The following is a 72089-nucleotide window of genomic DNA, read 5'->3' as shown; positions in this document are numbered from 1 at the left end:
TATTTGATGGCGTGTAGATCATCACCGCGGGCCATGTGGATATGAAGGAGATAATCCTCGATCCATACCGCAGGATCTGTTGTGCCATCGTATGATTCGATCTTTATGGGTTTGAAGCCCTCAGGGATTTTATGATCCATTACTTTATCTGTGAAGCATAGCGGGTGTGCGGCACCTCTGTATTGGGCTATATCACGACGCAGCTCGAAGGAGCTTTGTCGGTTGAGTTCGGCCCGGCCGGATTCATTGCGTCCGGAGTGACGATCACCATCACGTGCCGTGGGGCGCCTGCGCGATCCGTAGATCGATCTTGTTTGCCTTGCCTTGTCCTCCAGTATGTCGCACAGGTCGGGCGCATTTTCATGTGCCTTAGTATGCTTGACGCGGCGCCGGGGCATGGCTTGAGTGGAGGGCCGAGAGGCCTCTCTGTCGCGGCCACGAGGTGGACGGTCGGCCATGTCATGCGTTGGTGATGTAGGTGCTTCCTCCTCTAGTCGGGGTAGCAGCCTGCGCTTTGGGTAACTCTTGGAGGGGCGTTCGAGTTCATACTCTTCGGCCGCAAGGACTTCAGTCCATCTGTCAGCTAGCAAATCCTGATCAGCTCTAAGCTGTTGCTGCTTTTTCTTGAGGCTGCTTGCCGTGGCCATAAGCCTACGTTTAAAACGCTCTTGTTCGGCGAGATCCTCTAGCACGACGAACTCGTCATCGTTGAGGCTTCCCTCGTCTTCGGAGGGAGGCGTATAATTATCGTCCTCAACCTCTTGGTCTGCCGCCCTCTTGTAAGGGCTGGCTTCTCTGTCCTCCTGTGCTGAATCTTGCTGGAGGGGGTGTTCTTCGGTGCTATCCGGAGTAGTATTATCTCCCGTGCCGGAATCACCGTTCTTGCTTTGGCGGGATTTAGAGCGGCGCCGCTAACACCGGCGCTTGGGCTGTTTCTTAGAGGTATCGTCCCCCGCTGTTCCATCGCCATCTCCATCCTTTGGAGTGTCCACCATATATATGTCATATGACGAGGTGGCCTTCCAGCGCCCTACAGGTGCTGGTTCTTGTTCGTTTCCTGCATCGTCGTCCATGCCGTCGATGTCTTCGGAGTCGAAGTCAAGCATGTCGGTTAAGTCATCGACAGTGGCTACGAAGTGGGTGGTGGGTGGGTTTTGAATTTCTTCATCGTACGTATCCCAACCTTGTTGACCGTAGTCCGGCCAGGGCTCTCCTGATAAAGAGAGAGACTTTAGAGAATTCAGGATGTCGCCGAAGGGCGAGTGCTAAAAGATGTCCACGGCGGTGAACTCCATTATCGGTGCCCAATCGGATTCGATCGGCAGGGGCGCGGGGGGCTCGGAGTTCGGAGAGGAATCTGGCTCCTCGGAGTCACGGGCCATGCGGAGTACGGGGCTGGAGTTCGGCTCGATCGCCTCTGAGATCGCAGCCCCTGAGGCAGCGTCCAACCGCTGATCCTCGATCAGCACAGTAGGCTCCGAATCAATGGTCAGAACCGATGCGTGTGCGGCCTCCAAGGCGCTGTTCGGTGGCAGAGCTATATCATGCCCATCGAGACAGTGCGGCGCGCTTGGCTGTGGCTCGAATCCATCGAAGATCAAGTCCCCGCGGATGTCAGCCGTGTAGTTTAGGCTTCCAAACCTGACCTGATGGCCAGGGGCGTAGCTTTCGATCTGCTCAAGGTGGCCAAGCGAATTGGCCCGCAGTGCGAAGCCGCCGAAGACAAAGATCTGTCCGGGGAAAAAAGTCTCACCCTGGACTGCATTGTTGTTGATGATCGAAGGAGCCATCGGGCCTAAAGCGGCGACACAGAGGAACTCTCAATGAAAGCACCAATGTCGGTGTCAAAACCGGCGGATCTCGGGTAGGGGGTCCCGAACTGTGCGTCTAGGCCGGATGGTAACAGGAGGCAGGGAACACGATGTTTTACCCAGGTTCGGGACCTCTTGATGGAGGTAAAACCCTACGTCCTGCTTGATTAATATTGATGATATGGGTAGTACAAGAGTAGATCTACCACGAGATCAAGGAGGCTAAACCCTAAAAGCTAGCCTATGGTATGATTGTTGTATGATGAAGTTGTCCTACGGACTAAAACCCTCCAGTTTATATAGACACCGGAGAGGGTTAGGGTTACACAAAGTCGGTTACAATGGTAGGAGATCTTGAATATCCGCATCGCCAAGCTTGCCTTCCACGCCAAGGAAAGTCCCATCCGGACACGGGACGAAGTCTTCAATCTTGTATCTTCATAGTCCTGGAGTCCGGCTGAAGGTATAGTCCGGCTACCCGAACACCCCCTAGTCCAGGACTCCCTCACTCGTAGACGTGGTTTGCGTGAGTGAAATCCATGACAGATGTGAGATTGTTAATTAATGGTTCAACTTAAGGTGGCAACTTAAATACACATCTGGGTGGATTGAGGCACCTGGAGTACCCAGTGTTGCCTGTATTTTTGGAAATCCCGTAGTACCCGTGTGATCTTCCTATGGACCGCCACCCAGGCTCAAAGGGAACTGAGATTATTCATGCTAGAAACTTCCGTGTGCAGCCACAAGCTATTATGGGCTCTAGCATAGTTGAGTAAGTTACGTGAAGCTCTTGAAGAGGCAGATCAGCAGGTAGAGGGATGTAGGTTTGGTATGGTCTGTCCGGAGTAGAGAGTTAATGTTTCGGAAAGAGTGTGTCTCGGTCATCCGTTTCTCAAACACCATGTAGTGCGAGAAATCCAACGGAGGCAATCGAGTCTTGTGGGGAAAAGTGCGCAAACCTCTGAGAGTGTACAAACTAATCATGGTTAGCTGTGCCCCTGGTTATGGACATCTTGAGTATCTAGTACTTGGAGTATCTTAAGTATCTCATCACTCTTAATTAATATTGTTGGGTTGTTAATCACTTTAATTGGGATTGAGTTGGAGGAACCTTCTCAATGATGCTTCAACCACCATGATAGTTAAACTAAAATCTATTCCTTTGTTGTAGGAAAAAAATTGGCTTTTCGCAAAAACTATAACCATAGAGCTTTCCACCAACCATATATGCATGTAGCATTATTCTATTCTTGCTCTACTGTGTTATATTGCCAGCATATTCCATGTGCTGACCCATTTTCGGGCTGCAACGTATTATGTTGCAGACTTTTCAGACGAGTAGTAAGGTTTGTTAGGTCGTTGCCGTGCAGCTCAGCTATGCCGTTGGAGTTGATGGACTCACTTTATCTTCCAAGCCTTCCGATGTTATCGTATTAGATGGCCTTAAGCCATATTTATTGTAATAAGTTCTCTTTTGAGACATTCAATGTAATAAGTGTGTGATTGCTACTCTGTTATAAATCCTTCGATTACCGTGTGTGTCAGCATTACCGATCCAGGGATGACACTGAAGCACAGAGACTTGACCATTTGAGGTCAGGTTGCTACAAAGATGGTATCAGAGCCAAGTTGAGTGTAGGACACGACCACTAAGACAAAACCATAGGTCACTCTTCTCTACTCATTTCTGACTCCTCTCCATTTTGTACTCTTTAGGATGGCGGAGATGAAGATCAAGTTTGCACAACCGGAGGAGGAATCACCTTTTGGATGACACTTGAAGGAAGTCACTAGGTACTTGAAAATTGGAATACCAAGCTTCACCAGGACCTACAACGCCACTTTGCCTGAAGAGGAGTGATGGATGATACAAGTTCAAGTTCCAGGAAGGACCTTCACGCCAGTCACTAAACCTATAGAATTTTCCTTTGACGCACCAACCTGGAGTTTAGGAAAGAGTATGGCAGCTCACATCACCATGGGACGCATTGGAGAAGTATATCACAAGGATCTTAAGGACACTATCTACCAGATATGTGGGCGCCGAGACGAGCAATGGGAGATGATCATCACCAGGAAGGATAGATCAATTGCAGCTTTCATCCAGGAGTTAAACCAACACATTCGACGTCAGGAGAATCAGATGTGCACAGACATGATAGATTTGAAGAAGGTGAAGACAAGGATCATCGAGCTGGAAGAGGAACTTAAGTCTACACGCGATGGATATGAGGAGGAAATTGCGACACTACTGGAGAAGAATGAGACCTAATTAAGAAGATCGGAATATTCATGGGAGACCCCACACCAGTAGAAGAAGATGAAGAACCCAAGGAGATTCGTCCGGAGGACTACATCATCATCGATGACACCGACTCCGACCCTAGTGATGATGACTTTGAAGACGAAGCTGGAGCAGATATCATGGAGTATTCCACCGATCAAAATTTCTAGATGACCACCCAATGATTAGTAGTATTTCCCCCATGTATTTAGTAGTAGTTGAGCACTTTTGCGATAGTTCTAGACCGCTTGTATGCCCTTGCTTGATTGATTGAGTGAAATGATTGTGTTTGTCTCATGTGCATATGGGTAGTGCTTTCTCATTAGACCTCATTCTATTCTAATATCTTCCATCTAAACCCATCAGATGCCTCCGAGACGTGACCCCGGATTTGCCTTTCCGCCGGAGCTCACTCGATTGATCCAGCAGCAGAACACCTTGATGCAATTGCTAGTTCAGAACCAGGGTAACAACAACAACAACAACAACCTGCCGCCAGTGGACAACCTAGCCCGTTTTCTAAGGTTACAGCCGCTGGTGTTTTCCAGTAGCACCGAGCCTATAGTTGCTGATGATTGGCTACGCCGTATTGGAAGGGAGTTGACCACCGCAGGTTGCACAGATGCTGAGAAGGTGCGCTTTGCCGCACATCAATTGGATGGACCAGCAGCCTCATGGTGGGAGAATTACACGGCCACTTTCCCCTTAGCCAACGTCACTTGGGACCAGTTTCAGCAAGCTTTCCGTACAACCCATGTCTCAACTGGAGCCATGAATCTGAAGAAGCGTGAGTTTCGCAACTTACGCCAGGGGAACCGTACTGTGGCTCAGTACATGGATGAGTTTAGCAAGCTATCTTGCTATGCCCCTGACGATGTGTCCAGAGATGCCGCGAAGCAGGAGAAATTTATGGAAGGGCTGAACGATGAGATGAGTATGCAGTTGATGGTAGCCACCTTCAACAACTACCAGGAGTTGGTGGATAAGGCTCTTATGATTGAAGGGAAGCAGCAGCAGATTGAGAGCCGTAAGAGGAAGTATGGACAAGGGAGGTATAACTCAGGAGCTCAGCAGAAGCCTCACCTAACCCCGAACTCGGGAGGACTTGTTCATAACCATGGAGGTCATAACCACACCGGAGGAGAATCGCATAACCACAATGGTTCTAAGAATGGGAATGGGACGGAGCCAATAACAATCAGAACCGCCCCAATCCAGCCACACCCGCCAAAAGAGTGCCCTGAAGGAAAGAATGGAAACAGAAATGGGAGCGCTGGGAAGAAGCCCAATCCATTCAACAAAGGACAAGTGAACCACGTTAACGTGGAGGAGGTTGAAGAGCAGCCGGACGCGGTAATAGGTAAGTTTTTGGTTAAGTCATTTACCGCTCTTGTTCTATTTGATACTGGTGCATCGCATTCATACATATCAAGGAGATTCATGGATAAGTTTAAACTACCAACCCAAACCCTTAGGACCCCTCTCTTAGTGAGTTTACCTGGAGCAGAGTATATGGCTAGTCGATGGTGCGACCAGATACCCCTAACCATTGGCACCCATGTTTTTCCGTCCGACCTAATTATTTTGGGGTCACAAGGATTGGATGTGATATTAGGCATGGACTGGATGTCAAAGTATGGAGGAAGCATTGACTGTGCTAGTAAGTCGATTTTTTATAGAAAGACTGTAAGGGAACCCCCTACAGTATAATTGGTGCAACAAACCCAAATTGCAAGTACCATGCCTTGAACCTGGGTGGGTGGGAAGGCATCAGCCCCTTCTCACCACTAGGCTATGCCTTAGTCTGCAGTAAGTCGATTTATCTCACCACCCCAGAGGGAAAAAGGATTAAGTATGTATCTAGGCATGTGCCTAGGAGGAGCCAAGTGAATACCCTCACGGGAGTTGTTCAGGAGGAAGTGCCTGTAGTGAAGGATTACCCGGATGTTTTTCTAGAGGAGTCACCAGGCATGCCACCGGATCGAGACATCGAGTTTTTGATAGAGCTATTGCCAGGGATAGGGCCAATATCCAAGGGACCCTATCGGATGCCCGCGAATGATCTAGAGGAAATTAAGAAACAGATCAAGAGTTGTTGGAGAAAGGATACATTCGAAGGAGTTCATCACCTTGGGGAGCCCCAGTGCTTCTGGTTGAGAAGAAGGATAAATCCCTAAGAATGGTTGTTGATTATCGGGCCTTGAATGAAGTGACGATCAAGAACAAGTACCCACTGCCAATGATCAATGATCTGTTTGATCAGCTGCAAGGAGCTAAAGTGTTTTCGAAGATTGATCTGCGATCGGGATACCATCAGTTGAAGATTCGAGAGAAGGATATACCAAAGACAGCATTCACCATGCGGTACAGATTATACGAGTATACGGTCATGTCGTTTGGACTGACTAACGCCCCTGCCTATTTCATGAGCATGATGAACAAGGTATTCATGGAATATTTGGACAAGTTTGTTGTGGTGTTTATTGATGATATTATGGTATACTCGAAGAATGAAGAGGAGCACAAGGAGCATTTGCGTTTAGTTCTCAAGAAACTCAGGGAACATCAGTTGTATGCCAAGTTCAGCAAATGCGAGTTTTGGTTGAAGGAAGTCGGATTCCTTGGACATGTTATATCAGGAGAAGGTATAGCAGTAGATCCTAGCAAGGTTCAGTCAGTCACTGAATGGTTAGCACCCACTTCAGTTAGCGAGATCCGCAGTTTTCTTGGACTCGTAGGATACTACCGGAGATTCATTGAGAATTTTTCCAAGATTGCGAAACCAATGACCGAATTATTGAAGAAGGATACCAAGTTTAAATGGACGGAAGATTGCGAGGCAAGTTTCCAGGAGTTGAAGAAACGTTTGACTACAGCCCCAGTGCTGACACTGCCAGATATACATAAGGATTTCCAAGTGTATTGCGACGCCTCTCGCTTGGGACTTGGATGTGTGCTTATGCAGGACGGAAGAGTTGTTTCGTATGCCTCGCGACAACTAAAACCTCACGAGTTGAATTATGCCACGCATGATTTGGAGTTAGCAGCCGTAGTGCATGCATTGAAGACTTGGAGACATTACCTTATTGGAAACCGTTGTGATGTGTACACGGGTCATAAGAGTTTGAATTACATCTTCACACAGAAGGAGCTGAACCTTAGGCAGAGGAGATGGTTGGAGCTTATAAAGGATTACGACATGAAGTTGCACTATCATCCAGGAAAGGCCAATGTCGTAGCAGACGCTTTGAGCCGGAAGAGTTATGCTAATATCCTTGCGAGTAAGGGAGTGCCAAAGGAGTTAGCAGAGGATATTATGGAACTACGATTAGAGATTGTTCCTAGAGGTTTTGTTGCAACAATGGAGGTTCAGTATACATTGTTAGGAAAGATTCGAGAAGCTTAGAAGTATGACAAAGAGATTGAGGAGATAAAAGAGAGAATGAGTGAAGGAAAGGCCAAAGGTTTTTGTGAGGATGAGCACGACACCTTATGGTTTGAGGACCGATTTTATGTGCCCAATAACACAGAGATCAGGAAGTTAATACTATAGGAGGCCCATGACTCACCATACTCGATACACCCTGGAAACACCAAGATGTATTTGGATTTGAAGGAATGATTCTGGTGGACGGGTATGAAGAAGGATATTGCCGAGTATGTAGCCTTATGTGATGTATGTCAGAGAGTGAAGGCAGAGCATCAGAAGTCGACAGGATTGTTACAGCCTATGCCGATACCCGAATGGAAGTGGGATAAACTTGGCATGGACTTTATCACCGGATTGCCCAAGACCAAATTAGGATATGATTCCATATGGGTAGTAGTTGATCGCTTGACCAAAGTGGCTCACTTTATCCCAGTGAAAACCATGTATACAAGTGCGAAGTTGTCCAAGATATATATGTCCAGGATCGTATGTCGGCATGGAGTTTCGAGGACCATCATATCAGATAGAGGAACATAGTTTACCTCAAAGTTTTGGCATCAGTTACACCAGACTTTGGGAACAAGACTGGAGTTTAGTACATCATTTCACCCGCAGACGGATGGACAGACAGAGAGAGTCAATCAGATTCTGGAGGACATGTTGAGAGCCTGTGCGCTAGATTATGGATCTAGTTGGGATGACAATTTGCCTTACGCAGAGTTCTCATACAACAATAGCTACCAAGCCAGTTTGAAGATGGCACCGTTCGAAGCCCTGTACGGACGAAGGTGCAGAACGCCGTTAATGTGGGATGAAGTAGGAGACCGACAGTTGTTTGGACCAGACTTGATCAAGGAGTCTGAAGAGAAGGTTAAGCTGATTCGTGATAGACTAACGATTGCTCGGTCCAGGCAGAAGAGTTATGCAGACTCAAAGCGCAAGGAGGTAACTTACGAAATTGGAGATAGAGCATATCTGCGAGTATCTCCCTTGCGAGGAGTGAAACGTTTTGGAGTTAAAGGAAAGTTAGCGCCGAGATTTTTAGGACCATATCGTGTTTTGGAACGGATGGGAGAAGTTGCCTACAAGTTGGAGTTACCTGAAGGACTGTCAGGAGTTCATGACGTGTTCCACGTTTCACAGTTGAAGAAGTGTCATGCTGAGATGGCCGATATACCGTTAAGAGATACAGTACCCTTGGAGGAGATTCAGTTGGACAGTGATTTGACTTATGAGGAAAAGCCAGTTAAGATTCTTGAGTTTGCCAGCCGAGTCACCCGCAGCAAGGTTATCAAGTTTTGTAAAGTTCAGTGGAGCCACCACACCAAGGATGAAGCCACCTGGGAACGAGAGGATGATCTACTCAAAGACCACCCACACCTATTTTCTAGCCAACCCGAATCTCGAGGGCGAGATTCATCTTAAGGGGGGTAGGTTTGTAACATCCCAAATTTTCAATTTGGAATGTTATACATAGGTCATTCTTGCATATCATATTTTATTGCATTTTCGTTCTGCAATCCTCGAAATCCTAAGCAACTCAAGGACCCTCGGAGAGAGTTGAGGATTTCCTGGTTTTCATATTTGATTTTTATCAAATAATGAAACGAGGATTTTTTATTTTAATTATTTTTCTCTCCGAAAAGTATTTCATATTAAAATATATGAGAGGAGATAATATGACTTCTCCAAAATAACTAAAATATTGGAGGAAAAATATTAAAATCATTTATTTGATTTTATTCGATTTTATTTGGATTTTATTTGCATTAGAAAAATTGCACGTTTTCAAAATTTCATTTTAGGGCCAAGAAAATGTTCATCTCGTCCTAAATATTTAATTTAGACGATGAAAATTTGTTTTGGCATTTTTAGATTTTTATTTTATTTTCTAGGATTTATTTTTCTATTCAGTGGAATTATTTAAAAAAACTTCCAGCCGACTGGGCCGAAACCCACCCGGGCTGGCCCATCTCCCGCCACCGCCGTCTCCCGCGCGGAGACCGCGCCGCCGCCGTCGACTCGGAGGAGTCCGAGCCGGACTCCACCGCCGCTGCCGCCTTGGCCCCTCCTCCAAGCCGAGCCACCCCCTTATATTCTCCCCCCCCGAGCCCGCCACCACCTCCCCACGCCGCCGCAGCCCCCTGCGCCAGCCACCGCCCTGCGCCGCTGCTGCCCGCGCCGCCGAGTCGCCCCGCCGCCCTGCGAAGCCGCCTCCCCGCAAGCCCCGCCTCGCTGGAGTTGCCTTGCCGGTGAGGTAATGCGCCGATCAGCCGCCGCGGTTTTTTTTAAGAAACCGATTCGGTTTTTTAGAAAACCCTAGTTCGTTTTTTTATCGGTTCGCTAGTTTTCCCGGTTCCTCTATTTAGCGGATGTTCGTTCGTACGTTCATTTCAACGAACGGGTTTTCACTCGTTAGTTACAGATAACGAACGCTCGTTCGTTAGTCTCTTCGTCAGTTTTCTTTTTATCGAATTTTTCCGCGATTATTCTCGATCGTGATTTCTGATCTGATTTTCGTTTCTTTTTATGTTTTCGCTCGTTAGTCGGAATCAGGCGATTCAAGCGCCTAGATCTTCGTCTCGAGACCCTCTTTTCACTTAATCAGCTTGAACAAGATTTTGGTACTGTAAAATTTGACCTTAGTTCAGATTAGTAAACGGATCTTGTTTCTTTCACCGTTTGAGTTTCGTTGCTCCGTTTGGTTTGATTCTTTTTGCAAACCAGATTTCTTAAGTTGAACTTTCTGGTAGATCTTCTTATTTCAGATTTACCCGTGTTTCTTTGTTTGTTGCTTATGTATGCTATTGTTTGTTTGCGATAGAATTCCCGGAGTGTGAAGCGTGTTATTTGGAGTCTCTAGGTTACGTGGATCGTTAGCAAGGCAAGTAACACATTGATCATACTCTTGCCATACCCAGTTTTTATGCATTAGTTCCAATCCTCAAACATTGCATGATTAGGATGTCATTAACTTGTGGGTTGGGAAGTAGTTGATGAGGTAGAACCTATTGCCCTGTTATATTCAAACCCTTGGGAGTTACTTCTACGCATTGCTTATATTGCTATGCTATGCTCGTAGACGTGGTTTGGGTGAGTGAAATCCATGACAGATGTGAGATTAATTAATGATTCAACTTAAGGTGGCAACTTAAATACACATCTGGGTGGATTGAGGCACCTGGAGTACCCAGTGCTGCTTGTATTTTTGGAAATCCTGGAGTACCCATGTGATCTTCCTATGGACCGCCACCCAGGCTCAAAGGGAACTGAGATTATTCATGCTAGAAACTTCCGTGTGCAGCCACAAGCTATTATGGGCTCTAGCATAGTTGAGTAAGTTACGTGAAGCTCTTGAAGAGGCAGATCAACAGGTAGAGGGATGTAGGTTTGGTATGGTCTATCCGGAGTAGAGAGTTAATGTTTCTGAAAGACTGTGTCTCGGTCATCCGTTTCTCAAACACCATGTAGTGCGAGAAATCCAATGGAGGCGATCGAGTCTTGTGGGGAAAAGTGCGCAAACCTTTGCAGAGTGTACGAACTAATCATGGTTAGCCGTGTCCCTGGTTATGGACATCTTGAGTATCTAGTACTTGGAGTATCTTAAGTATCTCATCATTCTTAGTTAATATTGTTGGGTTGTTAATCACTTTAATTGGGATTGAGTTGGAGGAACCTTCTCAATGATGTTTCAACCACCATGATAGTTAAATTAAAATCTATTCCTTTGTTGTAGGAAAAAAATTGGCTTTTCGCAAAAACTATAACCATAGAGCTTTCCACCAGCCATATATGCATGTAGTGATAGCATTATTCTGTTGTTGCTCTACTGTGTTATATTGCCAGCATATTCCATGTGCTGACCCGTTTTCGGGCTGCAACGTATTATGTTACAGACTTTTCAGACGAGGAGTAAGGTTCGTTAGGTCGTTGCCGTGCAGCTCAGCTATGTCGTTGGAGTTAATGGACTCACTTTATCTTCCAAGCCTTCCTCTGTTATCGTATTAGATGGCCTTAAGCCATATTTATTGTAATAAGTTCTCTTTTGAGACATTCGATGTAATAAGTGTGTGATTGCTACTCTGTTATAAATCCTTTGAGTACTGTGTGTGTCAGCATTACTGATCCAGGGATGACACTGAAGCACAGAGACTTGACCGTTTGAGGTCGGGTCGCTACATTGTCCAATTCATGAGATCTTATTGTTTACCAGTTTGGCTGATATTAAACCATGACAGGCACTCGCATTACTCATCTAGGCGCTGATATGCGGTTGAAGCTTAAAGCGGCTTACACCTTAATAGAACAGCTTTACTCTGGATCCCAGCATGCTATATGCACTGCAGCCTACAATAAATCGGCACCAACACTGATAAAAGAAACCCTTGAGAAGCTGGCCATGCTACCAGCCCGAATTACTAAACTGAAGAAGGCAGCCGCAAGAGCAGGAGCGCTGGCCGCACTAATCCGGGCCAAAGCATGGATTCCGGATCTTGAAGCGGATGACATCATTAAAGGATATCCAGGTGTGAAGGAGGACGGTTCAAGCTTCAACAATGATGATCTCCGAAGGCTGAAAAAGGAGATGTGGCCAATAGCGAGCAAACTGGCAGAAGACACAAATGTATCTCATTTCCAGCCGGCTTACGACACTGAAGGAAAGAGACAGCCTGTCGAAATCCATGAAGTCAAAGAACTTGTGCCTCCAATCCATAAGCATACTTACGCTCCTGACATTAACCCCTCCAGGCTTATCCATGAAGAAGTCGTGTTTCCAGCTTTAACCGGAATCGATTGGTCAACGGTTGATTTCCAGCGTCTGGGGAGGGATGAAGAAGAAGTGATTGCACCAAATGATCCTCAACCGTCAAGCTGTCTAGACGAAGCATCTTAAACCGGCAGCCGGTTTACCAGCTACTGTGTGCCACTGCTGTGAAACAATTATTCAATTGGAGCCATTTTGAAGCTTCTTGTAATAGGATAGCAAAAACCCCATTATCTGTCATGCCCTCAAGCATGTTTATGTTGCTTTGACATGTGGAAAACTTGTTTCACCTTTTGGGATCTATTTATGCATAGCCCATGATGATTTGTGTTCCTGGATACAAGAACTTGAAAGTGTCCTAGTGGTTGACCACTGGACGGGTCATGATGCCCAAAAAATATACAATACTTGGATGGATAATCAAATTTTGTATTAAAAATAACATCTGCAACATAACTCGTTGGCTGACCAATTACTTGTATGGTAAAGGTGAAAACACCAATCCGGAGCATTGATAACTCCTGGCCCTCTTACCATTGCATGTATAAATCATATTGGGCTAAAAAGTCGTTGTGTTGTTTGTATAAGAATGGTGACATCTAGTCAAAACCAGACCGGAGTAGTTTTCTACCGGTTTAGAATCTGATCATGTACTGACAACTAATCGTTGAAAGTCAAGCCGGGTTGTAATGAACACCGGTTTGTCAGAAAAATGTTTATAAATCCCTTATCATAAAAATAGCAAAAATACAAGAAATATGCAAGGCTTTTCATGGGCTGCCAGGCCCTAAATCGAGGCTTTTCATGGGTTGCCAGGCCACTGAGTTAAACCATTTTACAAAGTATTTTTTAAGATGGACCTCAATCTTTAACCAATCACCGATTTAACTTTGACAAGTTCAGGGTCCATGGGATTGACTTGTCAAACGTTCGATGGGTCATACCAGGTTTACCTGGACGGAGTGACTTACTTAAAGAGGCAGGATAACCCGGGGTTTTAGGTGAATACACCTGGCTTCCAAGCCTGGCTTGATAGCCTATTACAAGGGTTCAAAACTCATTGTTCTTTGAGAAGCAAAGAGCCCTCAGGTAATATGTGAGCTGTGCTCGGTGGTTACCTATGTTTGAGCTGTTCTTAATGCAACAAAATCTCTTTGGCTCCACATAATTTCCTTTTGGCTTAACGCCTATCAAGAGGTGTAGCTATGGTGTGACAACAACCAAGCCCCCTAGTGATATCCCTTTGTGGTGTTAAACCAATCAAGAGGTGTAGCTATAGTTCAGATATGACCAAGCCCCCTAGTGATTTTCTTTATATCCGTGTGGCCGCAGAGGCCGGTTTAACAAAACTCTGCTTTGTCAATAGAAACTCTTGTAGGCTCACACACGATGTAAAAAGAACAGAGACCCCGCTTTATTTGAGGTTCCGGTTTATTATATAATATATACATTGTCATAAATATGTACATACAAAGAGCCTGTGGCTCAAGTATAGTAAGGCTGAAGAAGAGCTATATTCCACGGCCGCTTGGTCTCCTCCTCCGATTTACGTGAGTCTTTGTGCTCTCGAACATCAATGAGGTAGTATGACCCGTTGTGCAGATTCTTGCTGACCACGAAAGGTCCTTCCTAATGTAGGGATAATTTGTGCATATCAGTCTGATCCTGGATGAGGCGGAGCACCAGATCGCCCTCTTGAAAAGTTCTGGTCTTAACCCGGCGGCTGTGATAACGTCGGAGATCTTGTTGATAAATCGCCGAACGTGTTGCTGCGAGATCACGCTCCTCATCTAACAGGTCTAGTGAATCCTGACGTGCGCGCCTTCTCATTATCAGCTTCAACATAAGCTGCCACACGGGGCGAGTCGTGACGGATGTCACTAGGAAGAACCTCCTCTGCTCCATAAACCATGAAGAAAGGTGTGTAACCCATAGATCTGTTAGGTGTGGTGTTGATGCTCCATAACACAGAAGGTAATTCCTCCACCCAGCAACCCGGTGTCCGCTTCAAAGGAACCATAAGCCGAGGTTTAATACCTCTCAAAATTTCTTGATTTTCCCTCTCCGCTTGACCATTAGATTGGGAGTGAGCCACCGATGCTATATCAAGCCGGATGTGCTCACGTTGGCAAAATTCCTCCATCTCTCCCTTTGACATATTAGTACCATTATCAGTTATAATACTGTGTGGAAAGCCAAACCGGAATATCACCTTTTTGATGAACTAAACCGCCGTGGCCGCATCACACTTACTGACTGGCTCTGCTTCCACCCATTTGGTGAACTTGTCAAGTGCCACTAATAAGTGGGTATTTTTGTCCTTGGATCGCTTGAAGGGTCCAACCATATCAATCCCCCAAGTCGCAAATGTCCAAGTTATTGGAATCATCCTCAACTCTTGAGCCAGAATATGAGCACGGCGTGCGAATTTTTGACAACCGTCACATCTTTTGACTAAATCCTCCGCATCAGCGTGAGCTGTTAACCAATAAAAACCATGGCGAAAAGCTTTAGCTACCAAAGACTTTGAACCGGCATGGTGACCACAATCCCCTTCATGGATTTCTCGCAAAATCTCACAACCCTCTTGAGGAGAGACACAACGCTGAATTGCCCCTGAAACACTATAATGATGTAACTCTCCGTTGATTATGGTAATCGACTTGGAACGCCGGATTATCTGCCGGGCCGAGTTTTCATCCTCCGGTAACTCGCCCCGGTTCATGTAAGCCAGGTATGGGATTGTCCAATCCGGTATGACATGCAAAGGTGCAACCAATTGAGCCTCCAGATCAGGAATAGCCAACTCCTCCTTTGTTGGTACCTTGACCGACAGATTATGCAGCACGTCAAGGAAGACATTTGGTGGGACCAGTTTACGCTAAGAACCAAGGCGGCTTAAAGCGTCCGCCGCTTCATTCTTTCGCCGGTCTATATGGTCAACTTGATAACCCTTGAAATGGCCAGCCACCATGTCTACCTCTCGTCGGTATGCCGCCATGAGTGGGTCTTTTGAATCCCAAGTGCCAGACACCTGTTGAGCCACCAGATCTGAGTCACCAAAGCACTTAACCCGGCTTAAGTTCATCTCCTTTGCCATCCGAAGACCGTGGAGCAAGGCCTCGTATTCAGCTGCATTGTTAGTACAAGGGAACATTAAACGGAGGACATAACAAAACTTGTCACCTCGTGGGGAAGTTAGTATGACTCCAGCCCCCGAGCCCTCCAACTGTCTAGATCCATCAAAGTGAATAGTCCAATAGGTGTTATCTGGCTTTTCCTCTGGTGCCTTCAACTCTGTCCAATCATTGATGAAATCCACGAGCGCTTGGGATTTAATTGTTGTGTGAAGTGTGTATTTGAGCCCATGAGGTCCAAGCTCAATAGCCCACTTAGCAATCCGGCCAGTTGCTTCTCTGTTTTGAATGATATCTCCCAGAGGGGCTGAACTGACCACTGTGATAGGATGACCCTGAAAATAATGTTTGAACTTCCGGCTTGCCATAAACACTCCATACACCATCTTCTGCCAATGTGGATACCTCTGCTTTGATTCAATGAGAACCTCACTGGTATAATAAACCGACCGTTGAACCGGATATTCCTTTCTAGCTTCCTTGTGCTCCACCACAATAGCCACGCTAATAGCTCGGGCATTAGCAGCCACATACAGCAATAACGACTCTTTATCGATCGGGGCTGCAAGCACAGGCGGTTCAGCTAACTGCCTCTTCAGATCCTCAAACGCTTTATCAGCCGCCTCGCTCCAGACAAAATCATCTGTTTTCTTTAGCATCTGATATAAAGGGATAGCCTTCTCCCCAAGACGACTGATAAACCGGCTCAAAGCCGCAATCCGGTCAGCCAAACATTAAACGTCATTGATACACGCGGTTTAGCCGAAGATGTAATTGTTGAGATTTTTCCCGGATTAGCCTCAATGCCTCTGTTTGACACCAGAAAACCCAAGAGTTTGCCTGCCGGGACACCAAAGACACACTTTTCCGGATTGAGCATCATCTTGTAAACCCGGAGGTTGTCAAAGGTTTCTCTCAAATCATGTATCAATGTTTCCTCCTTCCTGGATTTTATCACAATATCATCCACATATGCATGAACATTGCGCCCAATCTGCTTATGAAGACAATTCTGAACACAACGTTGATAAGTCGCCTGGGCACTCTTGAGCCCAAAGGGCATGGAGACATAGCAGAAGGCTCCAAAAGGAGTGATGTCTTCTCCTAGTCCTTAACTGCCATTTTGATCTGATGATAACCAGAATAAGCGTGCAGAAAACACAAACGGTCACAACCCGCCGTAGCATCAATAATCTGATCAATACGAGGGAGGGGAAAGGGATCTATAGGGCAAGCCTTGTTCAAGTCTGTGTAATCTACACACATATGCCAAGTGTTGTTTTTCTTAAGAACCAGCACCGGATTAACCAACCACTCCGGGTGAAAGACCTCCACAATAAACCCTGCGGCCAACAACCAAGCTACCTCTTCACCAATAGCCTTGCGCCTTTCTTCATTGAAGCGGCGGAGAAACTGTCGGACCGGTTTAAACTTAGGATCAATGTTAAGTGTGTGATCAGTGAATTCCCTCGGTACACCTGGCATGTCAGAAGGTTTCCATGCAAAGATGTCCCGGTTCTCACGGATGAACTCGATGAGCGCGCTTTCCTATTTGGGATCCAGGTTAACGCTGATGCTGAACTGCTTGGATGATTCACTAGGAACAAAATCAACCATCTTAGTATCTGTGGCCGATTTAAATTTCAACGCCGGATCGTGTTCCATAGTTGGCTTTTTCAAAGAAGTCATATCTTCTGGATCAACTTTGTCTTTATAAAATTTCAGCTCCTCCGTGGCACAAACCGACTTAGCATAAGCCGCATCACCTTCCTCACATTCCAAAGCGATCTTCCTGCTCCCATGTACTATGATGGTCCCCTTATGACCTGGCATTTTAAGCTGTAGATAAACATAACACGGCCTCGCCATGAACTTAGCGTAAGCCGGTCGCCCAAACAAAGCGTGATACGGACTTTTGATTTCTACCACCTCAAAAGTCAATGTTTCTGATCTTGAATCATGATCATCTCCAAAAGCCACCTCTAAGGCTATCTTGCCCACTGGATATGCAGACTTACCAGGCACCACACCATGGAAAATGGTGTTTGATGGTTTAAGATTCTTATTTGTCAACCCCATACGACGGAAGGTATCATAATATAGAATGTTGATACTACTTCCCCCATCCATGAGTACCTTAGTGAACTTATATCCCCCAACTTGAGGGGCCACCGCTAAGGCCAGATGACCCGGATTGTCAACCAGGGGCGGATGATCCTCTCTACTCCATAAAATGGGTTGCTCAGACCAGCACAAATACTAAGGCACCGCCGGTGCAACAGAGTTCACCGCCCTCTTGTGAAGCTTCTGATCACGCTTACACAAGCTAGTGGTGAAGACATGATATTGCCCACTATTTAACTGCTTAGGATTGCTCTGATAACCCGACTGCTGCTGCTGCTGCTGGCTCCCCTGATGGTTGTAACCTCCCTGGTTGCCCTGGTTCCCTTGATTGCTGTGTCCGGTTTGATTGCCCTGAAATCCTGAACCAGAGCTACCGCCTCCGTAACCCGGCCCGTGGAAACCACCTCCTGAACCGCCGAGCGGGCCATTATCGTACTGAAACATATTGGAGTTCTTGAAATCTCGCATGATATAACAATCCTTCCAAAGATGTGATGCTGGATTATCCTTTGATCCATGCTTTGGACAGGGTTGATTTAACAGGCGCTCCAAATTGGGGCCTGAACCTCCGCCCCTCTGTGGCTGCTTGCCTTTACGGCGCTGACCATTCTCTTGAGCATTGGTGTTAGCCACAAAGTGCAAACTGTTGTCGGCCTTGCGCTTACCATTATTCCCATGGCCTGTCGGATTATGCTACTGACCCTTGGTGTTGCCGTTCTTTTTCCCTTTCCCTAGTTTGTCCTCCTCTGAGTCAGGGCCTTTGGTATTATCTGAATCGTCATACTTAACCAAAGCGGCCATAAGCATTGACATATCATTGCAGTGACGTTTGAGCCTTCCTAACTTTTGTTTGAGCGGCAGAAAACGGCAATTGCCCTCCAACGTTAGCACTGCGGTATCTGCATTGATACGATCCGATGAATGCAAAATAGCTGAGACCCGCTTTACCCAATGGGTCGTGGACTCCCCATCCTCTTGGACACAAGCGGCCAGATCCACAATTGACATGGGCTGCTTACAAGTATCTTTGAAGTTCTGGATAAACCGGTGCTTCAATTCGGCCCATGATCCAACAGAGTTAGTTGGTAAGCTCTTCAACCAAGTACAAGTTGTTCCTTCCAACATCATGGTGAAGTATTTAGCACATACTGCTTCAACCAAATCTAACATCTCCATTGCCATCTCGTAGCTTTCAACCCATGCCTCTGGTTGCAGATCGACGGTGTAATTGGGTACCTTACAAGGTCCTTTGAAATCCTTGGGCAGTCGCACATTACGCAAAGCGGGGGTGAGACACGGCACCCCTAAGGAACTGGATACCACACCTGGCTCTACTGAAGCGGTAGGGTGAACCGGAGTAGGTTGATGGGCTCCGGGCAGAGCTGCTAGCTCGGCCTCTCGACGTGCGCGACCATGATCCACCACACCCTGCACATTAGCACCTCCCCCTGCCGGGTTGTGCCCTCGCAGTGAGTTACGACGACGTGCACTGCTTGACACGGCTAGTTCATCCTCAACATGCCTGTTGTAGCTCCGGCTTGGACGGGGGGGTGGAATGAATCCTCTCACGACTGTGCGAATAAGCTTGTTGCTGGTTTAGAGCTATTTGAAGGAGATCTCTGGCCCGTCGTGCCTCAATCGCAACTGGTGATTCACCGTCGGTTGGGAGGGCTGCCAATCGTGAAGCGGCGGCCACAATGTTGTCCAACGGGTTGGAGTAATGCCCGGGGGTGTTGGAACATACTGTGGCACAATGTTGTTCTGACGAGGCGGGTCCATCATGCGCGACTAAACCGGCGCTCCTGTTCCTGGCGCCTCCGTCCGGTTTAATATTGGTTGGTTACTAGTTCCTGCTCCTGGCGTGTTGAAGAGATTTCTTGGCTCATAACTCGGCAGGAGATGCGATCGGTATCTTCTTCTCATGACTTCCTCTGAAGCATTCTGATCCAGCCTAAGCCGGTTGTGACGTTGTGACGCCCGGATAATTAAGCTACAGTAAACCTCTGCTAATGGTGCCACGTCACCTCGGTTACTGTTGATAAACTCGAGTTGGTTCAAGCCGATTCAAATTCAAATTCAAAATCAGGCAAACAATAAAGGTTTTCAAACGTTAGAATTTAAAATGTCCAAAATGTGTCAAATAAATCATGGATAATACTAGTGGAGAAACCACACTTTTATAAAATGTTTAAGGGTTCTAAAGTAATTAAAACAGCAGCTATGACAATTGATTAAATGCCTTTAAAAAAATTACAATAATGCAAACTATTTTATTTAGGTGTCAAACTTTTTTGGGGTAGTAGAATAAGTTATAACATTAATTTAGGAGTTGTATTTATATTTTTATAAAACAAAAACTAAAAGAAAAGAAAATACAAAAACAGAAAACAAACAGAACAAAAAAAATATAAAAGAACCCCACCCACTGGGCCAGACGGCCCAGCCGGCCAGGCCACCCACCAGCCCAACTGGGCAAAGGCCTAACTGGCCGGCCCACCCCCCTCCCTAACCCATCCCGTCGCCCCACTTCCCCCCCCCCACTCCCCACGTCTACCTCTCGTTCCCCCCCTCTCTCGTGGATCTGGATCGGGGGCAACCGATGCCCCGATCCCGTCGCCCCCGACCCCGGCACGCCCGAACCCGCCGCCTCATCCCTGCGCCCCGTCTACGCCGTCGTCTCGCCTCCTCACGTCCTCCTCGTCCCGAGCCGAGGCCGCCATTCCGGCGCCGCGCCCTCGACCCCGTCGCCCCGCCACACTCGTTGCCGGCGACCCGAACGCCGCCCCCTTCCTCGTCCTCCTCCTCGAGCTCGAGACCGCTGCCCCGTTCCCTGCACCTTCCGTGAGCACCCCCCCTCTCTCCCCGTCCCCGTTGCCCATTCCAGCCACCGCGCCGCCAAGCTCCGCCCCTGTGCGCTGCCGGCGTCGACTGCGCACGCAAGGCCGCACCCGCCTGCTCGACCCGCTCCTCACGCCCGGCCGTGCCCTATGCATGTGCACACTCGCCGCTGCCCCGTGCTGAAGCTCCGCGTGCGCCGTGCTCGCCCACCGGTTGCCCGCGCCGTCCGCGGCTTGCGCGTGTCTGCCCCCTTGCTCGCGATGCTCCCCTCGCCCCGATCGCTGTTGCGTCCGCCGCCGCTCGCCGTCCCGCCATTTGCCCGCGCCGCGCCTTCGTTCCCTGCCCCGGCGCCACCCCGACGTGGCCTCGCCGCTGCCGCTGTCGTCCCAGGCGGCCGGGCTTGCCGTGCCCGTGGCCGGCGCCCCCTGCCCATCTGGGCATTTGCCAATCGGGTTGGGTGCCTGCGCCCGTAACCCGCGCGCCCGAATCGCTGTGGCCCTTTGGGCCACTGACATGTGGGGCCCGGCCCCAGAACGTTAAAAAAAAGAGAGAGCAAAAAAAAGGAATTAAAAAAATTAATAATTAATTAATTAATTAATTAGTGAATTAATTAACTTAATTAATCTTGTTTAGTTAACCTAATTAAGTATTGTGAGTTAATTAAACTGTGATTAGATTAGTTAGATCCTAATTAGAGTAAACAGTGTATGACATGCGGGACCCACACGTCAGATTGACCCAGTCAACACCCTGTTGACTGCTGACGTCATGATGACGTCAGCAGACACTATTCTGGATAATGTTGATTAAATTAATTAAATAAATCCTAAAATTGATTTAAATCTTTTAAAATTAATATAAAATAAACCGTAGCTCGGATCGGAAAACTTTGTACATGAAAGTTGCTCAGAACGGCGAGACGATTCCGGATACGCAACCCGTTCGTCCGCCACACCTCCCTAACCTATCGAACTCGCAACTTTCCCCCTCTTTTTCATCTGTCCGAAAACGCGAAACACCGGGGATACTTTCCCGGATATTTCCCCCCTTCACCAGTATCACCTCATACCGTGATAGGGCACCCCTAGCACCGATACTTGTCATGTCATACATCGCTATGCATCTGTTTGCTTAAATATTTATTGTTTCTTCCCCCTCTTCTCTCGCTAGACACCGAGACCGACGCCGCTGCTACCCAGTACGACTACGGTGTTGACGACCCCTCTCTCTTGCCAGAGCAACCAGGCAAGCCCCCCCTTTGATCACCAGATATCGCCTACTCTTCTCTATACTGCTTGCATTAGAGTAGTGTAGCATGTTACTGCTTCCCGTTAATCCTATACTGATGCATAGCCTGTCCTTGCTACTACTGTTGTTACCTTTACCTGCAATCCTAATGCTTAGTATAGGATGCTAGTTTATCATCAGTGGCCCTACATCCTTGTCCGTCTGCCATGCTATACTATCGGGCCGTGATCACTCGGGAGTTGATCACGGGTATATACTATATACTTTATACATGATACATGTGGTGACTAAAGACGGGTCGGCTTGAGGAGCACCCGCGAGTGGATCTTTGAGGCGGAGCGACAGGGCAGGTTCCGACCACCTAGGAGAGAGGTGGGCCTGGCCCTGGTCGACGTTCGCGGATACTTAACACGCTTAACGAGATCTGGGTATTTGATCTGAGTTTGGCCATTTGGTCTATACGCACTAACCATCTACGCGGGAGTAGTTATGGGTATCCCGGCGTCGTGGTATCAGCCGAAGCCTTCGTGACGTCAGCGACTGAGTGGCGCGTGCCGGATTGGAACGTAAGCCTGCTCTTGTATTAAGGGGGCTAGTTCTGCTTCCGGCCGCGTACGCAACGTGCAGGTGTGCTAAGGGCGATGGGCCCAGACCCCTGTGCGCTTAGGTTTAGACCGGCATGCTGACCTCTCTGTTGTGCCTAGGTGGGGCTGCGACGTGTTGATCTTCCGAGGCCGGGCATAACCCAGGAAAGTGTGTCCGGCCAAATGGGATCAAGCGTGTTGGGGTATGTGGTGCACCCCTGCAGGGAAGTTAATCTATTCGAATAGCCGTGATCTTCGGTAACAGGACGACTTGGAGTTGTACCTTGACCTTATGACAACTAGAACCGGATACTTAATAAAACACACCCTTCCAAGTGCCAGATACAACCGGTGGGCGCTCTCTCTCAGGGATACGAGGAGGGGATCGCCGGGTAGGATTATTGCTATGCGATGATACTTGGAGGACTTCAGTCTAATCCCTTCTACATGCTGCAAGACGGAGGCTGCCAGAAGCGTAGTCTTCGAAAGGATTAGCTATCCCCCTCTTATTCTGGCTTTCTGCAGTTCAGTCCACCGATATGGCCCTTTACACATTTACCCATGCATATGTAGTGTAGCTTCTTGCTTGCGAGTACTTTGGATGAGTACTCACGGTTGATTTCTCCTTCTTTCCCTCTATCCCTTCTACCTGGTTGTCGCAACCAGATGTTGGAGCCCAGGAGCCAGACGCCACTGTCGACGACGACCCCTACTACACCGGAGGTGCCTACTACTACGTGGTGCCCGCTGACGACGACCAGGAGTAGTTAGGAGGATCCCAGGCAGGAGGCCTGCGCCTCTTTCGATCTGTATCCCCGTTTGTGCTAGCCTTCTCAAGGCAACTTGTTTAACTTATGTCTGTACTCAGATATTGTTGCTTCCGCTGACTCGTCTGTGATCGAGCTCTTGTATTCGAGCCCTCGAGGCCCCTGGCTTGTAATATGATGCTTGTATGACTTATTTTATTTGTAGAGTTGTGTTGTGATATCTTCCCGTGAGTCCTTGATCTTGATCGTACACATTTGCATGCATGATTAGTGTACGATTGAATCGGGGGCGTCACACCGGTAGGCCTGAGATTCCAACTCGGCCCGTTCTGTAGCCATCCTAGCATTCTCTGCCGCTAGGTCCGCTTTAGCCTGAGTAATCTGATCTTTCACCTTTGCGATCTCCGCGTTGTGCTGATCTCGGGCTGCTGCGTCCACCTCCGTGGCCATCAATGTTGCCAAAGCGTCGAACAAGTCAGACAGAACTTGAGCCGGGGTGGCGCAGAGCTCCCTGCCCCCGCCGACGTGGCTGTTGCTGAATCGGAGAGCATTGCTGCGGCGGTTGATGAGTGGGTGCTGATTGTGTACCGGCCATGAAGATAGCGGCCCGGTTTGGCAGATCAAGGGAGTCCGGAATACTATTGCCCTTGGAACCTCCACTAATCTGGCCATCCTGCAACTGATAGAGCAATTCGATTTCTCCAAAAGACTCATCGTCAGAGCAGACAACGGTTTCTCCATCGGATTCCGGTCCGTCCTCATATTCTGCTCCATGGATGACACCTACGAAAACATGCTTTGCCATGGGCTGAACCGGGGAAGGGCTTGCACGCTGAGCCGTCTCGATGATGTCGGTGCAGGTGTCCGGCTCAGGGCCCGGTTCGCCAATCTTGCCGATGAAGACGTGAATCCCACCAAAGGGGACCCGGTACCCGTATTCGATTGAATCGGCCTAGAGGCCCCATCCCGCGTTGTCGACATAGAGCTTGCCGCGATGACTCTTTGTCATCCGGCCCACAGCATATCCCTTGAGTCCATCAAAGCTGCCCTTCAAGAACTCGGAACCATCGTGCGATCACCCCACGGTGGGCGCCAACTGTCGTGGGTTTGTCACGGCAGATGTCCTCATGAAAGGACTTAGTCGTGGAGCCATCGCAACTGGTTAGCTTAAAGGGGTTAAACCGGACAAGGGGACACAAGGAGTTTATACTAGTTTGGCCCCTTCGATGAAGGTAAAAGCCTACGTCTAGTTGTGATTGGTATTGCTAGGGTTTCGATGACCAGGGAGAGAATCCGCTTTGACTGGCCCTCAAGTTGTTGTTTTTCTGTCCTTAAACTGTGGTCGGGTCGTCCCTTTATATGCACCGGTTGACGCCCGCCGGTTTACAGAGTCCTGAGGCCGGATCATAGAGGTGTCCGGCTCGGTCTCTATTCCTCTAACTTACAATACAAGTTTACATGATAAAGTCGATTCACATCTACATGCTTTAATCTATCTTTGGGCCTTGGGCCTTCTTAAAGCGCCAGTATCTTCTCATCTTTATGGGCTTCAATCTTCATGGAGCTAATCCGGCCATGCCTAGCCGGTTTACCTCTAGCAACTATATCCCCAACACAATTTATATGCATTAGAGCATGTGCATGTAGTTCAAATTTGAATTATGCACATGAATGCATTAAAAACTCAATTAATGCATAAAAATGTCCAACCGAACCCCAAAAAATCACAAAAGTTGACACAACACTCCTATTGCTCTACATTGACACGAGAAATTTTTTAAAAGCAATAAGAGGCAATGGATATCGTTTCATCCCCAAATGTGAAACGTTCCCTACCGAAACCATCAGGATTGTTGTGAGAAGCTCTAGTTTGTGAGAAGCATATGCCCAAACCTGCCCCAAATGGGACAAAAAATATACCATGGCATGTGGATGCCGCTCCATGAAAACATGCCAAGTTTCATGAATTTTAGATGAGTTCTGGATTTACTAGAATTTAAAAATCAGGTATCTCAATGTTTGCGGCCGAGTGACGGTGGCAGGGTGTTCGACATTCATTCCCATTTCTTCCATGGGACCTAAGCATGCAACCAAGGACACAGATTTGAATTTGAAACCAATTTATATGCATTTGAGCATGTGCATGTAGTCCAAATTTGAATTATGCACATGAATGCATTGAAAACTCAATTAATGCATAAAAATGTCCAAATGGACCCTGAAAAATCCTAAAAATTGACACAACACTCATGTTGCTCTAGTTGACATGAGAAATTTTTTTGAAAGCAATAAGAGGCAATGGATATCATTTCGTCCCCAAAGGTGAAATGTTCCCTACCGAAACCATCAGGCTTGTTGTGAGAAGCATATCCCCAAACCTGCCCCAAATGGGACAAAAAATTTACCACGACATGTTGATGCCGCTCCATGACAACATGCCAAGTTTCATGAATTTCAGAAGAGTTTTGGATTTACCAGAATTTAAAAACAAGGTATCTCTATTTTTGCGGCCGAGTGACGGTGGCAGGGTGTTTGACATTCATTCCCATTTCTTGCATGGGACCTAAGCATACAATCAAGGACACGTATTTGAATTTTCAGCTAATTTATATGCATTAGAGCATGTGCATGTAGTTCAAATTTGAATTATGCACATGAATGCATAGAAAACTCAGTTAATGTATAAAAATGTCCAAGCGAACCCCGAAAAATCCCAAAAATTGACACAACACTCCTGTTGTTCTATGTTGATAGTAGGAAAAAATTGAAATTGAGAAGAGGCAACGGATATCTATTCGTCCAGAAAGGTGAAACGTCCCATACCGAAACCATCACACTTGTTGTGAGAAGCTTTGGTTTATGAGAAGCTTATACCCAAACCTGCCCCAAATGAGACAAAAATTTTACCACGGCATATTGATGCCGCTCCATGCTATCATGCCAAGTTTCATGAATTTTGGACAAATTTTGGATTTACTAGAATTACAGAAGCAAGTACGTCAACGTTTGCCAGATGGCCACGGTGTCGTGGTGTTCGAATTTCATCCCCATTTCTTGCATGGGACATAAGCATAAACCCATGGACACATATATGATTTTACAACCCATGTTGGTGCACCGGAGCATGTGCATGTAGTTTAATTTTGAATTGTGCACCTGAAATGGCTAGCAAACCAATTTAATGTGTAAAATGTTCCAACGAACCCTAAATAATTCCAATTCTTTTACGACACACATATAGTTGCATGTTCACTGCAGATAAAAGGTCTAGCAAGTCAAACACCGTCCATTGCTGTTGTGACCCCATTATGTAATTCAAATCAAGATGAAAAATCAATGAGATCCCACACAATTTATTATCACCAACCGTGTGAGATGCAGCACAAAATATCCTGGAGCACCGTTGGTGTATAGTACGCGTATGGCTTACGCGAGAAGGTGCATCACTATAGTCCACAACCGGCGTCTCAAGCACGCTCGCTCGCTCCCCAAATATCATTTCACTGTTCAATCGTCGCTGGTGAAAGATGGGCACCTGGACCCGCATCGTGAGGGAAACTTCGGTGGCCCACTCCGGCGAGAGCGCGGCCACAGCCGCCATGCGCATGCTAACAAGGTGCATGAGCACAGCCGCAATCTGCGATCGGGCAGCCATGGCAGCCCAAATGGTCGCTGTTGCTTCTCAGGTGGCGGCAGCAACATCTGCCTCGGGGATAGCAACTAGCGAGAGTGGCACAGCAGCTGTCCATTCCGCAGTGGCGGCCTTAGCCCTGATGGAGGCCGCCCACGACCATGTCGAGGCCGCCCACGCCCAGCTCGTGGTGGTCACCGCACAAATCCAACGAAGCTTCTCCGACAACAGTCGGCAACCCACAGATGAAGAGTTGGCAATCGCCGAGAGTGTTCGAGCAGCCGTCCGTTCCTCCACCGCATACCTTGCAACAACGGAGCCCGTCCAAGCCCAGATCGCGGCCGCCCATTCCCAGCTCGTGTCGGCCTTTTCCAAAGAGATGGCGGACGCGGATGGCGAGATGCTTGCCGAGTATGGTGCGATAGATGCCATGGAGCCCCTTCCCCAGGAGACCGTCGGGCGCGAGCTGGACATGGAGGTGGCGGCGGAGATCGACAAGCACCAGCCATACTAGTACTCTTTGTTTTTTTAATTAAGGGCGCCGGTCTTTAATTTGTTAGAGTAATGTTTAGGTCAGCTAGCTCTGTTTAATTGCTGAACTTGCTCGATTAAGAAGTGTGGGTGTGATGTAGTCTCCTTTGTGTACCCAAATTATGCAATGACGTGGATGACCACTATAACCAGGGAAATTTGAACCAAAATTTTTGACGTCCAAACTCATCATACACGGGTTAAGCTATCTGAATCATTTGTGATGTTCACATATCACACACAGTTCTGAATAAGGGAGCGTGTCTGATGACACTTTGTGTGCCAGTTGTTTCGCTGAAGTGATTCCAAAATTTTGGCTTCCACGGAAATATCTACCTCCCCGCCCCCTCCCCGTTACCAAAATCCACATTTCCCCTGTTCCCGCCTTCCTTTCCAAGTTGAAACCTTCAGTCCTTGCTTGCAGTACCGCCTCCTCACCGGCGACCCTCCTTCATGCTGCTCGGCCTCGTCTATCTAGGCAGGTAATCCACACCCGACCCCCATCCTCCTCCTCCTTCCACATCCCACATGCCCCGACCACCGGCGCGACCCTTCCACCCAAATCACCGACCCCTCCACCAAATAAGCGCTGCCCTAAGCCATGGTGCGCGTAGTATAGCCAGGATCTCAAGGAGCATTTGGCAGCGGAGAAGCAAATCACGGCCGCATGCGCGGATGAGGTCGCGATGGCTGCCATTCGTGTCGACCCCCAGATCTTGGAGGAGCACCTTGCCATTTGCTAGCTGCTCCGGTTAAACATACTCGGTTTACCCGTTGCGTGTGCTGCTCCTACCTTTCCTTCACAAATTCTAGTGAATTGTGCTATCTAATTTTACCATGCAATCTGTTGCTCTAGTGTATATGTTCTATATGTCGTGCAGTGTGGTGCTCACTTATTAATTGTTTTGTTAATTAGTTGTCATCTTCAGTTAATTGTTTGGTTCAATTCTGCAAATGTGATGTTCAATTCTTTAGGCTACAATTTTGTATTGTCTTCCATGTGAGAAATAAATCGAATTTATCTTTACAAAATACATGAGAACGAATACAATTGCTATATTTCCAAGTTGTCAAGCATGCTTTGGTTGGTTATACATTGTGCAATGTGGTGCTTAGTTAACGTTTGGTTCATTTGTGTTGTGGTGTTTAGTTAACTCTTTAGTTCAATTCTATAATGCGATGTTCAATAGTTGTGGGTGCATTCTGTTATTGTATACCATGTGAGGAATAAATTGAGTTTGGCTGTAGTAAATACATGAGAAACAAATACAATTGCTATATTTCCAAATTGTTAATCATGCTTGGTTTGGTTAATTGTCTAATCTTCTATTAGGATTATGTTATATTGTGCAATGTGGTGCTTAGTTAATGTTTGGTTCATTTGTTGTGGTGTTTAGGTAACTGCTTGGTTCAATTCTACAATGCGATGTCCAATTGTCGTGGGTAGAATTTTGTATTGTTGTGCATGTGAGGAATAAATCGAATTTGCATGCACTTAATACATGAGAAACATATACAAGTGTTATATTTCCTAGTTATTAATCATGCTTGGTTTGGATAAATGGGTTTTCCATGTGGCTTGAATTAATCTGATGAATCTGCAATGTGCTTATTTTTCATCAACATATTTTACTGATAGCATGCAAACCCTTACTTAACCTGATGACTAACTACCTTATATGTGTTGCAAGGAAACAATGGGAAGCACTTAGGTTTACAATCGAGGTTAGCACGTGCATGGCCCGTTGTCTAATAGCACACCATTGTGAAATTGCAGGAACCATTCTAATATTTAGGTTTTTAACAATTTGGTCTTGCACATGTAGGTCCTGCTGTCAGAGGTTTTGACCCACTGTTCGACCCTTTTTGCATATGGGGAAATGAGTTGTCCATGAATATCAATCAAGTCAAGAAACTCAGAAAGATTTTTAGGATAAAGAAATTAGCGACAAAAAACAACAAGATCTTTGTCTGCACAATGAAGAAGACATCAGTTCACTACAAGATGGCACTAACTATTATACCTTGCCTTTTTTATTCCTTTGCCCCATTTCCAATATAGAGAAGATATTTATGCACACCCTTGTTTTCAGGCCTTTCCAAAGTAGTTCACTGATGATTACCTCTCAAACCACCTCTATGGTCAGGAGGTGAGGAAGGTTTTCATACAACACCCACGGGTAAATATTGAAGTGTTCCTGAAGAAGACGGAGGACGAACGGTCAATCATCCATAGGCACTGGCCTAAAGTTGCAAAGACCTTCAACATGAATGAAGTCTCAATATTCGCCTTCCGCTTCAGTAGTTTTCTAGATGAGATGCATTTGTCTATATACCATCTATGATGCTAATTTCGCAAGGTTCTACATGTTGCATGTGAAACTTGGTGCTGGTGCAGTTGTGTAATGGGGTAGCTAAGTGCTGAAGCTATATCATGTTGTACTCAGATGTATTTCAATTATGAAATCCCGCTTCCTTAATATGGAAATGAAATATATTATGTTCTTAATATGAATGTCAATTAGATTAATAAATGGATTATTAATAATAGGGCAATTATCCTGGTAATGGCGAATTATCCTGCTAATTGGGTTTTGCTATTGCAAACGGTTATTCAGAAAATACCTTGGGCGATGACCTCAGGCAACACACACAGTTTGTAGGAATAAACCGTGTTAGATTAATGAACAATCACACACAACCTTCTCTTGAAAACTGTTTGCGTTAGGCCACCTTGCGCAAACGTTTACCACATAAAAATTGTGTGTGATGGATAGCCTTTGCCACACAGTTACTTCTACGCACCATGTGTGATGCATTCAATAACGCAAAGGATAAAATTGTTAATACCGTGTGAAATGGCAACACTATCACAAACGATTTAATGGGGAAAATTGTGTGTGATGTACCTGTTAACGGAAACGTTTTCCTTGGAGCGACTGTGTGGGATGTACATACGAACGGAAATGTTTAGCGGGGATTGATACGTCTCCAACATATCTATAATTTTTTTATTGTTCCATGCTGTTATATTATCAATCTTGGATGTTTTATAATCATTTTATATCATTTTTTGGTACTAACCTATTGACATAATGCCAAGTGTCAGTTGTTGTTTTCTCCATGTTTTTCACATCACAGAAAATCAATATCAAACGGAGTCCAAATGCCATGAAACTTGACGGAGATTTTTTATGGACCAGAAGGAACATAATGGGCCCTGGCTGCGCCTGGGGGTGTGATACGTCTCCAACGTATCTATAATTTTTATTGTTCCATGCTATTATATTATCTTTTTTGGATGTTTAATGGGCTTTATTATGCACTTTTATATTATTTTTGGGACTAGCCTATTAACCAAAGGCCTAGTGCAAATTGTTGTTTTTTTGCCTATTTTAGTGTTTCGCGGAAAAGGAATATCAAACGGAATCCAAACGGAATGAAACCTTCGCGAGGATCTTTCTTGGAACAAACGTCACCCGAGAGACTTGGAGTACAAGTCTGTAAGTCCGCGAAGCTTCCATGAGGTAGGGGGCGTGCCCAGGGGGTAGGTGCGCCCCCCACTCTCGTGGGCCCCATGGAGCTCCACCGACCTACTTCTTTCGCCTATATATACTCTTATACCCTGAAAACATCAAACGGAGCCACGAAACCACTTTTCCACCGCCGCAACCTTCTGTACCCATGAGATCCCATCTTGGGGCCTTTTTCGGCGATCTGCCGGAGGGGGATTCGATCACGGAGGTCTTCTACATCAACACCATAGCCTCTCCGATGATGTGTGAGTAGTTTACCACAGACCTTTGGGTCCATAGTTATTAGCTAGATGGCTTCTTCTCTCTCTTTGGTTCTCAATACAAAGTTCTCCTCGATGTTCTTGGAGATCTATTCGATGTAATACTTTTTGCGGTGTGTTTGCCGAGATCCGATGAATTGTGGGTTTATGATCAAGATTATCTATGAACAATATTTGATTCTTCTCTGAATTTTTATATGCATGATTTGATATCTTTGCAAGTCTCTTCGAATTTTTGGTTTAGTTTGGCCTAGTAGATTGATCTTTCTTGCAATGGGAGAAGTGCTTAGCTTTGGGTTCAATCTTGCGATGCTCGATCCCAGTGACAGAAAGGGAACCGACATGTATTGTATTGTTGCCATCGAGGATAAGAAGATGGGGTTTATATCATATTGCTTGAGTTTATCCCTCTACATCATGTCATATTGCCTAATGCGTTACTCTGTTCTTATGAACTTAATACTCTAGATGCATGCTGGATAGCGGTCGATTTGTGGAGTAATAGTAGTAGATGTAGAATCGTTTCGGTCTACTTGACACGGACGTGATGCCTATGTTCATGATCATGCCTAGATATTCTAATAACTATGCTCTTTTCTATCAATTGCTCGGCAGCAATTTGTTCACCCACCGTAGTATATGATATCTTGAGAGAATCCACTAGTGAAACCTATGGCCCCCGGGTCTACTTTACATCATATAAGTTTCCGATCTATAATTCTAGTTTACTATATATTTTGCAATCTTTACTTTTCAATCTAGACAACAAAAATACTAAAAAATATTTATCTTATTATCTTTATCAGATCTCACTTCTGCAGGTGGTCGTGAAGGGATTGACAACCCCTTTATCGCATTGGTTGCAAGGTTCTTGATTGTTTGTTCAGGTACTAGGTGACTTGTGTGTAGTCTCCTACTAGATTGATACCTTGGTTCTCAAAAACTGAGGGAAATACTTACGCTACTTTGCTGCATCACCCTTTCCTCTTCAAGGGAAAACCAACGCATGCTCAAGAGGTAGCAAGAAGGATTTCTGGCACCGTTGCCGGGGAGATCTACACTCAAGTCAAGACATACCAAGTACCCATCACAAACTCTTATCCCTCGCATTACATTATTTGATATTTGCCTCTCGTTTTCCTCTCCCCCACTTCACATTTGCCATTTTATTCGCCCTTTTTTCGTTCGCCTCTTTTCGCTTGCCCCTTGTGTGTCCGTGTGTTAGATCATTTATTTTCTATCATGGCTAGTTCTCCTATCATTGTTAACACTCCCAATAATGAATTTCTTAATTTTAAACAAAGTGAGGGAGAAAATCTAAAAGATGCTTGGTATAGAATTTGCAATGCTCAAAACAGATCTACTAAAAATCAATCTACCTCTGTTCTTCTTCGCAATTTTTACGTAGGCATCACTCCTTTGTATAGATATGTTCTTGATACCATTATCGGAGGGAATTTCTTGGGTAGCCATACTTTTGATTCTTATAATGCTATGATAGATTTGTTAGGCCGACCACCTATTTTGGTCAATGGAACTATTTTAACTTTGGAACATCTGATGCAAAGGCTTGATATTATTGAAAATAAAATTGCCACTATTGAGTTAATTGAAAATTTGGATAAAAAGATCCACAACCCAATTTCCCAATATGGATCTAAGGTAGGAGTTATTCTGAAAAATCTTAAGGAAAAGGAACCCATAGTTAATGAGAAGATAGATCGAGATTCTACTAGAATTGGTAACTCAAAGATATTATTACCAACTTGGGGTCCGCTTTCTCTGCTGTTAAAAATACCTCAAAATCTCCTCCTACCAAAGTTGCCAAATTTATCTATGTTCCTAAAAATAAGGGTGAATCTTCTAGTAAGAAAAATGAAGATCTCAAATCAATAAGTGTTCACCCCAACCTTTTAAATATCATTAAGGAACCTTTTGCTACAAATGAATTTCTTGATTTCTTACCTAGGAGTTTGGTCATTAGCAAAAACAAAGAACCTCCTAAAAGTTATAAGTGTTTAATTTAAGAATTGCACACCAAAGATGACAATACCGAGATCTATTGTTGTTTTTATGCCTAGCTAGGGGCGTTAAACGATAGCACTTGTTGGGAGGCAACCCAATTTTATTTTTGTTCCTTGCTTTTTGTTCCTGTTTAGTAATAAATAAATCATCTATCCTCTGTTATGATTGTGTTTTTTACGTTTTAATTAGTGTTTGTGCCAATTAAAGCCTATAGGATCTTCTTGGGTGATTATTGTTTGATCTTGCTGTAAAAAATAGAAAGTATGCGCTCACGAGAACAATTTTCATTTTTTTTACAAAAGAGCGATAAAACACCAATTCCAAGTGAAGTAGATCAATATACAAATTATTTAGGATGTCCTCATTTTTTGGAATTTTTGGAGTTACAGAAGTATTCGAAACCTACAGATTACTACAAACTGTTCTATTTTTGACAGATTCTGTTTTTCATGTGTTGTTTGCTTATTTTGATGAATCTATGGCTAGTATCGGGGGGTATGAACCATAGAGAAGTTGGAATACAGTAGTTTTAACACCAATATAAATAAAGAATGAGTTCATTATAGTACCTTAAAGTGGTGGTTTGTTTTCTTATACTAATGGAGCTCATGAGATTTTATGTTGAGTTTTGTGTTGTGAAGTTTTCAAGTTTTTGGGTAAAGATTTGATGGATTTTGGAACAAGGAGTGGCAAGAGCCTAAGCTTGGGTATGCCCAATGCATCCCAAGGTAAAATTCAAGGACAACCAAAAGCCTAAGCTTGGGGATGCCCCGAAAGGCATACCCTCTTTCGTCTTCATCTATCGGTAACTTTACTTGAGGCTATATTTTTATTCACCACATGATATATGTTTTGCTTGGAGCGTCTTGTATGATTTGAGTCTTTGCTTTTTAGTTTCCACAATCATCCTTGCTGTACACACCTTTTGGAGAGACATACATTAATTGGAATTTGTTAGAATAGTCTATGTGCTTCACTTATATCTTTTGAGCTAGATAATTTTGCTCTAGTGCTTCACTTATACCTTTTTAGAGCACGGTGGTGGTTTTATTTTATAGAAATTATTGATATATCATGCTTCACTTATATTATTTTGAGATTCTTTTAGAACAACATGGTAATTTGCTTTGGCTATAAAATTAGTCCTAATATAATAGGCATCGAAGATGGGTATAATAAAAACTTTCATATAGAGTGCATTAAATACTATGAGAAGTTTGATACTTGATAGTTGTTTTGAGATATAAAGATGGTGCTATTAGAGTTGTGCTAGTTGAGTAATTGTGGAATTGAGAAATACTTGTGTTGAAGTTGGCAAGTCCCGTAGCATGCACGTATGGTAAACGTTGTGTGACAAATTTGAAGCATGAGGTGTTCTTTGATTGCTTTCCTTATGAGTGGCGGTCGGGGACGAGCGATGGTCTTTTCCTACCAATCTATCCCCCTAGGAGCATGCGCATAGTGCTTGGTTTTGATGACTTGTAGATTTTTTCAATAAGTATGTGAGTTCTTTATGACTAATGTTGAGTCCATGGATTATACGCACTCTCACCCTTCCATCATTGCTAGCCTCTTCGGTACCGTGCATTGCCCTTTCTCACCTCGAGAGTTGGTGCAAACTTCGTCGGTGCATCCAAACCCCGTGATATGATACACTCTATCACACATAAGCCTCCTTATATCTTCCTCAAAACAGCCACCATACTTACCTACTATGGCATTTCCATAGCCATTCCGAGATACATTGCCATGCAACTTTCCACTGTTCCGTTTATTATGACATGCTCCATCATTGTCTTATTTCTTTGCATGATCATGAAGTTGACATCATATTTGTGGCAAATCCACCTTCATAATTCTTTCATACATGTCACTCTTGATTCATTGCACATCCCGGTACATCGCCGGAGGCATTCACATAGAGTCATATTTTGTTCTAAGTATCGAGTTGTAATTCTTGAGTTGTAAGTAAATAAAAGTGTGATGATTTTCATTATTAGATCATTGTCCCATTTGAGGAAAGGATAATGGAGACTATGATTCCCCCACAAGTCGGGATGAGATTCCAGATGAAAATAAGAGAGAAAAAGGCCCAAATAAAAAAATGAGAGAAAAAGAGAGAGGTGGCAATGTTACTATCCTTTTTCCACACTTGTGCTTCAAAGTAGCACCATGATCTTCATGATAGAGAGTCTCTTATTTTGTCACTTTCATATACTAGTGGGAATTTTTCATTATAGAACTTGGCTTGTATATTCCAATTATGGGCTTCCTCAAAATTCCCTAGGTCTTCGTGAAAAAGCAAGTTGGATGCACACCCACTTACTTTCTTTTGTTGAGCTTTCATATATTTATAGCTCTAGTGCATCCGTTGCATGGCAATCCCTACTCCTTGCATTGACATCAATTGATGGGCATCTCCATAGCCCTTTGATTAGCCGCGTCAATGCAAGACTTTCTCCTTTTCTGTCTTCTCACACAACCTCCACAATCATATTCTATTCCACCCATAGTGCTATGTCCATGGCTCGCGCTCATATACTGTGTGAAAGTTGAAAGAGTTTGAAAAGGCTAAGTATGAAACAATTGCTTGGCTTGTCATCAGCATTGTGCATGATGGGAGCATTTTGTGTGACGAAAATGAAGCATGGCCAAACTATATTATTTTGTAGGGATAAGCTTTCTTTGGCTATAGTGGTCATGGCCAAACTATATGATTTTGTAGGGAGCATTTTGTGTGACGAAAATGAGGCATGGCCAAACTACTTCTTTTGCCTATATATACTTTTATACCCTGGAAACATTGAGGGGAGCCATGAAACCACTTTTCCACCGCCGCAACCTTCTGTACCCATGAGATCCCATCTTGGGGCCTTTTCCGGCGATCTGTCGGAGGGGGATTTGATCACGGAGGGCTTCTACATCGACACCATAGCCTCTCTGATGATGTGTGAGCAGTTTACCACAAACCTTCGGGTCCACAGTTATTAGCTAGATGGCTTCTTCTCTCTTTGGTTTTCAATACAAAGTTCTCCTCGATGTTCTCGGAGATCGATTCGATGTAATACTTTTTGCGGTGTGTTTGCCGAGATCCGATGAATTGTGGGTTTATGATCAAGATTATCTATGAACAATATTTAATTCTTCTCTGAATTCTTATATGCATGATTTGATATCTTTGCAAGTCTCTTCGAATTTTCGATTTAGTTTGGCCTACTAGATTGATCTTTCTTGCAATGGGAGAAGTGCTTAGCTTTGGGTTCAATCTTGTGGTGCTCGATCCCAGTGATAGAAAGGGAACCGACACGTGTTGTATTGTTTCCATCAAGGATAAAAAGATGGGGTTTATATCATATTGCTTGAGTTTATCCCTCTACATCATGTCATCTTGCCTAATGTGTTACTCTGTTTTTATGAACTTAATACTCTAGATGCATGCTGGGTAGCGGTCGATGTGTGCAGTAATAGTAGTAGATGCAGAATCGTTTCGGTCTACTTGACACGGACATGATGCCTATGTTCATGATCATGCCTAGATATTCTAATAACTATGCGTTTTTTTATCAATTGCTCGACAGTAATTTGTTCACCCACCGTAATATATGTTATCTTGAGAGAAGCCACTAGTGAAACCTATGGCCCCCGAGTCTACTTTACATCATATAAGTTTTTGATCTATAATTCTGGTTTACTATTAATTTTGCAATCTTTACTTTTCAATCTATACAAAAAATACCAAAAATATTTATCTTATTATCTTTATCAGATCTCACTTTTGCAAGTGGCCATGAAGGGATTGACAACCCCTTTATCGCGTTGGTTGCAAGGTTCTTGATTGTTTGTGCAGGTACTAGGTGACTTGCGTGTAGTCTCCTACTGGATTGATACCTTGGTTCTCAAAAACTGAGGTAAATACTTATGCTACTTTGTTGCATCACGCTTTCCTCTTCAAGGGAAAACCAACGCATGCTCAAGAGGTAGTAGGGTGCTCCGAGGAGAGCAGAACCCACCAGGGCGTGCCAGGAGGCCTAGGCGCACCCTGGTGTGTTGGGCCCACCTCGAGTGCCCTGAGACCGCCTCTTTGCTCTATAAATACACCAATATTACCAAAACCTTAGGGGAGTCGACGAAATATTCATCCAGTCGCCGCAGAGTCCAGAACCACCAGATCCAATCTAGACACCATCTCGGATGGGGTTCACCACCTCCATTGGTGCCTCTCCGATGATGCGTGAATAGTTCTTTGTAGACCTTCGGGTTCGTAGTTAGTAGCTAGATGGCTTCATCTCTCTCTCTTGATTCTCAGTACAATGGTCTATTGGAGATCCATATGATGTAACTCTTTTGCGGTGTGTTTGTTGGGATCGATGAACTTTGAGTTTTTGATCAGATCTATCTTTTTTATATCCATGAAAGTATTTGAGTTTCTTTGATCTCTTTTACGCATGATTGCTTATAGCCTCGTATTTCTTCTCCGATATTTGGGTTTTGTTTGGCCAACTTGATATATTTATCTTGCAACAGGAAGAGGTGCTTTGTAGTGGGTTCGATCTTACGGTGCTTGATCCCAGTGACAGAAGGGGAACCGACACGTATGTATCGTTTCTACTAAGGATAAAATGATGGGGTCTATCTCTACATAGATAGATCTTGTCTACATCATGTCATCGTTCTTATTTCATTACTCCGTTTCTCCATGAACTTAATACAGTAGATGCATGCTGGATAGTGGTCGATGTGTGGAGTAATAGTAGTAGATGCAGGCAGGAGTCGGTCTACTAATCTTGGACGTGATGCCTATGTAATGATTAGTGCCTGGATATCGTCATGATTACTTGAAGTTTTGTCAATTGCCCAACAGTAATTTGTTCACCCACCGTTTGCTATTTTTCTCGAGAGAAGCCACTAGTGAAACCTACGGCCCCGGGTCTCTTTCTCATATATTTGCCTTTGCGATCTACTTTTACTTTGCATTTATTTTCAGATCTATTGAACCAAAAACCCAAAAATACCTTGCGTAATTTATTATTATTTATTTTATTTGGCGTTCGACCTATCAATCTACTACAATTTTACCTCATGTCCGTTTGCCTATCTTGAGGCGTCGTACCCCGGAAGGGATTGACAACCCCTTTAACACGTCGGGTTGCGAGAAGTTGTTATTTATGTGCAGGTGATGTTTACGTTCTGTTGCTTGGTTCTCCTATTGGTTCGATAACCTTGGTTTCACATCTGAGGGAAATACCTACCATCGCTGTGCTGCATCATCCCTTCCTCTATGGGGAAATACCAACATAGCTTCAAGCGACATCAAAAGGAATTTCTGGTGCCATTGTCTGGGAGGATCTTCAACATATACCAGGTTCCTAATAACAAATCTCATCTCCTCATAATTTACATTATTTTCCATTTGCCTCTCATTTTCCTCTCCCCCACTTCACAAAAATTTGCCGTTTTATTCGCCCATCCTTTTTCGTTTGCCGTTTTCTTGCCTTCTAGTCTTAATGGCTAGCGTGCCTACTCCTCCTTTGTCACCTGATTTTGAAGTGCTTCACTTCAAGCAAAGACAAGGAGAAAATTTGAAATATTCTTGGTATAGGCTTATGGAATCTTATCGTATTTCCAATTTAAAGGGGGAGGCTAAGGTCTTGCTTCGTAATTTTTACATAGGATTGGCTTTGCATCATAGACAACTCCTAGATTTTTCCGCTAAAGGGAATTTTATTGAGCTTGATGCCAATGCTACCTATGAAATTTTAGAAGGAGTTTTGGGGATTCCACCTCAAAAGAAGGGGTTTACTTTTACCCCAAAGGGAGTTCAAATGCTGGACAAACTTGGTGATTTGCATAAACACATGGTTGAAATACAAAAATATAACGAACCCCTCAAACATCTAAATGGTAGTATCAATCACATGAATATCTTGATTACTCTTTGCAACAAGAGATTGGATATTTTGGATCTAAAGATGGTTTATTTTCCGGAGAATTTAGGGAAGCGTAAAGAGCCTCCTGGGTTTGAGAAAATCCTTACAAAAGTTGCCAAAATTTCGGAAGACAAAACTTAGATCCTTGGTTTATGGCTAGCTAAGGGCGTAAAACTATAGCGCTTGTTGGGAGGCAACCCAATGAATAAAATTTATTTTTGCTTTTTACTTCCTATTTTTGAGTGTTAACACAATTATTCTACTATTATGATTGTGTTTTTTATGTTTAATTGGTCTTTTTGCCAAGTAAAGCCTTTAGGATCTTCTTGGGTGATAGTTGTTTGATCTTGCTGAAAAAGCAGAAACTTTTACACTCAAAAAAATAATTTTAATTTTTAACCAGAGAGCGATAAAATACCCATTCCCCTTTCAGTAGATCAATATAAAAATTTATCAGGTCGTCTAATTTTTCAGCATTTTTGGAGTTACATAAGTATTCGAAATAGTCAGATTGCTACACACTATTCTGTTTTGACACATCCTCTTTTCTTTGCATTGTGTGCTTATTTAGATGGCTCTATGTTTTTCTTTGATGAGTTTTTGCCATAGAAAAGTTGGAATACAATAGATATAATGCAAGAAAAAATTATTAATTGGTTTGATACAACACTTATAATAGTGATTTATTTTCTTATACTAATGGATCTCACGAAGGTTTTGTTGAGTTTTGTGTGATTGAAGTTTTCAAGTTTTGGGTTATCTTACGATGGATGAAGGAATAAGGAGTACAAGAGCCTAAGATTAGGGATGCCCTGGAATCCCAAGCTATTATCCAAAAATGAGCAACCAATTAAGCTTGGGGATGCCCCCGAGTGGCATCCCCTCTTTCTTCTAACGACCATCGGTATTTTACTCGAAGCTATATTTTTATTCATCACATACTATGTTTTTTGCTTGGAGCGTATTATATGATATGAGTCTTTGCTTGTTTTATTTTGTGTTTTAAGTCTTGATCCCTTGCTGGACACACCTATTTGAGAGAGCCAAAATTATGTCATGGCTTGTTAGAATTGCTCTCTAGGCTTCACTTAAATTTTTATGAGCTACGGACTTGCTCTAGTGCATCACTTATATCTTTTTTAGCACGGTGTGCTTTAGTATTTTTGAAGAAATGCTCTATTGCTTCAATTAGATTTATTTGAGAGTTAGTAAAATTTTCAAGAAATTCTCTCTTGCTTCACTTAAATTATTTTGAGAGAAAGAAATATTAAGCTCATGATCTTCACTTATATTTGTTTGAGCTTGTTAAAAGCAACACATGAAAATTAGTCCCAAAGTGATAGAGATCCAAGAAGGATATAATAAAAACTTTCATGAAGATCATTGGAAAACATAAACTTGATTCTTAGTAATAGTTTTGAGATATGATGATGTGATGTGTGAGTCATCTTGATGAGTAATTATGCTTTAGTAAGAATATTGGTGTTAAGGTTTGTGATTCCCTATGCAAGCACAAGAGTCAATAGTCATGCAATGAAATTATATCCTACTTATGGTGCATTATTCAGTGTTAATTATACTTAATGCTTGCTTATAAGATTATCTATCTCTTGGTTGGTCGCTTCTCAATATTTTGCTAGCCTTCATTTTTTCACTAAGTATGATCTCTACTTGGGCATCCAAAAACCTTTAAATGAGTTCTGCCACATGAGTCCACTATATCTACCCTTATGCGGTATTCTTTTGCCATTCTCAGCAAATTTGCATGTGCCATCTTTAATTTTCTACATAAACTTGTTTTTTGTGTGTTCGTTTTGCTCGGGGAGCGGTGAGGGGTGGCTAATATTTTCCATGCTAGATGTGTTATTCTTACGATGAGTGTTTATTCACTTGTCATTACATGAGAGTAAGGCAAAGGTATTAGGGATGCCTAGTCCTGAAATGAAAAAATGAATTTGCTTTTTGTTGTCAAATAATAAATTCCTTGGAAGTGTTGGTATGGAAGGCACTAGTGGATACGGTTAACCATAGAAAGTAAAAGTATGGTGGAAAAAGTAATAAACTTTATTTTCTGTTTGGGAACCGCCTATGATATATCTAAGCATGGAAAGTAGTGGGAACTCTAACTCATTGTCGTTGGTGGGAAGGACACACCTCCCAAAATGTTTTCATCTCTAAGGTTTTCGCTTTGAGCTCTAGCACCTCTACAAATCCCTACTTCCCTATGCGAAGGGCCTTTCTTTTACTTTATGCAATTTTTATTTTGAATTTGAGTCTCCATATTCTCTTATAAAAGCACCAACTAGGAGGCAATATGATCATACTTGAATATTGGGTGTAGCTAATATGCGAGTGTGTTTCATGAATGGATCAATGGTTGAGCATGATGGGCTAGGGATAACTTATTTTAACGTTGATATTTTGGAAGACATGGTTGCTTGTTGATATGCTTGAGTATTTAAATTATCATGTAAAAATTAGACTATTGCTTAAGTCCAAATGTCTATGCTATAAAGAAGGAATATGATATGACATGTTAGGCAGCATTCCACATCAAAAATTCTGTTTTTATCACTTCCCTACTCGAGGACGAGTAGGAGTTAAGCTTGGGGATGCTGATACGTCTCCAACGTATCTACAATTTTTTATTGTTCCATGCTATTATATTATCAATCTTGGATGTTTTATAATCATTTTATATCATTTTTTGGTACTAACCTATTGACATAGTGCCAAGTGCGAGTTGATGTTTTTTCCATGTTTTTTACAATGTAGAAAATCAATATCAAACGTAGTCCAAATGCCACGAAACTTCATAGAGATTTTTTATGGACCAGAAGGAACATAACGGGCCCTGGCTGTGCCTGGGGGGTGCTCCGAGGAGAGCACAACCCACCAGGGCGCACTTGGAGGCCCAGGTGGGCCCTAGTGGGTTGTGCCCACCTCGGGTTCCCCTCGGACCGCCTCTTTGCTATATAAATACCCCAATGTTCCCAAAACACTAGGGGAGTCGACGAAATATGCATCTAGCCGCCGCGAAGTCCAGAACCACCAGATCCAATCTAGACACCATCTCGGATGGGGTTCACCACCTCCATTGGTGCCTCTTCGATGATGCGTGAGTAGTTCTTTGTAGACCTTCGGGTGCGTAGTTAGTAGCTAGATGGCTTCATCTCTCTCTCACTACTAAGAAAAAGGCTACTAGTAGCGTGGGTAAACTGGCTACTAGTAGCGCGGGTACCCGCGCTACTAGTATCGCGCTACAGCCAAAAAATAGTAGTATCGTGGGTGGAACCCGCGCTACTACTAACAAACTCGCTACTGCTATTATGGACCCGCACTACTACTAATGAAATAGTAGTAGCGTGGGCAAGCTACCAACGCTACTAGTATCCTAAATACTAGTAGCGTGTAATTTTTTCCCCACGCTACTACTAACTTATTAGGAATTAAAAAATAAAATGAACCAATTCCATTTTTTGCATAGAATTCTGAGAAAACACAATAGTGATGGAGATGTCTCCTTATAGCTGATTCTACTATCACACAGTTGTCGTATCTACTATCACATAGTTTCTCATTCTACCTGTCCTCTCTCCAATAATAAGAAAAATGAAAAGAAAAAATAGAGCTAATCTGCCAGTGAAATGTCCTTATTCCTGAGTAATATTCAATGGAATGGTGCAATTGCACTGTAGTGTCATGGATTTAGTATGTCTCTTCAACATCTCATTATCCTGTAGCGATGGAAATGAGGATCAGCAAGGCATATAGATATAGAGAATAAATGGAGAGGAAGCATAAGCTCAGATGATACATGATACAGGGACTAAGATTCTAATACAATGAGAATATGTACTTGTAAATATTAGTCAACCAGACTACCACATGGTGATGTCATGGCGATGCTTCAAATGGTGATGTCATAGTGCATGTCTACCAGACTACCACATGTGCCACTCTATGTCCATGTAAAATTTAGTCAACTGAAAGTGAGTCAGATTCAAATGGTTTCTTTGTGGCGAAATTTGTAATGAAAATACATTGCTGGGCAGGGCAAAGCAAAGAAAAACATAGAAATTTGTAGTTACTAAATCATTAGCATTTATCAGTGCCTCTTGTTCTTGTTTGTTACAATATGAAGTTAGCCGATGTAAAAAAAGAAGCTAGACCAAACTAATACAGATGCAGCTTTAGGTTATTTTTTATCCGCTGCAAAAGAGGATCACATTCAAAGAAGGAAGTAATTTTCCTACACTACCCTGGGTAGTCGCTCCGCCGCGGGGGTCATGTGTCGGCTGACTCGCCGTGCTAGCCTATGCCCGTGGACCGTCCGGTGGTTGTTGGGAAGCGGCCGGCAGCGATGGTATAGAAGAGTTTATGAAACGCCATTGCAACAGCTTATAGTGTTGATAAGGAAGTAGTAAGTTCAAGGGTGCTCTATGCATTTGCTTTAGGAATAGCTAGAGCACACACATATCAAATCGTGTCGGCATTGCTACCTCTTCTAGCACTGCGTTGGTTTTCCCCGAAGAGGAAGGGATGATGCAGCAAAGTAGCGTAAGTATTTCCCTCAATTTTTGAGAACCAAGGTATCAATCCAGTAGGAGGCTACGCGCGAGTCCCTTGCACCTACACAAAACAAATAAATCCTCGCAACCAACGCAAATAGGGGTTGTCAATCCCTATAGGGCCACTTACGAGAGTGAGATCTGATAGATATGATGATAATATTTTTGGTATTTTTATGATAAAGATGCAGAGTAAAATAAAGACAAAGTAAAATAGCAAAGTAAATAACTAAGTAGTAGGAGATTGATATGATAAAGATAGACCCAGGGGCCATAGGTTTCACTAGAGGCTTCTCTCGAGAGCATAAGTATTCTACGGTGGGTGAACAAATTACTATTGAGCAATTGACAGAATTGAGCATAGTTATGAGAATATCTAGGTATGATCATGTATATAGGCATCACGTCCGAGACAAGTAGACCGACTCCTGCCTGCATCTACTACTATTACTCCACTCATCGACCGCTATCCAGCATGCGTCTAGAGTATTAAGTTAAAAACAGAGTAACGCCTTAAGCAAGATGACATGATGTAGAGGGATAGACTCATGCAATATGAAGAAAACCCCATCTTGTTATCCTCGATGGCAACAATACAATACGTGCCTTGCTGCCCTTACTGTCACCGAGAAAGGACACCGCAAGATTGAACCCAAAGCTAAGCACTTCTCCCATTGCAAGAAAGATCAATCTAGTAGGCCAAACCAAACTGATAATTCGAAGAGACTTGCAAAGATAACCAATCATACATAAAAGAATTCAGAGAAGATTCAAATATTATTCATAGATAGACTTGATCATAAACCCACAATTCATCGGTCTCAACAAACACACCGCAAAAAGAAGATTACATCGAATAGATCTCCACAAGAGAGGGGGAGAACATTGTATTGAGATCCAAAAAGAGAGAAGAAGTCATCTAGCTACTAACTATGGACCCGTAGGTCTGAAGTAAACTACTCACACTTCATCGGAGGGGCTATGGTGTTGATGTAGAAGCCCTCCGTGATCAATGCCCCCTCCGGCGGAGCTCCGGAACAGGCCCCAAGATGGGATCTCATGGATACAGAAAGTTACGGCGGTGGAATTAGGGTTTTGGCTCTTGTTCTAATTGTTTGGGGGTACATGGATATATATAGGAGGAAGAAGTATGTCGGTGGAGCAACAGGGGGCCCACGAGGGTGGGGGCGCACCTGGGGGTAGGCGCGCCCCCCTACCTTGTGGCCTCCTGTTACGTGGCTTGACGTAGGGTCCAAGTCTCCTGAGTTGTATTCGATGAGAAAATCACGTTCCCGAAGGTTTCATTCCGTTTGGACTCCGTTTGATATTCCTTTTCTTTGAAACCCTAAAACAGGCAAAAAACAGCAATTCTGGGCTGGGCCTCCGGTTAATAGGTTAGTCCCAAAAATAATATAAAAGTGGATAATAAAGCCCAATAATGTCCAAAACAGTAGATAATATAGCATGGAGCAATCAAAAATTATAGATACGTTGGAGACGTATCAAGCATCCCCAAGCTTAATTCCTGCTCGTCCTCGATTAGGTAAATGATAAAAATAGAATTTTTTATGCGGAGTGCTACATGGCATAATTTTAATGTAATTCTTCTTAATTGTGGTATGAATATTCAGATCCGAAAGATTCAAGACAAAAGTTCATATTGACATAAAAATGATAATATTCAGGCATACTAACTAAGCAATTATGTCTTCTCAAAATAACATGGCCAAAGAAAGTTCATCCCTACAAAATCATATGGTTTAGTCATGTTTCATTTTCGTCACACAAGAATGCTATCATCATGCACAACCCCGATGACAAGCCAAGCAATTGTTTCATACTTTAGTAATCTCAAACCTATAAACTTTCACGCAATATATGAGCGCGAGCCATGGACATAGCACTATAGGTGGAATAGAATATAATGAGGGGGTTATGTGGAGAAGACAAAAAAGGAAGTCTCACATCAACGAGGCTAATCAATGGGCTATGGAGATGCCCACCGATTGATGTTAATGCAAGGAGTAGGGATTGCCATGCAACGGATGCACTAGAGCTATAAATGTATGAAAGATCAACAAAAGAAACTAGTGGGTGTGCATCCAACTTGCTTGCTCACGAATACCTAGGGCACTTGAGGAGGCCCATTGTTGGAATATACAAGCCAAGTTCTATAATGAAAAATTCCCACTAGTATATGAAAGTGATAACATGAGAGACTCTCTACTATGAAGATCATGGTGCTACTTTGAAGCACAAGTGTGGCAAAGGATAGTAACATTGTCCCTTCTCTCTTTTTCTCTCATTTTTTTTCTTTGGGCCTTTTCTTTTTTTTATGGCCTTTCTCTTTTTTGGGCCTTCTCTTTTTTATGGCCTTTATCTTTTTTTATTCCTCACTTGGGACAATGCTCTAGAAAATGATGATCATCACACTTCTATTTATTTACAACTCAATGATTACAACTCGATACTAGAACAAAGATGACTCTATATGAATGCCTCCGGCGGTGTACCGGGATATGCAATGGACTAAGAGTGACATGTATGAAAGGATTATGAACGGTGGCTTTGCCACAAATACTATGTCAACTACATGACCATGCTAAGCAATATGACAATGATGAATGTGTCATGATGAACGGAATGATGGAAAGTTGCATGGCAATATATCTCGGAATGGCTATGGAAATGCCATAATATATACGTAGGTATGGTGGCTGTTTTGAGGAAGATATAAGGAGGTTTATGTGTGAAAGAGCGTATCATATCACGAGGTTTGGATGCACCGGCGAAGTTTGCGCCAACTCTCAATGTGAGAAAGGGCAATGCACGGTACCAAAGAGGCTAGCAAGGACGGAAGGGTGAGAGTGCGTATAATCCATGGACTCAACATTAGTCATAAAGAACTCACATACTTATTGCAAAAATCTACGAGTCATCAAAAACCTCAGTACTACGCGCATGCTCCTAGGGGGATAGATTGGTAGGAAAAGACCATCGCTCGTCCCCGACCGCCACTCATAAGGAAGACAATCAAATAACACCTCATGTTTCAAATTTGTTGCATAACGTTTACCATACATGCATGCTATGGGACTTGCAAACCTCAACAAAAGTATTTCTCAATTTCACAACTACTCAACTAGCACGACTTTGATATTATTACCTCCATGTCTCAAAACAATCATCAAGCATCAAACTTCTCTTAGTATTCAACACACTCATAAGAAAGTTTTTATTATTAATCTTGCATACCAAGCATATTAGGATTTTAAGCAAATTACCATGCTATTAAGACTCTCAAAATAATCTAAGTGAATCATGAGAGATCAATAGTTTATATAAAACAAATCCACCACCGTGCTCTAAAAGATATAAGTGAAGCACTAGAGCAAAATTATATAACTCAAAAGATATAAGCGAAGCACATAGAGTATTCTAACAAATTCCAAATCATGTATGGCTCTCTCAAAAGGTGTGTACAGCAAGGATGATTGTGGTAAACTAACAAGCAAAGACTCAAATAATACAAGACGATCCAAGCAAAACACATATCATGTGGTGAATAAAAATATAGCTCCAAGTAAAGTTACCGATAGAAGTAGATGAAAGAGGGGATGCCTTCCTGGGCATCCCCAAGCTTTGGCTTTTAGGTGTCCTTATATTATCTTGGGGGTGCCATGGGCATCCCCAATCTTAGGCTCTTGCCACTCCTTGTTCCATAATCCATCAAATCTTTACCCAAAACTTGAAAACTTCACAACACAAAACTTAAAGTAGAAAATCTCGTGAGCTCCGTTAGCGAAAGAAAACAAAAGACCACTTCAAGGTACTGTAATGAACTCATTCTTTATTTATATGGGTGTTATACCTACTGTATTCCAACTTCTCTATGGTTTATAAACTAATTTACTAGCCATAGATTCATCAAAATAAGCAAACAACACACGAAAAACAGAATCTGTCAAAACAGAACAGTCTGTAGTAATCTGTAACTAGCGCAAGATCTGGAACCCCAAAAATTATAAAATAAATTGCTCGACGTGAGTAATTTATCTATTAATAATCTGAAAAAATAATTAACTAAATATCACTTTCCAAATAAAAATGAAAGCAGTTCTCGTGAGCGCTAAAGTTTCTGTTTTTTACAGCAAGTTCAACAAGACTTTCCCCAAGTCTTCCCAACGGTTCTACTTGGCACAAACACTAATTAAACACAAAAAACACAACCAAAACAGAGGCTAGATAATTTATTTGTTACTAAACAGGAGAAAAAATCAAGTATAAAAATAAAATTGGGTTGCCTCCCAACAAGCGCTATCGTTTAACGCCCCTAGCTAGGCATAACAAGCAAGAATAGATCTTGGTATTGCCATCTTTGGTAGGCAATCCATAAGTGGCTCTCATAATAGATTCATAAGGTAATTTAATTTTATTTCTAGGAAAGTGTTCTATGCCTTTCCTTAATGGGAATTGAAATCTAATATTTCCTTCCTTCATATCAATAATTGCATCAATCGTTCTAAGGAAAGGTCTACCAAGAATAATAGGACATGAAGGATTGCAATCTATGTCAAGAATGATAAAATCTACGGGCACGTAATTCCTATTTGCAACAATAAGAACATCATTAATTCTTCCCATACATTTCTTAATAGTGGAATCCACAAGGTGCAACTTTAGAGAGCAATCATCAAAATCACGGAAACCTAACAAATCACACAAAGTCTTTGGAATCGTGGAAACACTAGCACCCAAATCACATAAAGCATAGCATTCATGATCTTTAATTTTACTTTTAATAGTTGGTTCCCACTCATCATAAAGTTTTCTAGGGATAGAAACTTCCAATTCAAGTTTTTCTTCATAAGATTGCATCAAGGCATCAACGATATGTTTAGTAAATACTTTATTTTGACTATAAGCGTGAGGAGAATTTTGCATGGATTGCTGGAATACAATCAATCAAAGAGCAATTTTCATAGTTAAATTCCTTGAAATCCATAATAGTGGGTTTAGCAACATCTAGGGTTTTAATTTCTTCAATCCCACTTTTATCAAATTTAGCATCAAGATCAAAAGATTCAGAATTCTTGGAACGCCTACTAGGTAAAGGTGGATCATATTCAGTCCCATCATTATCAAGATTTATATTGCAAAACAAAGATTTAATAGGGGACACACCAATAACTTTTAGATCTTCATCATTATTTTCATAGGAACTAGAAGAACACGCTTTTATAAAGGCATCTTTCTTAGCACGCATCCTAGCGGTTCTTTCATTGCACTCATCAATGGAAATTCTCATGGCTTTGAGAGACTCATTGATATCATGCTTAGGTGGGATAGATCTAAATTTCAAAGAATCAACATCAAGAGAAATTCTATCAACGTTCCTAGCCAACTCATCAATCTTACGCAATTTTTCTTCAATCAAAGCATTGAAATTATTTTGCAAAGTAATAAATTCTTTAATATTAGATTCAAAATCAGAGGGCATATTATTATAATTTCCATAAGAATTATTGTAGAAATTACCATAATTATTAGAGGGATTACTAGGATAAGGCCTAGGATTAAAATTTCCTCTATACGCGTTGTTACCAATTTGTTCCTACCAACAAAATTAACATCCATAGATTCATTATTATTCTCAATCAAATTATACAAGGGCATGTCATTAGGATCAGAAGAAACATTCTTACCAGCAAATAATTTCATAAGTTCATCCATCTTTCCACTCAAAACATTAATTTCTTCTATCGCATGCACCTTTTTATTAGTAGATCTTTCAGTATGCCGTTGAGAACAATTAACCATAATATTATCTAGGAGTTTAGTAGCTTCTCCTAAAGTGATTTCCATAAAAGTGCCTCCCGCGGCCGAATCTAAGAGATTTCTAGAAGCAAAATTCAATCCGGCATAAAAGTTTTGTATAATCATCCACAATCATCAATCTTAAGCAATTTTTCTTCAATCATAGCATTAAAATTGTTTTGTGAAGTAATAAATTCTTTAATATTAGAATAAAAATCAGATGGCGTCTTATTATAATTTCCATAAGAATTGTTGTAGGAATTACCATAATTATTAGAGGGATTACTAGGATAAAGCCTAGGGTTGAAATTTCCTCTATACGCGTTATTACCAAAATTGTTCCTACCAACAAAATTCACACCCATAGATTCATTATTATTCTCAATCAAATTAGACAAGGGCATTTCATTAGGATCATAAGAAACACTCTTATTAGCAAATAATTTCATAAGTTCATCCATCTTTCCACTCAAAACATTAATTTCTTCTATCGCATGCACCTTTTTATTAGTAGATCTTTCAGTATGCCATTGAGAATAATTAACCATAATATTATCTAGGAGTTTAGTAGCTTCTCCTAAAGTGATTTCCATAAAAGTACCTCCCGCGGACGAATCTAAAAGATTTCTAGAAGCAAAATTCAATCCGGCATAAAATTTTTGTATAATCATCCATAAATTCAAACCATGTGTTGGGCAATTACGTATCATTAATTTCATTCTCTCCCAAGCTTGTGCAACATGTTCATGATCAAGTTGCTTAAAATTCATAATATCGTTTCTAAGAGAGATAATCTTAGCGGGAGGAAAATACTTAGAGATAAAAGCATCTTTGCACTTATTCCATGAATTAATACTATTTTTAGGCAAAGACGAAAACCAAGCTTTAGCAAGATCTCTAAGCGAAAAAGGCAATAGTTTCAATTTAACAATATCATTGTCCACATCTTTCTTCTTTTTCATGTCACACAAATCAATGAAGCTATTTAGATGGGTAGCGACATCTTCACTAGGAAGGCCGGAGAACGGATCTTTCATAACAAGATTCAGCAAAGCAGCATTAATTTCACAAGATTCAGCATCGGTGAGAGGAGCAATCGGAGTGCTAATAAAATCATTTTTGTTGGTATTGGTGAAGTCACACAATTTAGTATTATCTTGAGCCATCATGACAAGCAAGCAAACTAACACACAAGCAAACAAAAAGCAAGCGGGCAAAAAGAGGCAAATAGAGGGAGGATAGAGAGAGAGAGGGCAAATAAAACGGCAAGGGTGAAGTGGGGGAGAGGAAAACGAGAGGCAAATGGCAAATAATGTAATGCGGGAGATAAGGGTATGTGATGGGTACTTGGTATGTTGACTTTTGCGTAGACCTCCCCGGCAACGGCGCCAGAAATCCTTAACTCTTTTAGCACTGTGTTGGTTTTCCCCGAAGAGGAAGGGATGATGCAGCAAAGTAGCGTAAGTATTTCCCTCAATTTTTGAGAACCAAGGTATCAATCCAGTAGGAGGCTACGCGCGAGTCCCTCGCACCTGCACAAAACAAATAAATCCTCGCAACCAACGCAAATATGGGTTGTCAATCCCTATAGGGACACTTACGAGAGTGAGATCTGATAGATATGATAAAGATAATATTTTTGGTATTTTTATGATAAAGATGCAAAGTAAAATAAAGGCAAAGTAAAATAGCAAAGTAAATAACTAAGTAGTAGGAGATTGATATGATAAAGATAGACCCGGGGGCCATAGGTTTCACTAGTGGCTTCTCTCGAGAGCATAAGTATTCTACGGTGGGTGAACAAATTACTGTTGAGCAATTAACAGAATTGAGCATAGTTATGAGAATATCTAGGTATGATCATGTATGTAGGCATCACGTCTGAGACAAGTAGACCGACTCCTGGCTGCATCTACTACTATTACTCCACTCATCGACCGCTATCCAGCATGCATCTAGAGTATTAAGTTAAAAACAGAGTAACGCCTTAAGCAAGATGACATGATGTAGAGGGATAGACTCATGCAATATGAAGAAAACCCCATCTTGTTATCCTCGATGGCAACAATACAATACGTGCCTTGCTGCCCTTACTGTCACCGGGAAAGGACACCGCAAGATTGAGAAAGATCAATCTAGTAGGCCAAACCAAACTGATAATTCGAAGAGACTTGCAAAGATAACCAATCATACATAAAAGAATTCAGAGAAGATTTAAATATTATTCATAGATAGACTTGATCTTAAACCCACAATTCATCGGTCTCAACAAACACACCGCAAAAAGAAGATTACATTGAATAGATCTCCACAAGAGAGGGGAGAACATTATATTGAGATCCAAAAAAAGAGAAGAAGCCATCTAGCTACTAACTATGGACCCATAGGTCTGAAGTAAACTACTCACACTTCATCGGAGGGGCTATGGTGTTGATGTAGAAGCCCTCCGTGATCGATGCCACCTCCGGCGGAGCTCCGGGACAGGCCCCAAGATGGGATCTCGTGGACACAGGAAGTTACGGCGGTGGAATTAGGGTTTTGGCTCCTGTTCTGATTATTTGGGGGTACGTGGATATATATAGGAGGAAGAAGTACGTCGGTGGAGCAACAGGGGGCCCACGAGGGTGGGGGCGCACTTGGGGGGTAGGCGCGCCCCCTACCTCGTGGCCTCCTGTTACGTGGCTTGACATATGGTCCAAGTCTCCTGAGTTGTATTCGATGAGAAAATCACGTTCCCGAAGGTTTCATTCCGTTTGGACTCCGTTTGATATTCCTTTTCTTCGAAACCCTAAAACAGACAAAAAACAGCAATTCTGGGTTGGGCCTCTGGTTAATAGGTTAGTCTCAAAAATAATATAAAAGTGGATAATAAAGCCCAATAATGTCCAAAACAGTAGATAATATAGCATGGAGCAATCAAAAATTATAGACATGTTGGAGACGTATCAGCGTCATTGCAAACGAAGACTTGACTAAAGAATTCAGACTTGGAATCATGTTGGAGAAATATGTTATTTGCAATTGTAAAACCAGTTTCACAGTTTAGAAAATTTGCCCGAGGGAAGGTTTACATAGAAGTAAATCTATCAACTAATCAAGAAGCACAGAAAAGTGTAAAGTACAAACCTGCTTGAAGATCAAGCATCTGAATGAGCATAAATGTAATATTTACTCCAGCTACAACAAATGGATATTCCCACAATGCTTTGTCACCATTTTGCTTACAAAGGAGCTGCTCAAAGGATTTCTGCACAGAAAGTGCCTGATTGAGATGAATGAAAGGCCAAACATATAAAAATATAAATATTACCTATCTTAATAATTCAATAATAAATATTATGCATTGCTGTTATTAGCAAAGGATCATTAGTTGTTCAATTTTGAAAGGAGGAAGTGTTCCATTGCTAGCTGAATAGATTCGTACAACTGTATATCACATGAGTCCTTAGATTCTTCCCTGCTCTAGCTAAAAGAAAATCTTTGAAGCCTAGCAACTGGCGAGAAGCGCGATGAATCTAAACCAACACTTCAGTAAGGGAAATTGTAGTCACTAGATAGTTCTTAGCAAAGTAAAGTAAATTCTCCAAAGAGATAAAGCCTCCACCCCTGTAATTCCAGCACAATATATGATTCCGGATCCAAGATAGAATTAAGAAATTATTTATTTTGTAAAGGGCGTGTGTGGGAATAAACGAACAAAACAATACCTAAAATCTGTGGATGGATCTTTCCCTTGCCATCCCATCTCCTTCCATTGATCTGATACTAGTCCTAGAAGTTTAGTCCCAAGAAAAGAAGCATGCCAAAGGGCTTTGAGTGCTTCCTAATGAATAAAAGGTGTGATGAATGGGTTATGGGTTATCAAATGTAGCATCGAAATGTATGTTCAGGTTTGCTAGATCAATATAAACTATTAATAGTAATAGAAAACAGATTATAAGCAAGCATGTGCTGATGCACTGCAGGTCATTTGGGCAAGTTACTCATGCCAAATATCACGTCCTTAGTTCTACAGGCACGGTGAGTCCAACTTACTAATTTACTGAGTCACACACGTCCAGCAAATCCTCATACCCCGGGGACATCATACTACTCTGTTCTATTAAAGCAAACATGAGCACAACCATTTTGTTAGATACCACACTATACAACGTCAGACAATAGTGGCCAGCCTTATATAAGCACAGCCAATTCCAGAGAGCAGTATTTGTTGGACCATCGTATTAGTCAGAAACAATTCATCCAGGGATGGATATATCATGTCGTAATCTAAGCACAAGTATAATATAATGAAACACGACAGTTGCACTTGCTGTGATTTCAGTTATCCTTTGCATTCATGTTTGAAAAGCAATCGTGTGATTACTACAGCCACAAATACCGAGCACTGTTCACCTAAATCGGGGTCAGATCGAAGGAAATGTGCGCGTCGTTGTCCCTCATCTGCACGGAGACGCAGGTGGTGGTGGCCGGAGAGGTGGCGCAGGGGAAGGAAGGAGCCGCCATGCTGCTCCATGCGGCTCGCGGGTGCTGCCCTCCCCCGTCCCCCTCCCTCCTTCCTCTTCCTCTTCCTATAGTGCCTGCGTACACGCTGCAATCAGCACGGATCCCCATGGCAGGCTCAGGCCGTGGCTTGATCCTGGCGGGCGGGATTCGGTCCTTCCTACTGTCGGGTCAGACCTCCATGGAGGAGACGACGACGGCGACCATGGTGGTCGCAGCCCAGGTCGACGATGGCGCGCCGATGCCGCCGTGGATCTGGTCTCGCCCGATCTGGGGCCTTCCCTCTTTCCCTTCGCTTGAGAGAGAAGGAGAAGGAGCGTGGCGCTGGAGGAAGAGGATGCCGCCGGTGCTTGTGGGAGGAGGGGGCCACCGCCAGCGTGATTGGGTTAGAGGAGAGCGGCGCGGCGGCGGGAATCGGCGAAGAATGTGGAGTGTGTTCGCGGATTCATGGGGTGGCGGCGGCGCGGAGATCATGGGGAGGGGAATTCGATTTAGACGAGGAGATGGGGGATTTCAGGCCTGTTAAAAAACCCAGTACTTAGTAGTAGCGCGGGTTTTTATCCCTTGCTACTACTATGGTATGTTCTGGGGGTACGATAGAGACCGCTTAGTAATAGTAAGGAGTAAAATCTCATGCTATTACTATCAACTTAGTAGTATCACGGGTTTATAACCTTCGCTACTACTATGGCATGTTCCTTGGGGGCACAATAGAGACCGCTTAGTAGTAGCGAGGGTTAAAAACCCGCACTACGACTATCAACTTAGTAGTAGCGAGGGGTAAAAACCCACGCTACTAGTAAGTAGCAGTAGCGAGGGGTATAAACCCACGCTACTAGTAAGCGTCTATGTATAAGCGTTTCCCTAGTAGTGTCTTGATTCTCAATACAATGGTCTCTTGGAGATCCATATGATGTAACTCTTTTGCGTGTGTTTGTTGGGATCGATGAACTTTGAGTTTATGATCAGATCTATCTTTTTATATCCATGAAAGTATTTGAGTTTCTTTGATCTCTTTTATGCATGATTGCTTATAGCCTCGTATTTCTTCTCCCATATTTGGGTTTTGTTTGGCCAACTTGATCTATTTATCTTGCAATGGGAAGAGGTGCTTTGTAGTGGGTTCGATCTTACGGTGCTTGATCACTACAAAAAAAAGACACTTCCATGATGATACATGTTTGTCACAGTAGGTCACGTTTTCTGTCATGCATGTACATCCATGATTTTATGACAGAATCAAGATAGTCATACATGTGCTATCGTAGAAGTGTTCCATGACATTACCAAAATTATCATCACGGAAGTGTCCACGTCCATGATGATAAATCATGCGTCATAGAAGTGCTTTCGTCAAGGGTGACCGACACGTGGCATCGACCGTAACGGCTCGCCGTTAAGCTATCGGGTCCGGTTTTGGATCCTATAACCCGTTAATAGCCCGGACCAATGGGGATTTTCCACGTGTAAAATTCTCATTGGCCGACGGAACCACGTGTCAGCTCCTCGTCGGGACAAATGTCATCCACTCATTGAACAGGAGGCACCTATGATACGTCGACACGTGGCACGGCCCAATAGAGGCCCATTCAGGTGAAAAGGTCGGCCCAGCTAAAGGCTCACCATGTTTTTTCAAACAATAGTGGGCTGACCCGTTAACAGCCTGCCATGTTTTGGGTCAAATTGAGGCCCATATCAGATCAGGCCCGTTCATAGCCTGCCGAGTTTTGGGCCAAATTACGGCCCATATCGGATCAGGCCCATTAACCGACCACTATACCTTTGGGCCCATTCTAAGATAGGTTTGTATTTCAGCCTGTTAAATGCACGTTTACCAGTTTGGCCCGATAATAGTTTCGGCCTGTTAGCGGCCCATGGAGTATCTGGGACGTTGTCGGCCCGGTTTAACTTTAGGCCATTTAATGGCCCATGCAGAAACTGGGATATTTCTTGTCTAAAGTAACTTTAGGCCTCGTAATGGCCCGTAGTCTTCATGGATAAATTTCAGCCCAACTGGCCTATCGGCCTGTTAATGGCCCATGTAACAGTTGGGCCTAATTACAGCCTGCGTTGAATTCGGCCTGCTTACAGCTCATCTGATAATGGCCCGTGACACTTTTGGGCCTATGGCCCGCGTGGATACCGGCCTACTTAAAGCCCATAATTTTATTGGGCCAAACAGGACCGAGATATATTTTGGCCTGTTAACTGCTCGTCCTATTTGGGCCCAACATGGGCCTTAGGCAGTTTCGGCCTGTATTGGCCCGTGAATTTTTTTGGCTCAACGCTAGCCCAATCTAGGTTTTAGCCTGTTAAAAGCCCATGGTATTCTTTGGCCCAGCTGGCCAGAACTTTACTCGGCCTATTAAAGGCGGGAGACTACTATAGGTTTAGACCTGCTAATGGCCCAAGATGATTATATGCCCATGTTTTGGCCCATATGAGTAATGGGCCGACCTGAAGACCGACAACACTGAGATCCACTGAACCTTCCGGCCTAAATTACAGCATACCGACCAAAGAATAAACTTAGACTATACAATAAAGAAATTACGTCATATTACATCCACTGAATCAAAGTTCCCTACCGGTGATAATAAAGCGCAACATGACCGCGGATTACATACACTGGGCATCAAAGGTCGCCACCAGTGCATATAAACGCGCCGATAAAAGAATATACAAAACTGAGAGCACTTCAGAAGGCACTAGGCCTGGCAAGGTCGGGCCCCGCAAGCAGCCGAACAAGCTGATGAGACCTCAGTTGTGTCAACGATAGATGCTTCATCCCTAGCTGTATGGCACCATAGTGCGCACGGCAGTCCCCTGACATCTTCATTATATCTTTGACTTCAAGTCGGAGCTGAGCTGAAGCAAGCATTTCCGCTTTAAGTTGAGACTGAAGAAGTCGAACTGATTGTTTGAGACTGAAGAAGTCGAACTGATTGAGGCAGCGACTGCATAGAGGTTGTCTCACACCTGCTGGTGAGTAGTTTCAACTCACTATCCTCATCAAGACAAGACCTTGGGGTCATCTCATTGTCCTCAAGATGGTTTGGCTCACTATCTTCCCTAAAGTTCTGCCTAGCATAAGAGATACGACTCTGAAAGAGAAATAAGGAGACACGTAACAGGTTTCACAATTATATAAGCAAATAAATGGATCTGTTCTGCATAAGGAACATGTTTTTACAACTACAATTTAAAATTGGTAGTTGTTGCAAACATCCAATCAGATGTAAACAACAAAGTAAACATCAGTGGAGGAAATTATGCCTATCTAAATCTATACTAGAACAAAGTTTGAAGGCTTGAGAAGGATGAACTTACATTACATGTTAACACGGGCTGGACAAAGCCCTTCTCCATGTTGATGGAAGGATAATTCAATAAATTCCCCAAAGAAAATTCTTTATAAGCATTGCCATTATTCTACATTTTGCAAATAGTAAATATAGATCAAATAATATTGGAAGAAACAGAGGATAACGAAGCTCAGGTGCAAACTGATCAGACATAATCAAATAGCAATTAATTAAGTACAACGTTACAAGGCAAAAGGTACTGACAAGAAGAATGCAGACATCAACGTGTGCAGTGGCATTAGCTTTATTCAACATTTTGGTAAGATTAAATGTAGATATGATAATTTGTAGAAAGTGGAGGGCAGGGCAGATAAGATGAAGAGTAATGCTAGACAATCAACTATCTCGCAATGCAAGTACAGTAATACCACCAACATCCGTTATTACTTGTCGCTCAAATGGATGTATCTAGCACTATTAAGTTCTAAATACATCCAATTGATCAACAATTAATTTGATACAGAGGGAGTACATGACAACAGGTACTTACATGAGCAATCCAAAACTTCATAACCATTGTGTTAATTCTACATTTATCTAATAGTACATATAGATCTTATAATTTCAAGCAAAGGGAGGATAAAGAAGCGAACATTTACAGTGATGCTACATAATCAAACAACAATGAGTGTAAGTATGTTGACAAAGGGCAAGAGGTACTGATAAGAGCAATGCAGAGCCCAGTATTGTCGTGAGATCCTATGATCCTTTGAGCAAGGAGATTCATCTGAAATTAGTTTTCATACAAGAGAGAAGGTAAGGCACATGCAGAAGTTTAGGAGTTCAAATTTTGAATTGATATCATAGACAGTACCTAACGCTGGGCTCTCAGTAGTTCTAATAGGGGTTTGGCCACTAGAGTAGGGGTAAAGTGTGGTACAGTTGGGCATGTGTTTTCTATGGCTGCTGATCTATCTGATTTAACAGGTATCACTACCTTTTCCAAATACCTTGTACTCCTTGAGGATCTGCACTCACCCTCTTCCTTTTGGACATCTATTACAAAAGAACAACATTTGACTGGAAAAACATAGTATGACGACACATGGAATAGGTACAGAAAATGGATAGGTATGGCATATACTCATATATGATGCTTAAACTAAGCAGATTTGTGTAATAAGGTAGAAGTAATGCAAGAGGTCAGATGCAAAATATGTGCGACCAATACAACCTTGCCAAGTTAGAGCAAGCACCTTGATGGGTGAATAAGATAGGCCATCCTCCACCATGCCAAGTTTGTTAGCCAGTGGATTGTTTCGCAATATTCCTCTCGTGCACCCATTCTCATATTCATTTTGATAATGTTCAATATCTGACATGCATTAAAACATAAAAACACGTGAGATTATCTTTGTAATGCAGAAGTGACTCTAATTCAATACTTCCTCCCTGTAAACCACTTTGTGCTATCTCTGCAATTCTTCTAAGAGGTGCCATGCATGTTGGAATTTGGTGTGTGCATTAATATAATGTGGCCTACTACTGAAAATATGAGAGATCCAGAAGTGATGATACTTCGCAGATGACAGCTTCAACATATAGTAAAGAAGAACAAGTCGACCTGACCTGACAGATTCAAAATATACTAAGGGAGAATAACTCGACCTGATCAGTCGACCGCAAGAGAAGAGGATCATCTTAAAGAAGAGCAGAAGAGCAAGCAGATTGAAGATATTACAAGTCTTTCTATACAATGTCGGTTGGCCACCCATGATGAACCAAAGCGCACAGAGAAATACTATTCCTTCCAGTCTCTCCATATGTGGCTCACATGTATTTCGAAACCAAAGTAGGAACATTTAGCTGACCAACTAAACATCTCTCAGTTTTACTAATATCAGCACAATATCATATTTGAATTTGTACAACTAAGTTTGTTTAGCTCGATGGGTGGAGCAGTGCTATTATGACACGAACCACATAGGCTAATCATGGTCATCATAAAATGGGGAAACCATAAGCATGATGAGTATAGTGTTGACCGTGGCAGTGGGATGGCAGATCTGAAGCTGCAAACCACGCAAAGGGTACTTAGCAACCGATGTTTGCTTTGAAATAACAACTAAGATTTGGTATGGACAAGAAAGTACAATCAACAAGTGACAAAGAAATGCAATTCTGCTGTCTCTCTATATGTCGCGACATGCATTTGGAAACTCAAGTGGGACCTTTAGCTAACCAATTAAATGTGTCTGTTAACTAATATCAGTATCATATCACAATCATATTTGAACAACTAAGCTTTGGAATTTTGAGTGTTGTGTTGTTTAGCTTGAAGGGTGGAGTAATGCTAGTACGACAGAAAGCACCTACGCAGATCATAGTAGAGTAGATAAAAGGGGAAAACCCTAAGCATCAAGAGTAAAATCAGGAAAGTGGAACTAGCTGGACCAGTGGGTGGCACACATGCTTTTCAAAACGAATATAGGAACATTAGGTGACCAATTAAACATTCTCTGTTTTAGTAATATGAGCATCATATCATATTTGTATTTCAACTTGTAAGCTTTGGAAATATGAGTGGCATGTTGTTTCGCTTGATGGGTTGAGGTCTCGAGGAGCAGTGCTAGCACGACACGAAGCAGTGAAGCACCTACGATGATGGTAGTGAATATAAAGGGGGGAAACCATAAGCTTTATGAGTATAGTGACCGTGCCATGGCGGATCTGAAGGTGCAAACCGGACAAAGCTACTTCACAATCAATGTTTGCTTTCAACTAGCCACTACGATTTGGTATGGACAAGAAAAGTACAGTAAACAATTTACGATCTATTTTTTGGGTGAGATCAATAACTTAAGCACATATGGAAGAGTACCACCTCTCTTGCGACGCCGTGTAGGCCCCTGCTAATTCGTTGAGGGTGTTGCGGGTGCGATGGCTGTCGGCGGCGGGGAAGAAGACTTTAGACGGCAAACGGCCGGGTCAGGGGATAAATCATGTTTCCGTGGTGAGGCGGTCGTAGGAGCGGCAACGACAAGGTGGACGATGGCGCTGATGAAGCGAGACAACGCGATGAAAGGATCCTGGTCCAGCGCTGTGGATGAGAGACGTCCATATCTTGCAGTGGACGATGGGGTAGGGGTAGCGGCTCCGACAAGGTGGAGGATGGGGTGGCGGATGGAGGAGGCTGGCCGCATTGGGGAGGTTGTCGTGGCGCCGATTGTGTATGAATGGGGAAATGGAGGGGGAGGGGGGATCTCAAACTTTGGGACGCGCTTGTCTGAAATGTGGGAAAGTTATGAACTTATCCCCCATTTAAAATTTTAGACATCACGTCGGTTGGGGATAGGACAGTAATCTCACATCTCCCAAATATTTGCCGGTAACGATTTCAGGCAAGGAGAGGGTGTTTTGGCGCCCACGGTTGGCGCCCATAGTGTATGAACAGGGCTGACAGGTAGGGCGGTTGTGTCACGTCTGAGGGAAGTTACACATCTGCCCCTATTTAAAATATTAGCATACATCGATTTTGGACGAGGAGAGTTTGTTTTGCCGCCCACCGTGGATGAATGGGGAAATGGAGGGAGAGACACATGTCTTCCGAACGAGCTTGAATCAAATGTGTTTTACCCCCCACGTTTGGCGCCCACCGTGTCTGAATGGGTTCAGAGGCCATCGTGTCATGTCTGATTGAAGTTACTAGTCTACTCCTATCGACAGCAGTGTAAATCTGGTCGATAAGGATGTCAAGCGTCAGGGGTAGACAGTAATTTCCATCTCGCAAACACTTGCTTCGGGAAGCCCACAAATGATAGTGGATGTTTAGCCACTTCTTTCAAAACTTGGGAGAATTAGCATTCACATTTTCCCTGGGCCCTGGCAACTAAATCCAAATCCATTTTTTATTCGATTACAAATATCCACAGATAATTCTACGTTTTGTTATTTATTTCTTCAAAACCACAACAAAGATTTATTCCACCTTTATATATGATTATGATTTAGAAATGCCATGATCATCGAATTCAGTAGGTTGGACACACTTTGAGTCAAATAGTTATTTCATCCAATACAATATGCTCACACGAAAAATAGTCCACCTTATGTCAATCATACAAGTACTAAGGATTACCTCGCCTAAAAAATTCGGATCATTACAACTCATGGACAACATAGGGGGTCTTACGACATAATCCATTCAGAGACATGACACAACATGCAAGTACAATAATCTAATGACAATTTCAACTGGTATCTAAAGAAGAACTGGGATTACCCTAGGCTTCAGATAGCAGAAGCAGCAGGACCTCATTCGTCTTCAAATGCAACATTCTTACTTCCTCCAATTCTTGGGTTGCTGGCATAATGCGTGCAGCTAATTGCATGATTTCCAGCTTCAAGATCGAGATTACCTCATTCATGGCAGCCACACCATCTCTTTATGCCTCTAGTATAGCCTCAAGAACTATAATATCTGTGCTCAGACTGCTCTCCGGCGGTGTTGCCTCTGAACTGGTACCATCTAGTAACATGCATGGCGCACTACTTCCACAAATAGATTCTAGGGTTGTACATTGTGTCCTAGTGTGAATGGCATCCTAAAAGGTTTCCGCTGGACATAAGTAAGAGATGGTTATCGCATGATCCAGGCAGTAAGCTTACATGGTAAACGACATACGAATTATTGTCGAGCATGGCAGGCTATATTTAAAGGGTTCGAAGCAGCATCAGCCGAAAAGAAATTAAAATGGTGAGATGAAACTAGGGATGTAAGTGGCAAATAAACAACATCCGCCAGTCCCATCTAGTTAGTTTTTGCTAGCTCCCTAGTTCATTTTCCTCAAAAAACAAAAACTCTTTTGAACTATCATATCACTAGTGGACTTGAATCGGGATTAAATGGGACCCAGTTGACATCCCTAGTCTTGTGATGAAGTTCAGAGGAGAAGTTAAGGACTCAAATGAACTAGGCATGCATTTCTTTACGATAGTACAACAGGCACTGCTGACATATTGGCCAACTCAGGTATAGCGTAACAAGTAACAAACAAGCATTCGAATCAAGCAATACAACAAAGTAGACAACTGAACTATTTGTAATTTTGTAGGATTATAGGTTGAGGGCACAAGCCAAGAAAGCAGCCCACACGCATTACATTTCACATGTACTAAAACACACTGGCTTACCATATGCTGCTGTGAAGCCTCGCTACTGTTGCAATGTTCTTTGAAGATATCGTCAGCATCCCATGTTGCAAATCTAGTTGTTGTACTTTATTCTGCACCCTCTATTTAGGTAAAATTAATTTTAATCGCATGACTGGTTCGAATTGATAATCAATGGTTCATCTAACTAATGAAAGAAGGGTGTGTGCATACACGAAAATATATCTGCTTCCCTCTATTTTTATGCATGTTCGAGGTGCCAGCCCCAAAAGAACAAATATTTTTCTTGATGGGGTTGCCAGCTCCATAATTAATAGAAGCATCAAATTATTCATGCAACTTGGGAAGATCAAGAACACACAAAAAAGTAATGAACAGAGGCTCGGAGCAGTGATGTAATAGCTAGCATCAGAAAATGTAGGGTAAAACGAACAAAAAGCAGCGGAACCACATGCTAGTTTGCTGATGTGTAATTAAGCATAGAGAACATGAAGCAGTATGATGGAACCAACAGGTGGCGTCAGAACAACACCATTATCATAAATATAGCATGCAATAAGTAAAATAGTAGGTAGTGATATCTAGGAAGTACAATAATACTTAGGACAAAACTAAAGCATATTAACTATATGTGCACTGGTATGTAATTTAGCACATGTAACATGTTCACTGCTAGAAGTATGGCCCTACAGGGGCAAGCAGAATAACGCGTCTCATGAAAAATTGAATGATGTCCGGAAGAAATTCAAAGGTGCGGTGCTTATGCTAAGAAAGTGAACATAGGCACCGGTCATTGGATAATAGTACCTGATTCTCGGTGGCGTATGGGTATCGTTGTCATACTTGATAGCTAAGGATCATCGATGGTGCTTGTGTTGCAGTTGAGTTTGGGCCACCTGTCGTCGTCGCTCAAACAGCTCCGGTGCTTCGGTTGCGGTGCCTGTCGACATGCAAGAAAGCTCATATGTGGTAAGTGAACAGTTGCACGATCAAGAAGAGAAAAACCTAAGGAATACAAATCGAAATAACCTAATGAGGTTGTGGCGTCAGTAAAGTAGGCCCAGTGGAGTTGAATATGGCGTCCGTGGAGCGGATCCGGTGCAGTGGATGAAGGCTTCGGCGGGCGCGGTGTATAGTGCTTTCGGTGAGGCGGATCTGTTGCGGTGGATGAGGGCTTTTATGAAGGGCCAGCGATGGGGCGGATGAGGGAGTCAGTGAAGGGCCTACACTGTGGTGGACGAGGGTGCCGGTTAAGAAGATCTGGTGCGGTGGACCATGATGGCGGTCAAGGAGATCTGGAGCGGTGGACAAGCCAGTTGCTGAAGCGGCTCCGGTGAAGTGGTGAGTTGGCAGTTGGGGGTTCCAAGGTGCGGAAGGTAGATCCGGCGGGGTGTGAGGTCCACCGCTGCGGCGGAGGACTAGATTCAGTGGCTTGCCGTGGTTGGGGGGGTCGGGGAGGGGCTCTGGGGAAGAATGTTGGGGGCAAAGAGGGGAAAACAATGGAGTTACCAAAGCAGCCATTTTCCGTTCATGTGGCAGGGGTAAACCAGGAATATCGCAGGGCTAAACTTTCGGGCGCGAGATATTTCGATGTGAGCGGGAAGTTTCAAAGCTTTTGGCGCCTGAAATTATAAGTGTTCTGCTCTTGTACGGCCGACTATGATATCATGGCCGAGAATTTATTTGTTTTGCACGCAAAAAAAGTGCAAGTTTTGAAAATCAATGTCTCCAACTCGAAACTTGATTGTCCATTCAATTCAAATATGGATCATTGAGCTAGTACAAGCAAATACCATCATACGGTCCAATTCAAATGAAATTCAAAATGTGTTTATCGTAAATATGATGACAAAAGCAAAAAATGTGTATGTGTATGAATAAAGTGGATGATTATAAAGTTTGAACATGCCCGTATGTGTATATCTCTAGGTTTGATATATGAATTTGAAATCACGAAATCCTGGCTTAAAAAATGTACCTCTGTTTAAATGAATTACAAAAGCTAATGATGGAGTCGAATTCCAAAATTCCAATCTTAGGTTTGTAATTCTGGTACATCAAGGTATATCACGCATGTTCAAAAGTATCGTTATCTCATAGTCCAAACTATGAAACAAATTGACCAACCATGACTGCACACACTATTGACCATATACATCTCAATTACGCTAAAGTCCCTCAAATATAGACACCTCACTCTTTATCTGAAGCCAACCCCCCCCCCCCACACACACACAAGTCGTTCTCTCCCCCAGACACGAACACACGAGCACATTAACACCCCCCTCTCTTCTAAAGTCCGGACCCCAATATAGGTATCTATCACTTTGTCTCTCAAGCATGCACACATCTCTTCCCCCACTCTCTAGGTCTCCGAGCATCTCTCTTTGCCAAGCACACGCACTATGTAGAGTGTATATTTCCCATACACAAAACGTCGCCCCCAAACATCTATCTCCCTAGTTATGTGGTTCTCGCACACTCACCTCACACACCACCCCCACTGCAAACAAGCACACTTTGTCTCCTTGTGCACCACTCTCCTATTTCTATCTCTCCCACATGCAGACCCACCCCAGCTCCTTCCCTGTATACATATATGTCGTGACTCTTTCCATAGCTCCCTAATATATCATCATTCTCAATCTCGCACGTTGTTCTCTACACCGTCTATTCTAGATCTCTCATGAAGTCTCTATCACACACACGATGACTCGCTTCCCTTACGTCTCCGTACATAGGCCAATTTCGAACAACATCAACATTGTCTCCCTATCTATACGCCATTTATGGACACAAACGACCCCTCTCCCCCCTCTCTTCCTCTCTCTCTCCGTCGCTCTCTCTCTCTCTCGCTCGCTCACTCACTCTCACACCCCTCTACCACACACACTCGATGTCTCTTCCAAATAGTCTGCTCCCCGGCCGCACCCATGCTATCCCGCTACTACACATGCCTTTGTCTCTTTGTGACACACATGTCACACCATTCCCCCTTCGCTTATACTAGGTTTACATCATTAGTGGTCTCTCTACTCCACATAGACACACTCCCTCTCACACACAAATGCGCATACAAACACACATAGACACACACAAACACCCATTTATCTGGATCCTAATCTCTCCCCATGTCCGCATGTGTATCTCACACACTCACTCTCTGATTATGTCTATGTGTCTCCACGTTACACAACACAAAGCCTCATGTACATGTCTCTCTCTATCCTCCACAGACATAGACACAAAGAATCTCTTATCATTGCCTCAGTCTCTAGACATATCACACACGCACACTGTCTCTCTCTCTCTCGCAAACACGCCCAACAAGGGTTTCCCTGTGAATAACTTACCGTCTATTCATCAATAGCTGTGGCAGTACGGCGAACACGAGACATGAAAAAGAATAAATCTACACATGCGTAGACCACCTAGTATGACTACTAGGACTAGAGCAAGCCGAAAACGCGCCGCCCTCACCCCCTCCTTATCGGCGACGGGAAAACCTTTGTTTTACATAGTCGAGAAGTCATTGTGCTAAGGCCCCACAGGCTGAGGCGTTGAATAGAATGTAGATCCTAGTTTACGGAAACAAGTATAGATAATAAGTTTGTATCTCCATACTTATATTTATTCTCTTATAAAAAACCGAGTTGGTGATGATGGTACGTGAGGGAGTCCTGGATTAGGTGGTCTCCGGACAGCCGGACTATACCATTTGGCCGGACTGTTGGACTATGAAGATACAAGATTGAAGACTTCGTCTCGTGTCCGGATGGGACTCTACTTGGCGTGGAAGGCAAGCTAGGCAATATGGATATGGATATCTCCTCCTTTATAACCGACCTTGTGTAACCCTAGCCCCCTCCGGTGTCTATATAAACCGGAGGGTTTTAGTCCGTAGGACAACATACAATCATACCATAGGCTAGCTTCTAGGGTTTAGCCTCTCTGATCTCATGGTAGATCAACTCTTGTAATACTCATATCATCAAGAATAATCAAGCAGGATGTAGGGTTTTACCTCCATCAAGAGGGCCCGAACCTGGGTAAACATCGTGTCCCCTTCCTCCTGTTACCATCCGCCTTAGACGCATAGTTCGGGACCCCCTACCCGAGATCCGCCAGTTATGACACCGACATTGGTGCTTTCATTGAGAGTTCCACTGTGTTGTCACCATAAGGCTTGATGGCTCCTTCGATCATTGCTAGTGATGCGGTCCAGGGTGAGGCTTTCCTCCCCGGACAGATCTTCATATTTGGCGGCTTTGCACTGCGGGCCAATTCGCTTGGCGATGTGGAGCAGATTGAGAGCTACGCCCCTGGCCATCAGGTCAGATTTGGAAACTTGAACTACACGGCCGACATCCGTGGAGACTTGATCTTCGATGGATTCGGGCCCATGTCGGATGCGCCGTACAGTCTTGACGAGCATGACGTAACTCTGCCGTCGGACAGTGTTCGGGAGATCGCATCCGCAGCTACTCCGTCCATCAATCCGGGAGCGGAGGGATGGACCCTGCCATGGAGGCCGCACTCTCAGTGGCGATTGAGCCAGATACTGACTTCACCCCTTACGAGAGCCGTGTCGCCAAACCACTGGATTCATCTCTGGCCATGGACTCCGAGCCGCTCATATCCATGCTCGTCGAGTCCGACTGGGTGCCGATCATGGAGTTCACCTCCACGGACATCTTTCAGCACTCACCCTTCGGGGATGTGCTAAATTCATTAAGGTCTCTCTCCCTATCAGGAGAACCTTGGCCGAACTATGCCCGGATAGAATGGGATGCGGATGACGAAGAAATTCGCTGCCCACCCACCACCCACTTAGTAGCCACTGTCGACGACTTAACCGACATGCTCGACTTCGGCTCCGAAGACTTCGACGGTATGGACGACGAGGCCGAAGACGAACAGGATCTACCGCCCTCGGGGCACTGGACCGCCACCTCATCATATGATATATATATGGTGGACACCCCCAAAGAAGCTAATGGCGACGAGAAAGCGGAGGATGACCCCTCCAAGAAGCAACCCAAGCGCCGACGTTAGCGGCGCCGGTCTAAGTCCCGCCACAGCAAGAGCAGTGATACCGACACAGGAGATAATAACACTCCAGATAGCACCGAAGACAACAACAATCCCCTCCAGCATGGTGCAGAGCTAGAGGACGAATAAGCTAGCCCCCCAGAGCAGGCAGCAGATGGAGAACCGGAGGAGGACAATTACATGCCTCTCTCCAAAGATGAGGCGAGCCTCGGCGACGACGAGTTTATCGTGCCTAAGGACCCCGTCGAGCAAGAGCGCTTCAAGCGCCGGCTTATGGCCACGGCAAGTAGCCTAAAGAAGAAACAACAACAGCTTCAAGCTGATCAAGACTTGCTAGCACACAGATGGACCGAAGTCCTTGCGGCGAAGGAGCATGAACTCGAACGCCCGTCCAAGAGTTACCCAAAACGCAGGTTGCTACCTCACCTCGAGGAGGAAGCACTGAAACCTCATTCACCAGTGTACGATGCGGCTGACCAGCCACTATGCGGCCGAGCCAGAGAGGCGTTTCAGCCTAAAGTTCAGACCGCACCCCGTCACCACTCAGTCAAAAATACTAAGGCCTGGGGCAACACAAAGGACCTGCGAGACATCTTGGACAGTAAGGAAAAAATCGCAAGGTCAATATACGGGACACGAGCACGTGTGCCCACATGGGACGATGATTGTCACGTCGGATACACCAAGAGTAAATCCGGCCGGGCCGAATACAGTAGACAAGACTCATATGAACTACGTCGGGATATAGCCCGGCACAGAGGCGCCGCACACCCCCCATGCTTCACTGATGAAGTTATGAATCATGAATTCCTGAAGGGTTTCAAACCGGTAAATATCGAATCATACGACGGCACAACAGATCCCGTTGTATGGATTGAGGATTTCCTCCTTCACATCCACATGGCTCACGGTGATGATCTACATGCCATCAAGTACCTCCCACTAAAACTCAAAGGACTAGCTCGACATTGGCTAAATAGCTTGCCAACATATTCCGTTGGCAGTTGGGAGGATTTGGAAGATGCATTTCTTGACAACTTCCAGGGAACTTATGTGCGGCCATCGGATGCTGATGACTTGATCCACATAACCCAGCAGCCAGGGAAATCGGCCAGACAATTCTGGACACGGTTCCTGACTAAGAAAAATCAAATTGTAGACTGTCCGGATGCAGAAGCCCTAGCGGCATTCAAGCATAACATCCGCGACGAGTGGCTAGCCCGCCACCTCGGCCAAGAGAAGCCGAAATCTATGGCAGCCCTCACAACACTCATGACCCACTTTTGCGTGGGCGAGGACAGCTGGCTGGCTCGCAGCAACAACACATCAAGGAATTCGGATACCTCGGATACCAAAGACGTTAACGGTAGGCAGCGTCGTAATGGACCAAAGTGCCGCAATAACGGCGATAACACCGAAGATACGGCTGTCAATGCCGGATTCAGAGGCTCTAAATCTGGTCAGCGGAAAAAGCCATTTAAAAGAAATACTCCGGCTCCGTCCAGTCTGGATCGCATACTAGATCCCACGTGTCAAATCCACGGCACCCCTAATAAGCCAGCCAATCACACCAACAGAGAATGTCGGGTGTTCAAGCAGGCCGGCAAGTTAAATGCCGAAAACAAGGACAAGGGGCTGCATAGCGATGACGAGGAGGAGCCCCGGCCGCCGAACCCAGGAGGACAGAAGGGGTTTCTGTCAGGACCCCGATTCTAAGTCACATCGATCTAGCCGGTAACACCTCATATCACTTTGTGGTCTCACGCACGGTATTCCCATGGGTGTCGCCTTACCATGGCCCGGGACCGTTTGCGCCTTTTGGCTCACGTATATGATAGTGTCGCTAGCATCCATATGACAGAGAACCCGGGCCGACATGGCTAGTCATGAACCCAAAATGGCACTAACCTATGGGGACAGGCATACATGAATCACATCGAGCATGTCGGTCAGCAGCGTGTGAATCCGGGCTATAGCACTGGGCTAATAGGACTCCGGGAACCCGGGCTGTAGCAGGCTAGGCAGGACTCCGGATGTCACCGCGTGACATTTCCCCGAAGGGACAGACATAGGAATGTAGTGAAACACATGCCGGCCAGTCAAGTGTCCTGAGCAGTAGTGCTGGGCTAACAGGACTCCGGTGAACCGGGCTGTAGCGGACTACTATGGCTCATGGAAGCACTAGACTACATTTCCCCATAAGAGAGGCTGCCAAGGATAAACAACTAGATTGTCGGATCCCACACATACCAAGCATTTCAATCATACACACAATATGCTCGATATGTGTAAATACAACATGGCATCACAACATAACTCTACAACTCAAGTATTATTCATTAGGCTCCGAGGAGCGAGAAATACAAACATGGGTCTCATGACCCAACATTCAGAGCATACAAACCAAAGCACATGCGGAAGCTTAACATGTCTGAGTACAGACATCTATAAATGAAAAAGGCTAAGAAGCCTGACTATCTACCAGATCCTGCCGAGGGCACAAGATCGAAGCTGAGGTATCAGGCTAAACGTCGAAGTCCATGCAGAACTACTAGCGAGACTGAAATCTTTCTGCAAAACATAAATTAAGCAAACGTGAGTACAAAGGTACTCAGCAAGACTTACATCAGAACTAGATACATATGCATCAGTATCAACAAGGGGGGGGTGGAGTTTAACTGCAGCAAGCCAGCTTTGACTTAGTAGCTAACCTGAACTACGACTGCAAGCAACTCTTTTGAGGTGGCGCACACGAGTCCACATATTCACCATTCAATACACCACTATGGATCCGCTCCCGTCTCCCTACGAGAAGGCCATCCATAACACTCACACTTATCTTGCGAGTTTTAGAGTATCCACTTTCACTTGTCTATGAATTGTTATAGGCAACCCAAAAGTCCTTTACCGCGGACACGGCTATTCGGATAGATCATTTATAACCCTGTAGGGGTGTACTTCTTCACACACGCTCTCACCACTTACTGTCGTTTACACGACATGTACTCGGCAACCTTCAAGCGGAAGCCCAACGAGGGTGTCAGCCACGGCCTACCTAAACACTCAAGTCTCTAGTCCAGGTTTATCGCCTATCCAGGTTCCATTCGCAGGGAGTCCGGCTGAGGTTTCCACATACGGTCCCGGACGATGTGTACAGGGTTCCGAGACACCAAACGGGCGCCCGGCATGCCCGGCCACGGTGTATCTACCGCATCATAGCCCACCCCTAGGGTCAGCGCTACGCACGGCCGCCAACACATATCCTAAAAACACCAGAAACTAGTTGCAACTCCTGGACAGAGGACAAGGGTGATCAAGAAGCCGAGAGGGTCCATTGGTTTCGGGCCCAATGCATGGTAGTAACTGTTTCATGGATCACAAACACAGAACTCAGTTCCTAAGAACGGTTTCAATGAGACAACCCACCATGTACTCCTACATGGCCTCTCACCGCCACCTTTACCAAATCGTGTTCACACACTTAGCTCTCAACAGTAGGACATGTTTACACACCTCCAATTCATCCCCGATGAATCAGACCTGACTCAACTCTAAGCAGTAGCAGGCATGACAAACAAACATGAATGAGTAGGCACATCAAGGCTCAAACAACTCCTACTCATGCTAGTGGGTTTCATCTATTTACTGTGGCAATGACAGGTCATGCAGAGGAAAAGGGTTCAACTACCGCAACATGTAACAGTTGAATCGTCGTTGTCCTAATGTAGTAAAAGAGAGCAGGAGCGAGAGTGGGATTGTATCGGAATGAACAAGGGGTTTTTGCTTGCCTAGCACTTCTGAAGATATCATTGGGTCTTCATCAGTGTCAATGATCACAGCGTCGGTACAACGTTTATCGAGAGGGGACAACCACCGGCAACAGAGAATGAACACAATCAATGCAATGTATAATATGATGCATGATCATGACATGTTAATATGCTGTGTTTTGAGCTAATGCGACTAGCAACATGTTAAATGGAGTTGGTTTGAAACCTAGGTTCAAATTCAAACTCCATATGTGAGAGTTTAAATTCCATTTATGTGAATTGGCCTAAACAGCAGCCATAAGTTGTTTTAACATGCATGAAAATGCCATAAACAGATTCCTTGAATTTTTCTGATAATTTTTCATATATAAATTATTTCATTTGGAGTTACGGTTGAATTTCTATGATTTTTCGAAGTTTAGGCAATTTTCTGGAATTCCCGGATCATTTTAAAATCCAGAAAATCACTTACTGCATCAGCATGATGACAGCACAACGTCAGCAAGGTCAACAGGGTCAAAACTGACCCGTGGGGTCCATTGGCCAGTGAGTCAGACACTAATCCCGCGTTGACTTGGGCTTTGACCTGCTGCGGGGCCTATTGTCAGCGTCTAAAAGTGGTTTAGCTGGCGGTGATTAGCACTAATTACGCGGCCACGTCAGCATGCCGGAGTTTGGCCGGCGGCGACCTCAAGCCGCGGCGGAGTCTGCTCGGAATTGAGCTACGGGCGACGGTTTCGGGCGAGGTTTGCGGCTATGGGTTGCTGGCACACACGCGCATCCAGTGGTGGCAGCGACCGGAGCTGGGGTGGCCTATAGCAGCGGCGGCGGCGAGTTGGGCGGCGGCCGGAGTTCGGCCGACAATGGTTTGGGCGATGCCGAGCAAGGGAGGAGCCGTGGTTAGTCGTGTTTGACTCACGGAAGTGCGGTGAGTGCAACGGCGAGCTCGAATGCCAAGTTGCGCGGCCGTAGCTACAATGGCGACATGGCCGGCGGCAGGG

General features: G+C 43.9%; 1 protein-coding gene across 1 annotated transcript; it reads right to left on the bottom strand.

The window, feature by feature from the left end:
- Nucleotides 1-52118: 52118 nt before the first annotated feature.
- Nucleotides 52119-53413, bottom strand: LOC125546920 (ELMO domain-containing protein 2-like). Its single transcript, XM_048711012.1, has 4 exons — nt 53330-53413; nt 52994-53109; nt 52838-52892; nt 52119-52533 (listed from the first exon to the last, which is right to left on the bottom strand). Exons 1-4 carry the CDS (start codon nt 53411-53413, stop codon nt 52381-52383), a joined length of 408 nt encoding a protein of 135 aa, XP_048566969.1. The 3' UTR covers nt 52119-52380.
- Between the last annotated feature and the right edge of the window lie 18676 nt (nt 53414-72089).

Source organism: Triticum urartu, chromosome 3, assembly GCF_003073215.2.
Source record: "Triticum urartu cultivar G1812 chromosome 3, Tu2.1, whole genome shotgun sequence".
In the NCBI taxonomy this organism is placed as follows: domain Eukaryota; kingdom Viridiplantae; phylum Streptophyta; class Magnoliopsida; order Poales; family Poaceae; genus Triticum; species Triticum urartu.
Note: the sequence above shows the minus strand (reverse complement) of the source record. Positions and strands in the feature narration are given on the sequence as shown.

What these genes read in the sequence shown, in the direction of transcription:
- LOC125546920 (XM_048711012.1), bottom strand. Translation starts at nt 53,413, where the DNA reads ATGGTTGTGCTCATGTTTGCTTTAATAGAACAGAGTAGTATGATGTCC. An exon ending in TGCTGGACGTGTGTGACTCA is followed by an intron (nt 53,110 to 53,329) that starts GTAAATTAGTAA and finishes TTTATTCATTAG; the next exon opens with GAAGCACTCAAAGCCCTTTG. An exon ending in ACTTTGCTAAGAACTATCTA is followed by an intron (nt 52,534 to 52,837) that starts GTGACTACAATT and finishes CTTTCTGTGCAG; the next exon opens with AAATCCTTTGAGCAGCTCCT.